Source organism: Ipomoea nil, unplaced genomic scaffold, assembly GCF_001879475.1.
Source record: "Ipomoea nil cultivar Tokyo-kokei standard unplaced genomic scaffold, Asagao_1.1 scaffold0100, whole genome shotgun sequence".
In the NCBI taxonomy this organism is placed as follows: Eukaryota; Viridiplantae; Streptophyta; class Magnoliopsida; order Solanales; family Convolvulaceae; genus Ipomoea; species Ipomoea nil.
The window spans coordinates 661060-733148 of record NW_017616528.1 but is presented as its reverse complement, the minus strand read 5'-3'; the positions used below and the strand labels follow the sequence as shown (position 1 = coordinate 733148).

The window sequence follows — 72089 nt, the reverse complement described above, 5'->3', positions numbered from 1 at the left end:
TATAGGGTTTATAATGAGTGGATTTGTGTAGTAACAAGTAATCATTATCAAAAAATTCAGGTAAATCTACTGTTATGGGATTTGTATTGTGACTAATGACTGAAGGATAATGATTATAATTCTCAGTTTTCCCAATGCCCTATACTCCTTGCATCATCTGATCTGCAATTATACATTTTTATGTACCCTTTGATTTTGATTGCTCATTGCATGCATTGTCACTCATTCAACACCATTCACAAACCTCCATCAACATCTTGTAGTTTAAGTTTAATTCTATTCTTTTTAAAAAGATAGATGTTTTACATTTGAGATTTTGAGTTTCATGAATAGAGTACAGATCTCATAAATTTGATTTACGAGAATGCCTGCACCTAGCCTGCTGCTTGAAGGTACGTTCTAGGTGAAACTCGTATTGTGACCCTGGCCTAATCGTCAAAGGATCACACGGAGATAAACTTTGCTTATAGTTGACCTGCTCAAACCAAGAAAGCTAATGAAAAATCAAACTTGATATCTTGTAGTATATCAATAAAACTATTTATATATATAAACCTAATATATATAGTTTAATTTTAAATTAATCAGAACTATATATGTTATATGAATTTTGGAACAGTTAATAAACGCACAGGTAATACAACTGCAACGTTGAAGGTAGTTCTTCTAAAGGGTGTATCATCACTACTGAAAATTATGGAATTTTCGACCACCTGAAAGTGATCTTATATCAAGTTGAAAGCAAAAAGTGGCCGGAAATAGCAACAAAGGTTTTTCCGGATACCAAAAGTGGTCAGAATAAGACTTTCAACTTGATTTAAGATCATTTTCAGGTGGTCGGAAATTCCATAATTTCCAGCGGTGCATGTTAAAGGATTTATTATGTTAAAATGTTTTGAGTAAGAATTTACCTGAGCAAGAGTCAAACTCCATCGAATCTGAATTAATCTTACAAAGTCACAATGATGAGGATGTATGCAAAAGAAAATATGTTACATAAATTTTGGTACGTACAATGGAAAAGGAGAAACAAACAAATGTAAATTTAAACAAAACAGTCTTGTCACACTAACAGGATACAAAGAAAGTGATAGTCTTCCAAGGCAGCTAGTATGTGGTTCATAAAAGAAGTCTGGGCATTAATTAATTTATCAAAATTGAAAATTTTTACTTTACTAACAGTTCATGGTAAGTATGAATTCGGCTATGTTGTATTTTGTAAAACCTAAAAACTAATTAAGACACATCATACGATTTATCTCCATTTTTCATCTTTCCCCTTTCTTATGGATTGAGGAGACTATCCTGCATGTGCAGCTCAATTGATCACATGGATGAAGTTTGGAAACAATGATCTGGAATCGAGTCAGCAGCGATCGTGTGAAGCAACCTTTCAAAATGAGAGACTTCTTGTGTGCAGTAAGTAAAGGTCTAGCCTATGTATCCAAGTGAGTTACCATGATTTACATCCTTCATCCTTCCAGATGCTCTATCGGGTCGGAACGTAAAGGGCCCTTCCGGATTAGAGATTCAACCTTTTAGGAACAATAATGAATTGAGGAGACGAAAAAGACAAAAGCACATCACATAATTTCATTTTATTGGCCCTTTCGTTTACTTTCTAAGCTCCACTAAATATTGATTAAGAAATAAATTAAATATTGTTTATTAGAAAAAAATGTAATTAAAAAGCTTATCAATGGAAAGATTGACAACTGTTTTCTTGTTAAATCAAAGTCAAAAGGAAAAGAAAGGATATAATGTTATTTTTATTGACTTATAAGTCTTATATTCAATTAAAATTTAAAAGATCAAGAAAATTGGATCTTAATCAATACAAAAAGTTCAACTAAGAGGCGTGTAGGATTTGTTTTCTACCAATTATTTGAAAATGATTTTAGGGAGGCTGCTGCTTTGAACAATTCTAGACGTAGAATACTTTGCAATTGTAATGCATATTCGTGTAACTCATATAGTGTGGATAAGATGATCCATCTTTCTTTCAATTTAATTAGAGATTTCGAATTCAAAAATCTGTGATTAAACAAAAAAAAAAATTGTATATTTATGGAGATTATTTGCCATGGTCGTTTTTTGAATTTTTGTGGTCATGTTCTTATAAATAAATGAGGCCCTATCAAAAGTATAAGCTTAATTTTAAAAATCAAACCATAAGAATCCTACTAACTTACTATCTCCAAAGTCCAAACAAACAGAAAAATAAAATAAAATAATAATAATAAAAAAACATATTGAAATTACCTGGCTAGTGGCTACCTGATGGGCTGCCACTATTGTTCGGAATGCATTTAGAACGATCTGTTAGGGGGAAAAACCAATTTCTCCGGCTGTATTGGTGGTGAACTGGTGAATGGTACATGTTTCAAGTTATCTATTCAGATTCAGTGCTTGAGATATCATATGTGCCGTTGGGGAAACATAATGGTTTTGCCATGCAGCACACTCAATTAATTTGGTTCTAATTATTAAGAGGGAGAAGTGATTTGGGAAAAAAACTGATGAGTTTCAGGATTAATTGCAGATTTTGTTTTTATTTCTTAAGTAGCTAGATCAAAAATAAATATTGTGTCGTCTAAAAATAGAGGGCCATGTGCTCTTGAGAATTTTGCACACCCTAAAATCCGGCCCTATTAAAAAAACGTGTGTCTGGAAGAAAGGAGCTAAAAATAGCACACATTAAATGATAGAAACATGACGCAGCTTAAGTATTAGAACAACGCACTAAGTGTTATAACAACGCACCTTAAGTGTTAAAATGACGCACATTAAGGGGGCGTTTGGTTCGGGTTATCTAAGATAACCAAGGTTATCTTTAGCTAGTTATATATATAACATTCCTGTGTTTTGTTAAAGTTTTCTAACATTCCCTTGGAATCTTATTTAGCCTCCACATCAGCATTTTCCTTATTTTGAAGGGAATGTGATTCCCTTGGTTTCCTTAGGTTATGTAACATTCCCTTGCTTTTTTACAGACTCTACCCTCCACTCTTTTACGTACTCTGCGTTTGATATTTCTTGGTTTCTCTCTCGCATCGTTAAACGCAATTATTTTTTTCATGGTTTACTCATTCTATAATCCTTGTAATGTTAACTTTCCCCTTAATGAGCAATTATTTTTGGGCAATCTTACTGATTCTCATTATGCCTAGTATAAGAATTGGTTCTTTTACAGTGAAGATTAATACAAATTAAAATTGAAGTGCATCACACATACTCAGTGAAGTTTTTTTTTTTTTTTTTTGAAAGAACTCAGTGAAAGTTAATACAAAATTGTTGAAATTCATATATTGAAATGCATGAAAAATGTTGAGGGTATTAAAGTAAAATAACCATTATAACCTAAAGAACAACCCTTCAACCAAACAGCTTTATATTACATATCTCAGTTTTAACCAAACACAGGATTCTAACATTCCCAAGAATCTAACATTCTCAGCAATCTAACATTCCCTAAGGTAATCTGACATTCCGTGAACCAAACGACCCCTAAGTTTTGTTCTTGAAGGTCTGAACCACCCCTCAATTCAAAAGTTTTGTTCTTCTTGAGGGTCTGAACCACCCCTTAGTTCAAAAGTTTTGTTCTTCTTGAGGGTCTGAACTACCCGTCACTCACAGAGAATGGTGCGCGAAGAAGAAACATGACGCACCTTAAGTATTAGAACAACGCACCTTAAGTGTTATAACAACACACCTTAAGTGTTAAAATGACGCACATTAAGTTTTGTTCAAAATTTTTGTTCTTGAGGGTCTGAACCACCCCTCATTTCAAAAGTTTTGTTCTTCTTGAAGGTCTGGACCACCCCTCGGTTCAAAAGTTTTGTTCTTCTTGAGGGTCTGAACTACCCGTGACTCACAGAGAATGGTGCGCGAAGAAGAAACATGACTCACCTTAAGCACAAACGCACGCACCATAAGCACAAAACCTACGCACCTTAAGCACAAAACTCACGCACATTAAGTTTCAACAACTACTCACATTAAGCACAAACACGCACCTTAAGCACAAAACCCATGCACCTTAAGCACAAAACTTACGCACCTTAAATTTGACCTAGTTGCAAAAATTACCAAATTGTCACCGCGTTTTTTTTTTTAATTTTGTAATCCTGGACGTTGATTTAAACAAAATCAATGACTTTTCTCTCCCCGCACAACTGCACCTGGAGCTGCCACCCGCACCAGAACCTAATTATATATATATATATATATATATATATATATATATATATATATATATATATAGTCCCACTCCTGTGCGAATAAGTGTCCAGGAAAGAAATGCAAATAGATCAGCGACATCCACGTGTCCAGATCAACGAATCAGATGTAATTTTAAAAAAAATGACACGGTGATATTTTTGTAAATAACTCAAAACTTTGGTGCATGTAAATGTGTTATATGTGCAAGTAGTGCACCTTTGCAAGTAAAAATTGCAGGTAAAATCACTTACATGTGCACCTACTTTCACCTATAAGTGAATGTAATTTTGCCTTGTTAACATTCATTTATCTGAGTTCGTTCTGTTTGGCATCACTTTTGTTCTTACGGGGAGTTCAACGGGTAGTTAGTACCCGTGAAATCACCCGCAAACATTCCTACACCTAGGTGCAACTACTTATAACTATATGTGTACCTAGTTATAACATCAGGTGCACTTAGTTTTATGATTAGTGTAAATATTACTTGCACCTATAATACATTTTACATGCATTTGCAATACATTTTACTTGCACTTAGGTGCACTACATGAAATTTCTACTTGCACCTGTAATACATTTTACTTGCACTTCGATGTCCAATTATTTACGAAAATGCCACCGCATTTTTAAAAAAAACCACGATTTCTCATCCATTAGATCTGGACACGTGGACGGACAGCAGTCATTCCTATTTCTCTCCTGGGCAATCCATTCGCACGGGAGTGTATATATATATATATATATATATATATATATATATATATATATATATATATATATATATATGAAAAAGTTCAAATGCGACGGGACCTTGCCGTGCGGCGGTGCGGCGGGATTTCATAATACACCAACAGTGTTAACGAAAGGCGTCAACAGTTTAAGGGAAACACACCATAATGAAATGTAAAAATATACCAAAAAATACACAACACATCCAAAAAAAAAAAATACAGCATATAACTCACCACCCCTAATGGTGTATTTCCGATCACTTTATGGTTCTTTTACTCACACCTAATGGTGTGTTTTTGCTGATGCGTACCTAATTTGTGTGTGTTTTTGTGGTGCATTTCCTAACGTTGATGGTGTATATTTGCTTAACCGTTGGTGACGCCGCACCGCCGCACGGGAAGGGTGTGCCGCACCTTAACTTAACTCTCTCTCTCTCTCTCTCTCTCTCTCTCTCTCTCTCTCTCTCTCTCTCTCTCTATATATATATATATATATATATATATATATATATATATATATATATATATATATATATATATATATATATATATGGTTGCGTTCACATGAGGGCAACAATATATAGATGACTGTGCGGAAAGATAATGGGCACACAACAAATTAGGCTAATGCACACAATGTAATACACAATGGCACACTAGCATACATGTAAACATCAGGTTTCGAACCCAGGCTCTATTAATTAACAAATCTATGCACACTACATACAAATTATGACACACGACTACATCCGGCCATTCACATGACATACAGACTAATGACACACGACTATATATGTCATCACATTCCTCTAACGGTAGTGATAATTCTGAGGATTTTCGCGCGTTTTGGTAAGTGGGGGTGTTATAGTAATTACAGTGGCCATTTATAGCGGGCGGGTTCCAGAATACACCAACATTGTTGACAACATGCACCAATAGTGTAATAAAACACACCATAGTGAAACACACCAATGGTGTATTCCCGTGTTATGGTAATTACAGTGGCCATTTATAGCGGTCGGATTCCAGAATACACCAACAGTGTTGACAACATGCACCAATAGTGTAATAAAACACACAACAATGTGATTTTCCCTATTCCAGTGCTTTATGACGAGTTTACCCTTACAGTTCGCTGGGTAGGAGAATGTGCGCGAAAATACGGAAAGAATCTTGATTAATATGATTCATTGGATCTATCTAATCTAGCGGCCTATAATTGACCATATGACTACACCTAACAACATGGCCACATGTGATCACCCATATATATATATATATATATATATATATATATATATATATATATATATATATATATATATAGGGTGTGGATCATGTGCAAATATATCTTCCTGTGCGGTTGCGCGGTTAACACAAAAGGACGCACCTTAGGCATTAAAATGGCGCACCTTAAGTACACAAACTACAAACCACGCACCTTAAACACACAAAGAAAACAGCTTAAGAACACAAACCACGCACCTAAAGTTTTAAAATTGCACACCTTAAGTACACAAACCACGTACCTTTAGCACACAAATAAAACACTTTATACAGAACAAAAACCAGGCACCTAAAGTTTTAAAATGGCGCACCTTAAGTTTCAACAACTGACGCACCTTAAGCATACAAATCACACACCTTAAGAAGGAAAATAACACACCTAAATCTTTAGCCCGACGCACCTTAAGTTTCAACAACTAACGCACCTTAAGCACACAAATCACGCACCTTAAGACGGAAATCACGCACCTAAAGCTTTTGATCGACGCACTTAAGTTTTCAACACCTGACGCACCTTAAGCCATACAGTACAAAAACCACTCACCTTAACACAAAAACCACGCACCTTAAGAAAGAAAGTCACACACTTTAAATTTGACCTTGTGAACAAAGAAAATTGAATAAAATATATTAATATTCAAAATTTTGGTTACATTGAGTATTAATTCGGTGTGGGTACAAGTCTATGAATGGTCCTCTGATTCTTCAATTGGATGCCTTGAACACTCCACCACTGAAGGGCCTCCGGAATTCAAGTGGCTTGATCTTCAAAGAAGAGCTTGTATATATAGCTTGTTCTTCATTGAAGGGTCTCCGAGTTCAAATGGCCTGATCTTTAATGAAGGTTTTGGATCAACGGGCATGATTGGATTGTAGGAGGGGTTTTTACTTTCAGGATTACATTTTTATTGTGATCCCTGAATAAGCTTCAAAGCTTACGATGTTTTTATGAATTTTTCCTTAGGATGAATACATAGAAATAAGAGCTCCTATTTATAGCGGTAGGATAGAAGAGTTTTGATAGGTTTAAACTCTTTTGATATTATCTAATTAACAAATTAACAAATTAGATCATATCAATATTATCCAAAATATTTCAAATATACTAATATTAAAAACTAATCATATTTATCAAAATTTGAATGTCAACAGACCTAGATGCAAAAAGACCAAATTTACATCGCACGTTTTTTTTAATCACTGTTAATCCCGTTGTTTTAGGCAAGATCAATGCTTTATATTTAACCGCACAATCGCACCTGAGGTAGCCAACCGCACGGGAATTGAACCCATATATATATATATATATATATATATATATATATATATATATATATATATTTGGATGTGCTTTTTTATTATTACTATTATATCATTATTAGGTGGCTATGTTCTCCATATTTTATTTTTCCGAATATATAATTCGATCTTTTGGTCATATTTAATTTTTCAATTTTTTTTTTTAAATTAGAATACGTCACATTTTTAATTTAGAACTATATTAGCTTGAACACGTTTGCAGTTTTGGAGAGAAAACCTATGGTTTTAAATTGGTACTTTGATCTATTATGACCAAATGTGACAAGAAATGAAAACCATACACTAAATATGATAAAACTAATAACCGGGGACTAAACCTGCAAACACAATATATTCCGGGTGTGTACTGGGTAAACCAATACTAAAATTGAACTCGTGACTTTTAAGTACAAAAGCATACTACAACCACTTAATTAGTCACCTCATTCGAGGCTATGCATGTTAGTTTTGTTTATATATACTAGTAACCCAATCTTTATTATAGGAAAAAATTAAAATACTTACGAATACGAATTTACATACATATTAAATCTTACGACTACCAAGACTATGTGGTCTAATGGTACCCGGGTTGGACTTCCATTTGGAAGGTTGTAAGTTTGAGCTCCAGTGGCGGCGTTATTGGTTCTTTGTGTTTCTGTAGGTTGAGAAAGTATATGAACAGATACTACATTGTAATAGAGTCAGTCGCATTCAAAAAAAAAAAAAAATCTTACTACTTAATTAAGTTAAATATCAATGATTTTTTTATTGTATATTTGATTTTTCTGATAATTTATTTATTATAAATTTATCAACATGGAACTTAGATTTACCAATCCAACACCTAATTAATGAAAATGTTGTGAAGTTGACCTAAGATAAAACAAAAATAGGAAAGCTAAGCAAGAATATGGAATCTCGATGAAGCTTTCAAATTTGGCAGCATTTTGTCATTCAATTTGTATGTTAGTAGTTTGATTGGGTTGACTGTATGAGGGTGAAAAGGAGAGAATTAATGCATGCATGAAATACTGTCATTGTCAAAACTCATAATAAAAAAAAATTCAAAATTATATATGATTAATTAGTGCTTGGTTAGATTAATTGATTGTTAGGGTTGGTGGGTCTTTATTTATTTATTTTTTTATAGTTAAGTGATTTTAATTTTGTCTGATTAATCTTATATTAACAAGATCCCGCTTTTAGAGTCCACACTTTTTATCATTCCAAACATTTTTTCTATTAATGTTTCTAGTAGCTAGGATTTAAACTCCCACACTAACATCTTCAATTGCGACATTAAGTCAGGTGATGAACCATTTATTTATTTTTACATTTTGTCTAACAATGAAACTAATAACATATTATTTAAGGAATCAATTTTAGGACAAACTTAATGATGCAAGTTTTGTAGTCTTGCTCATAGTCTATTGTAGTTTTTTTTTTTATTATTATTATTATTTTTTGGAACATTGAGATGAACTTGGTCTTGGGACACAGCACGTGAGAGGATGTAAACCACATACCACAGTAACTCATTGGTCTAGCAAACATGACCAAATGTAGGTGTGCACAAAGAATCTATCTATTTTAGGTATAATCTTTACACTGTACTGTCGCTACTGAATTTTGAATTGAACCTTGGTCTCTTCTCCCAATGGTGGAGATTGGAGACTTGGTTTCATACTCGTAGATGCTAATGGTGGAGATTGGAGAACTGGTCTTGCGCTTACAGATGCTAATCACTGAGACTAGTCTTAGGTTTCAGAGTATCTGAAACGCTAAGTGCCTAGACTGGGACTTGGATTTATAAAGAGTTTGTGAAACACTGGATTGTTTATCAAAGTAGAAAATTAGAGGATTTTCTTTAAAAAAGAAAACTTGAAATTGAAGAAGTGAAAAAAAATTAAATGGCTCAAGTGTTGAGATTGGGTCTGGTCCCTTACCACGTCGTTTTCGAACTTTAATTTTGATGGTCACTATTTAGTTGTCCAATTCACGTTATAATTTTTTTTAAAGCATGTATATATCTTGTGTTATAGAATTATGTATCTTAAGAGTATGAATCTGTACATGAAATAAATTGGTAATTGTGTAACATAACATATTATCTGTCGTCTTATATTATGAATTTATGTTTTGTGTTGTGAAATTCTATGCCTATAAAACAAAAATTATCTACCTAAATATATAACATGTGTTTGATGTGTATCTGTCTTGTGTTATAAAATTGTGTACCTTAAGGAGGCGTTTGGATCAGGAATCTTAGATTACCTAAATAATTTGAGTCTGGTAGTGTTATATTATCTTGTTTGGTTCAAGTTATGAGATTACCTTGCAATGTTATATTACCTCAAAGTTGATGTGACGATAATGTTTCAAGGTAATGTGATATAATTACCTCCATTTTCATAGATAATCTTAGATTATCTTGAATTGTTCCAACTTTGCATTTCTTAACTAATCTTTATATAATAATAATAATAATAATAATAATAATAATAATAATAAAATATATATGTTTATATAATCAAATATTCATGTGTGTATATATTTATATATTTTAATTTTTAAATATTTAACCATTGATATACATTCATACATATAAATAAATAAATATGAAAACATACACATAATAATAATAATAATAATAATAATAATAATAATAATAATAATAATAATAATAAATAAATAAATAAAATATATAATATTGAGGATATTATAGTAAATTTATCCATATAACCCTTAACCAAACAAGGTATATTATATTCCACAATCCAAACAAAACACATAAGGTAATATTACATTCCAAAAATTTCACATTACCTTCCTAGAGGTAATCCATAATCCTATTACATGAGGTAATCCAATATTCTGTAAACGAAACACTTTTTTAGAATATAAATTATGTACCTGAAATAGATTAGTAGCTACGCAAAGACATGAGAAACAGAGAAACTACAAAATCTGTTCAAATCTAAAAATCAAAATGACATCGTTTCGATACAGGGTCTACAATGTGACAAGTTATATCATGGACTAAGATCCACATAGCATTATGGACCCTGAATTGAAACGACAAGCTAGGTACATAATTCATACTCATAAGATACATAATTTAATAGCACAAGACAAAAAATACAACAAATGTTATATATTTACTTATTTTTCAAATCCGATTTAGATACATAATTTGCAATCGTTATACCATGGACAAGGGTTCACACTGCATTATGGACACTGGTTCATGTGTATGTGTTTTATGTTGTGACTTTCTGCATCTTGCGTTATGAAATTCTATAGTTTAAGAGTATTATTCTGTACCTGGAACAAATTAGTAACTGTGTCGTATGTTATGAATTTTTGTGTCTTGTGTTGTGAAATTCTGCTATACCTAAATCAGATTTGAAAAATAAGTAAATATATAACATGTGTATGTGTCTTGTGATATGATTTTTTGTGTCTTGTGTTATGAAATTATCTTACAAGTATGAATTCAGTACAGTGTCGTTTCGATCCAAGGTCTATAATGCTACGTGGACCCTGGTCCATAATATAAATTGTCTGTAATTTGTGTTCATAATACAAAATTTCACAATACAAGACACATAAATTCATATCATAAACACAATTATTAATTTGTTTAAAGGTACGGAATTTATACTCTTAAAATACAAAATTTTATAACACAATACATAAAAACTCACAAAATAAAAAAAAAAAAAAAACACACAAATATATATATATATACACACACACGCACACATCAGGATCCACAGACCACAGTGCAAATGTGAATCCTGATTCATGATGTAAAGATTGCCGCAATACTATGTGGATTCTTGTCCTCGATATAAATTGTCATAGAAGAGTGCATGTCGAGGCGTCGAGTTGTGCTTCTTTAAAACAACACTCTAACCCCTTATTACACCAACGTCACCACTATTCCCTGGGCACGGTAAGCCACTCTTTTCCCCTAAAGAAGCATATATCCATATATGGCATTCTAGACACACATGTTTGATTTGTAGAAAGAAATATACAAGCATTAAAATTATTTAAAGTGAAAATAATCAAATAAACTCTTGAACTTTATATGATAAAATAATTAAATCTATAAACTTTAAAAATTTGTAATTAAATATATCAATTTGTTTTTTTTTTTTTTTTTGTTTTGTTTTGTTTTGTTTTGTTTTTTTTTTTTTGTTTTTTTTTTTTTTTTTGTTTTTTTTGTTTTTTTTTTTTTTGTATATTTGGGCTTAATAGTCGGTCATATACCGATAATAATCGATAATTAGGGTTCTGGCGGCTGTTCAATAGTTGTTGGAACCTTAATTATCGATGAATTACCGGTTATTGGGTCTATGCACAAAAATGACAAATTAATGTGTCTAATATAAATTTTAAAAATTCAAGAGTCTTAATTATTTTTTTCGTATAAAGTTCAATAGTCTATTTGATAATTTTCTTTATTAATAATATTCACTTAATAATTCTTATGGGTAGACCAATCCTTATACCGTATATGGATCAGGGTTCACAGTGCATTGTATGCCTTGGTGTATGTGTATGTGTCTTATGTTGTGAGTTTTTATGTTTATGTTTTGAAATTTTGTACCTTAAGAGTATGAGTTATGTATCTGAAACAAATTAGTAATTGTGTCTTATGCTATGGATTTTTGTATCTTGTGTTATAAAATTCTGTGCCTATAAACATAAATTATGTACCTAAATTAGATACTTTCAAAAAAAAAAAATGTACCTAAATTAGATTTGAAAAATAAGTAAATATATAACATGTGTATGTGTTTTGTGTTGTAATTTTTTGTGTCTTTTATTATGAAATTCTATATCTTACGAATATAAATTATGTACCTTATCATTTCGTTCTAGAGTCCATAATGCTATGTGGATCATAGTCGATGATATAAATTGCGTGCGTAGACCTGGGCTACATAAAAGAAATTAAACACTGGGATTTGGTGTAAACCCATCTAAGCCCAACCTGTAAATCCTAGCAGGCTACTAATTGGCCCAATATCTTATTTATATTTAATAGAGTAGTTATGCTATGCATCCGTATCATACGGATGCAAAAACGATGTCGTTTTATTAAAAACGCGCGTCTTCCCTTGAAAAAAAATTCAGGTTCGATTCCCAGCAACAGCATTATGTTGTTCATTCATTCTGAAATTTTAGTTCATAGATTATGAAATTTTAGTTCATTGATTCTAGAATTATAGTTCATCGATTCTGGAATTGTAGTTCATCGATTCTGAAATTTTAGTTCATCGATTCTGGAATTTTAGTTCATTCATTCTGGAATTTTTAATTCATAGATTAGATTCTGGAATTTTAGTTCATCGATTATGGAATTATAGTTCATCGATTCTGGAATTTTAGTTCATATGTTGCTGCTGGAAATCGAACTTGAATTTTATTTTTTAAAGGGAGACGCGCGTTTTTAATAAAACGACGTCGTTTTTGCATCCGTATGCACCATGCATGGTGCATACGAATGCACAGCATAATTTGCCTATTTAATAGACCAATTAAATGACGAAACCCACGGGGACACGACAATATCAGGATCGTTAGGTTGTGCATCCGTATGCACCATGCGTGGTGCAGGTGCATACGGATGCAAAAATGATGTCGTTTTATTAAAAACGCGCATCCCACTTAAAAAAAAAAATTAGTTTCGATTCCCCTCAACAGCATTATGTTGTTCATTCATTATGGAATTTTAGTTCATAGATTCTAGAATTTTAGTTCATTGATTATGGATATTTAGACGTGAATCCAAACTGATTTCTTTTTCATTCATGCTGGATATTTAGTTCATTCATTATGGATATTTAGTTCATTCATTATGGATTTTTAGTTCATTCATTCTGGAATTTTAGTTCATAGATTCTGGAATTTTAGTTCATAGATTCTGGAATTTTAGTTCATCGATTCTGGAATTTTAGTTCATTGATTCTGGATATATAGTTCAAATTATGCACAATATAATGTTGTTGCTGGGAATCGAAACTGATTTTTTTTTTTTTTTAAATGAGACACGCGTAAAATGATGCATGGTGCATACGGATGCAAAAACGATGTCGTTTTGACTAAAAATGCGTTTCCTACTTAAAAAGAAAATCAGTTTCGATTCCCAGCAACAACATTATGTTGTGCATAATTTGAACTATATATCCAGAATCAATGAACTAAAAATCCAGAATCAATGAACTAAAAATCTAGAATCTATAAACTAAAAATCCAGAATCTATGAACTAAAAATACAGAATGAATGAACTAAAAATACAGAATGAATGAACTAAATATCTAGCATGAATGAAAAAAAAAATCAATTTCGATTTACGTCTAAATATCCGGAATCAATGAACTAAAAATCCAGAATCTATGAACTAAAAATCCAGAATGAATGAACATAATGTTGTTGAGGGGAATTGAAACTGATTTTTTTTTTTTTAAAGTGGGACGTGCGTTTTTAGTCAAAACGACGTCGTTTTTGCATCCGTATGCAACGGATGCACAGCATAACGATCCCATATGTTGGCAGTCGTTATATCATACACCGCGGTGCATAATCGATTATGCACCGCGCGCTAAAACGGCGCCGTTTTTGTAGTTATAACCGAGTGACACTACAGTGTGTCTAAATCGACAGTGTCTCATGTATTATTTTTATATTATCAAATGAAACTGCAGTTATATCAAAATGATACTGTAGTTGTATTGGTGAAATGAAACTACAGTATATATAAAATGAAACTGAATAACATTTCACATATTTGAGTGTATATTGTACAATGAAACTGCAATTATATTGAAATGATCATGTAGTTGTGTTTTAATGAAACTATAGCGTATATAAAATAAAATTAAATAACATTTTTACATATTTGAGTGTATAAATATTGAATGAAACTGTAGTTATATCAAAATGAAATTGTAGTTGTGTTGAACTGAAACTGCAGTGTATACAAAATGAAACTGAAGAACATAGTTATTTTTTGTGAAGATTCTGTTTCTTTTCATTAAACAAAACGACGTCGTTTTGACGCGCGGTGCATGATCGATCATGCACCGCGGTGCACGATATAATTTGCCATATGTTGGAGTGCTGATTGATGATTGTAAGGCTACAATGTCCTCGCTAGTTTTCTGCTCTTTATTTTTAGCGCCTAGACAGTTAAATTTAATTGCTCATACTTTAGGCTCTAAAACCTCTTCTCAAATTGGTTTTACTGTACTGAGACTCCGTCCCTCTTGATTGTTTCTCCACTTTTGCAGTAATTAAATCTCTCCTTATTGTTTAAAAAAATGACGAAACCCAACAACCTATTGTAGGCAAATTATACCATGGATCAGGGTCACCTTGCATTGTGGAACCTGATCTAAAATTATATTCAAATTATGTATTAACAGTTAATAGATTATGTGCATGTAAATAAATTGAAGACACATAATTTGTTAATTATATGCATATAATATGTTAACTGTAGATACATAATATGTTAACACATAATTTATTAATTGAAAACACATAATATGTTAGCTACAGACACATAGGTTTTGGAAATTGTTATACAATGGATTAGGGTTCACAGTGCACTGTGGACTCTGGTCCACGTGAATGTGTCTTATGTTGTGCTCGTTGAAAGTTGTGTGTGAGCGTAGCCAATAACTTTTCTCGGTCCAGCAAGGCTAGGTCTAATGAGTCAATCTGTGTGTTGTCACTTGAATACACGATAAGTGGTGGTGGAGGCTTTCTATAGACAACATGAAAAGGGGAGAAACCTGTAGCACTGTGTATACTGGTGTTATACCAATACTCTGCCCAAGGCAGAGTTTGTACCGATCTAGTCGAATAGTCGCTGACAAAAGCTCTCAAGTACATTTCGAGAAATTGATTAAGCACCTCCGTTTGCCTATCTGTTTGAGGATGGTAAGTCGTGTTGTGCTTCAGTTTCGTACCTTGTAGCAAGGCGAAAAAAGCTCATCCCAAAACGTGCTGATGAACAAAGGATCTCAGTTAGAGAGGATAGAACGAGGGAAACTGATAGGGATATATCCCCGGTTAGCGTGCCATACGGCCGACAACGACCAAGCATTGCGTATCCCTAAGATAGCGGTCGGGTCATCCGCTCCTCAACACTCTCCGGCCGTCGGCCGACCCGTTTGGCCGCCGGCTGACTGTCCGTCCCGAAGGTGGACATCCCGACCGTGCCCCACGGTCCAGATGAGATTGCTGCCGGACTGACCGACTCCCTCCGTCTTGTCGGTCGGACCCGACCGGGCTGCAGGCCTGAAGCACCTGGAAGTCCCAAGCTTTAGGCATTGCGTGGCGACTAGGCATCCGACCACGCCAGTAGCCGGTGCATGCCCGCCACGTGTCGGTCATGCCGAAAACCCGGGATTCCCCCTTTTTTCCCCTATATAAGGCGCATTAAATGCACCATGAGGGGACCTTTTTGGAGTTAATTGAACCGGAGCTTCCCGACCTATTGTTAGGACCCCGAGCTTCAATACTTGACTTATACTCGTATTTACTGTATCAGAAACCATGGAGTTGGACATATTCACGAACAAAATATTCTGCCAATTTGGGAGCCGTCAACCCGTCTTGTAAAGCACAGAAATGGCTATATTTAAACAAATAATTGATAATAACCCAAATAACAGTCTTGCCAGTCGATGACGGTAAGGATGTGTTGAAATCCATAGAGATGTCTTCCCAAACTTTGGAAGGCGGGATCGGCAGAGGCTGTAACAACCCTTTTCGGGCAGAGCAATCCTTGACATGTCGTTGAGTATCAAGATGCATCTTAGGCTAGTAGAACTCAGCTGCTAGGCGGTGTAGGTTTTTTGTTCCCCAGAATGGCCTCCGATCAATGATCCGTGGAACAAATCTAGCAACCTGTGCTGCAACTCCTTCAAGGCAGAAACATACACCTTTCCAGCGTAGTAGAGAATATTGTTTTGCATAGAAAACTTTTAATTGACGTCATCTTCTGTCTTCAATGTCTTGATAATGTCCAGCACAATCGGTTCTGTAGCCAAGGCGTCTTTAATTTCTGAGAGTAACATGGTCGTGGTGACAGCAATGGTCCTCAACCCTGCGGTTGCTTCCGAGGTCCGTCGGGATAGGCTAATAGGGCATCCGGACCGCGATTGTTTACCCAGACTTTCTATTCAATGCTAAAATCAAAACCCAATAACTTAGTTAACCAACACTGCTGTTCTGCAGTTTGGATAGTTTGGGACAACAATTGCTTCAAACTTTGGTGATCGGTGACAATTATAAATGGCTTTCCCAATAAATAGGATCTCAACCATTTCTCGACTATCCTGATCGCATACATCTCGTGACTATAAGTTGAAGCTCCCTGATAATAAAGTGGTAGCTTCTTGCTATAATAGGCTATGGGGTGTCTCTCCTACGATAGAATGGTGCTAACTGTGCTTCCTGAAGTGTCAGTTTCCACGTAAATGGTAGGCCAAAATTCGGTAGACGGAGCACCAGAAGGATTTATCTGCAACCGATCCCCATGTGAAACTCCTTTTTTTAAGCAATTCCGTTAACGGCCCTGCAATAGAAGCATACCCATGAACAAAGTGCTTATATTAACCGGTAAGTCCAACGAACCCTCGTACCTCAGTTATTGACTTCGATTTGGGCCAATTCTCCACCAAATGAATCTTGGACGGGTCCACAGGAATGCCATTTGCAGACACGAAATGGCCAAGGTATTCCAGCCTATTCTGACCAAATTCGCATTTGGAAAGTTTTGCATAAAGTTGGTGCTGGCGGAGGATTTCCAAGATAGCCCGAAGGTGCTGAACGTGCTCAGACATGGAGTGGTTGTAGACTAGGATGTCATCGATGAACACCATGACAAATTTCCACGGGTACGGTTTGAAAACCAAATTCATGGTGGCTTGAAATATTGCTGGCGCATTATACAATCCGAAAGGCATCACGAGGAACTCATAATGACCTTCATGAGTTCTAAAAGCAGTATTGGGAATGTCTAATTGTCTAGTGGGTGAACACATATTTGAAAATATCAACTACGCAAATCCAGTTTCGAGAATACTGTTGCCACATGCAATTCATCTAGTAACTCATCAAATGACGGCATCGGGAACCAGTCTCGAACGTTGATGGTGTTGAGTGCCCCGTAGTCAACACAAAATTTCCAAGTTCCGTCATTATTTTAACCAGCAGAATCGGCGACGAGAGAGGGTTGGTGGACGGTAGAATGATATGTTCTTGTAGCATTTCTTTTATCAGCCGTTCCGGAGTCATTGATTGTCTTCTGTTTGGTGCCATGCTGCTGATCTACGGAGCCAATGTTTATAGTAATGTCGAGTTAGAGTGTTGTACCCTTACCTTGATGTGATAAGCGAAGGGGAGTTCTTTAAATTAAGTGTGAATTAGGGTGAGGGGAAGTTTAGGGGCCTCACAATCTCATCACGCGTCCTATGATTCCTAAATTCTATGTTCCTGAATTCTTAGAGTTTAAGCCTAATGTCCTAAAATCTGGTCTTAAGAGTCTATCCTAGGGTCAAACTTAGGCTTTGATACCAACTGTAACATCCCAAATTTCGAAACTTTTAAAACTTATATAATAAAGGTAGATTCTCATTAAATCCCAAAACGGAGTTTTACTAAACATAAGAGTGCGGGGTGCTATGCCACATCTGAGCTGGAGAACTCAGATGCACAGGCTAAACTAACTAAATATACTCAATACATCATCATGGCACGCAGGCCGAAAGGAAAAACTATCTATCTAATCCAAGTTCTTCTAGCGCGCTCCGGAAGCTAATCATCTGTGCCTGAAAGCCAAATATATCTGTTCAGCGAATGATGCTAGTAACCCACTCCAACGCGTTGAAATACAATATATATATATATATATATATATATATATATATATATATATATATATATATATGAAAACCATTTTGAAGTAGGAAGATATATACTTAGGAGTCTCTAGCTTTTAAAACATGGAATAGACTCGACAGGTAGGGATAAGCACATTAAACAATGATAAACAGTTATATAGAGACAATATCATAAAGAACATGTATCTAAGGTCACAGTTTACTTTCAAATCATTCACATCATCATTCAATCATCATCCAAGTCACACAAGCACACTTTGGTGGCGCCACGGGACCAATCTCATGCCCCGAACATGAGGGTTAGTACATATAGTACTAACACGGCCCCGCAGCACCCTACCTCATACCGTAGTATGAAGGGGTTGATCGCAACCAACCGTATAGACCGTCGATAGTTTCAACGGCGGATCACAGCCCTACACACCGATGACGCGCTCAGTCGGTGGACTGTGATCCTCTTTTGGGGACTGCGACCCTACACATCGCTTGACGAACTCAGTCGGTGGGTCGTAACCGATCAAAGCCCTACCCACCGCCTGAGGGACTCATTCGGTGGGCGATGATCTTCCGGGACTACGACCCTACACACCGCTGGCACATACACTCGGTGGATCGCAACCGACCATAGCCCTACACACCGCCTGATTACTCATTCGGTGGACTATGGCCTTCCTCGGGCTAGTTGCCCTACACACCACCTGGCGCGTCCAGTCGGTGGACCATAGCACATGAGGCCCATGTGGACCGCAGCCCAAGAAGTGAATTACTGACCGCAGCCAGGAGAATGAACCGCAGCTCATGAGTAACCAATTTAACCGCAGCTCAGGAATAACCAATTTGATCGCAACCAAATTGGGGTATCATGCTCACATAACACATAGTAGCATATATTAGCACATTGGGAAGGGGTAAAGCGTATAAAACTTATGTGTGATCATCTACATACTAAGAATAGTCCTAAGGGGTTCATGTATCCTCCTCCTGGGCCAACGGGTTACCGATTCAACTAGCATGCAATACATAAGACTCTTTTATCCTACGAATGGTACCCGAAACATCAAACTAGACTCATGCACGACAAACGGAGTCCGTTGGGACCCCATGGGGGGTTGGGGAACATCAAACGGGGAAGCCAAAGTCCCGAGGTGGGCAACGACCAGCGGGTAGCCGGTGGGTGGAGGGCCACCCGCCGGCGATACTCCTCCGGGCAGCGGGTGCCCGGTGGGCAGTCGCCTGCCCGCCGGCTGCCCGCTGCCGGCGGCGTCTTCTTTGGGCAGCGGGTAGGTGGCGGGTCCCCCTACCCCCACTGACTCATTATCAAAATAAACGTCCCGGGATCCTCCGTGGAACCCGGAACCATGCTTAGACACTTTTAAACGCCAATAACGACACCACGTAGACAATTAATGGATCAAAAGCAAGAATCACATAGAACACACCCTATTATGACTTCTAAACATAAACACACCCCAACATGCGAATTCCCCCCAAATATATCACAATACAAATTCCCAATTCAACCTAGGGCTCTAATCCCATTCAAATCATCAAATTCATAGTTTATCTTTAACATCAAGAAACATCAAGATTTATCAAGGATCATCACATAAACATCAAGAACCTCTTATCATCATCAAGATCTTTAAGATCACACATAAAATCATCCCAACAATCATTAAGATTATATCACAATTATCATAAAGGATTTCATCAAGACACAAGCATATAGAAGGAGCCAAAGAAGGAGATTATAACAAGGAAAATAGGTTTTTTTGAGACATGGGTTACCTCTTAGCCTTAATTGAATTCCTTGGCTATGAAGGGTCTTTCTTTAAGATATATTCTTTCTTGATTTCTCCTATGGGAATTCTTGGAAATTGTTGTGTGGTGAAAGTTATTGTGGTGTGGGTTCTAGGTGCCTCCTATGCCCCTATTTATATATGTAAGAGTCCTAATTAGGGTCTAAATGGTATGGGCTTGCCAATTCTATTCCTTATAGGACTAAGGGGTTGGTTTTAGGGATATTGGTCCATGGACTATGGTGGACCCGTTTTTAGCTAATTAATGGATTTTAATTCCCTTTTTAGGGTAAGTAATTAATTAATTAGTTTTGTTTAGGGGTTGTAACACGGGGTGTTACACTCTCCCCCCCTTACATGAGGCTTTGTCCCCGAATCCGGTGCGTGGATCCATTCTTTCACCCCTGGATGTCACGTATTTTGGCCTCCTAATTAGGAAATGTGGCTCCACGTGTTGTCTTTGCTGGGGTAGATTGGATTTCTGGTGAGGTGGTGATTGGAATGTTCGGGTCTACCTTGGTTTCCTGCTCCTGAGCTAGATGCCCCGCGAGTGCCCAATATGGTCTCGATTGCTGCCACCCTCTAGTCTAGTGCACGTGTCGCGTGGATTAGGGACGAGAACCCTTCTTCCATGATTTGGTTTTGCCGGGTGAGTTGCGCGAGCATGCGCTCGTTGATGGATTCTTCATTTCGGCCCCCTAGGTTTCCCCTTTCTTGTGCGGGCGCTGGTGGGTTAGGTTCGTTATCCTCCTCTTGTTCCTCATTTCCTTCCAGTCCCCCACATTCTTGCATTGCCCGTTTTAGCTTCTTGTTGGAGATATCCAGTTGATCAACCAATTCCCTTCGTTCCTCTTCGGGTTTAAGGCAAACCTCTTCGAGGGTGATGTATTGTCCCCCTTCGGTGTAGTATATGTCATTGCGGCGGAGGTTTTGGGCATTGAAAACCATGCCGCTTACGGGTTTGATTTCTGTGTGGCTCAGGTCCACTCCCTTTTTCACCATGATCCAACTTAGGATCATCCCGTAAGGTAGACTAAGCCGGTTGCTAGTCTTGCAAAACTCCATGTGTTTCAACATAAGGGCCGGTAGATTGAACTTGATTTTGTGTTTTAGGAAGTAGGCAAAGGTACACTCCAGGCTTCCAACATCCTTGCTTTTGTTGTTCGTAGGCAATAAGCTATCAGTTACAATCATGACTAGTATCTTTTGTTTAGCGGTTAGCCATTTCCTGTTAGGCCGGGTGGCTGAGGTGAAGCCTTCTTCCTCTCCTAGTAGGTACCCGAGGTAGTCCATATACCCCGTGCCTTGGGTACCGATCCACCCCTTCCGGTCGTAATTTGACACACCTGTGGTGGTCAGTTTTAGGAGTTTGGCCAAGCGGCCTTCGGAGAGTACTATCTCCTTGCCTCGGACTTTAGCGGTGATTTCCACTTTATCACCCCGCTTGACGGCTACTAAATGGTGATAGAACTCCTTCACCAATTCGGGGTATGTATTCCCTTTGATGGTGAGATACGTATCCAAGAGTCCTTGAAACTTAAGCATATCGACCAACTCCGGAGAGAATTGGTCGGGTTCGAGGGCTTTACCTCCGATTACCGTGTAATCGGCGTTGTTCCAATCCGGGGTTCGGATACCAACGGGCTTTTTCGGCATTGTGAGGTCTCCCTAGGTGGTGGTGTTTTTTTTTTTTTTTGATGACTTTTTCCGGCGAGACTCCGGTGGGGATTTTCCGCCGATGGGGCGGCGATCTGCGGCTTCGGACGGTGAGGGAGCAGCTGGCCTGGGCGGTGCAGGCGGCTGTGCGGGAGCTTCGGCTGGCGCGATTTATGGCGGTAGTGGGCGTGCGACGGGTGGCCTCCGGGTGGTGGTGGCAGCGGGTTCGCCGCAGGTGGCTTCCGGGCGGTGGAAACGGCGACGTACGGTGGGGTGTCGCCTGGGTGGCCGTCGGCGGCTTGGTTGGTGGCGGTGGCTGGCGGGATGGTTGTCGTGGTGTTGGGTAGTGTTGGTCGGCGGAGAGGCGAGAGGGAGAGGGAGAGAGAGAGAGGGGGAGTGTGGAAGAAGAAGGGGGGTTTTTGATTTGGGGATTTTGTGAGTTTTTAGGGATTTGGAGGGGTTTAAGAAGGGAGTGTTCCCTTGAGGTTTTAAGAAACACTCATAGCTTAGTGGTTAAGGCTTTAGTCATGCAAATGAGAGGTCTAAGGTTCCATTCCCATTGGTAACATTGGTTTTCTTTGTTGTGTACTCCTTGGTTTTTTCCTTCTTTTGTCTTCTAGTGGTAGAAGATTTGGTTGGTCCTTCTTGTTGTTGATGCGGGTTTTCGGGGTAGTCTAGTCCTTTTTCTTTATGCTAAATTATTTTGATTTTGCTTCTTTATTTATAATAATTTCGAAGTAGCTAATCTAAACAAGTAATTCTACTATGAGGGTGGTTACATGGGGTTCGCTAGTTATCCTAAACAGAACTCGTCTCCTTCGTTTTCTTCTGGTGGGTTTGCAGGATTTCGTCTCCTGGGGCCATGTTTCCTTCGTCGAGGTTGCCCTCGTCCTCGAGTTCAGCTTGTGTGCGGCTCATGACGAACACCTTTCCGGGGGCACCGTAATTCCCTTGATTGTTTGTGCCTCCGCGTTGGCCCATGACTGTAGGGCACGAGTTCGAGGGTTGAGTGCACTGGAAGGACTTGTGTCCTTCTCCTCCGCAGTTAAAGCATCGCCAGGGGTTTCCCATGCAGTCTTTGCCTCTATGGTCTTTGTTGCATTTTGGGCAAGGAAAGCTCCTTGTATTAGCTTCGTTGTTTCCTAGGGGTGGCCTCTGGCCAGCTGGATTGCTTGGCCTCGTGTTAGCGTCGTTTCTCGTTCTTTTTATAGGTGGTGCTCCACCTCCTGTGTTCCTTTTTCGAATCTGTTCCTGAACCCCACGTTGTAGTAGTTGGATCCGATAGAGATTGGCGGCACTGGAGTAAGCCTCGTTGAGGGTCCGGAGTCCGCTTACTACTAGTGCTTTTCGGGCTTCGAAGTTGAGGCCTGATACAAACCTTTCTATTTTGGTTGCCTCCGTGGGGACTAGTTCTGGTGCGAAGCGTGCTAGTTCGAGGAACCGTTTATGGTATTCCATGACGGTGGTCGTTTCTTGTTTTGGGTGGAGGAACTCTTCATGCATGGATGCTCTTACGTGTGCTAGGTAGAATCGTTCTCGTAGTCGTGTTTTTAGGTTTTCCCAGATAAACCCTGGTTCCTGTCTGTAAGTGGGTCCCTCGTGGATCCACCAAAGGTCTGCCTCGTGTCCGAAGTAGAATGAGGCTATCTCTACACGACGTTCTTCTGGGCATTCTACCAACCCCAGAATCTTGTCGAAGGTCCGAATCCATTCCTCAAGGATTGCGGGATCTTCTTCTCCCGAGAAAGTGGGTGGTCGATGATTTGAAATTTGTCAGGCGACTTCTGAGTTTGTGTTCGGTGGAGGTGAAGGTGGTCTGTTGTTGCGGAGAGCTACGTCGCTCAGTGCTTAGGCGACTTGGGTTAGTTGTTGTTGGGTTTGAGCCAGGGGGTCGTGTGTGGCGGGTTCCGGAGTCCTTGATTGTCTTCTGTTTGGTGCCATGCTGCTGATCTACGGAGCCAATGTTTATAGTAATGTCGAGTTAGAGTGTTGTACCCTTACCTTGATGTGATAAGCGAAGGGGAGTTCTTTAAATTAAGTGTGAATTAGGGTGAGGGGAAGTTTAGGGGCCTTCCAATCTCATCGCGCGTCCTATGACTCCTAAATCCTATGTTGAGTTTAAGCCTAATGTCCTAAAATCTGGTCTTAAGAGTCTTATCCTAGGGTCAAACTTAGGCTCTGATACCAACTGTAACACCCCAAAATTTCGAAACTTTTAAAACTTATATAATAAAGGTAGATTCTCATTAAATCCCAAAATGGAGTATTACTAAACATAAGAGTGCGGGGTGCTATGCTACATCTGAGCTGGAGAACTCAGTTGCACAGGCTAAACTAACTAAATATCCTCAATACATCATCATGGCACGCAGGCCGAAAGGAAAAACTATCTATCTAATCCAAGTTCTTCTAGCGCGCTCCGGAAGCTAATCATCTGTGCCTGAAAGCCAAATATATCTGTTCAGCTAATAATGCTAGTAACCCACTCCAACGCGTTAAAGTACAATATAGGTATATATATATATATATATATATATATATATATATATATATATATATATATATATATATATATATATATAGGTATATGAAAACCATTTTGAAGAAGGAAGATATATACTTAGGAGACTCTAGCTTTTAAAACCAGGAATAGACTCGACGGGTAGGGATAAACACATTAAACAATGATAAACAGTTATATAGAGACAATATCATAAAGAACATGTATCTAAGGTCACAGTTCACTTTCAAATCATTCACATCATCATTCAATCATCATCCAAGTCACACAAGCACACTTTGGTGGCGCCACGGGACCAATCGCATACCCCGAACATGAGGGTTAGTACATATAGTACTAACACGGCCCCGCAGCACCCTACCTCATACCGTAGTATGAAGGGGTTGACCGCAACCAACCGTATAGACCGTCGATAGTTTCAACGGCGGATCACAGCCTACACACCGCTGACGCGCTCAGTCGGTGGACTGTGATCCTCTTTTTGGGGACTACGACCCTACACACCGCTTGACGAGCTCAGTCGGTGGGTCGTAACCGATCAAAGCCCTACACACCGCCTGAGGGACTCATCCGGTGGGCGATGATCTTCGGGGACTACGACCCTACACACCGCTGGCACATACACTCGGTGGATCGCAACCGACCATAGCCCTACACACCGCCTGATTACTCATTCAGTTGACTATGGCCTTCCTCGGGCTAGTTGCCCTACACACCGCCTGGCGCGTCCAGTCGGTGGACCATAGCACTCGAGGCCCATGTGGACCGCAGCCCAAGAAGTGAATCACTGATCGCAGCCAGAAGAATGAACCGCAGCTCATGAGTAACCAATTTGATCGCAGCCAACTTCTGAACCGCAGCTCAGGAATAACCAATTTGATCGCAACCAAATTGGGGTATCATGCTCACATAGCACATAGTAGCATATATTAGCACATTGGGAAGGGGGAAAGCATATAATTAAACTTATGCGTGATCATCCACATACTAAGAATAGTCCTAAGGGGTTCATGTATCCCCCTCCTAGGCCAACGGGTTACCGATTCAACTAGCATGCAATACATAAGACTCTTTTATCCTACGAATGGTACCCGAAACATCAAACTAGACTCATGCACGACAAACGGAGTCCGTTGGGACACCACGGGGGGTTGGGGAACATCAAACGGGGAAGCCAAAGTCCCGAGGTGGGCAACGACCAGCGGGTAGCCGGTGGGTGGAGGGCCACCCGCCGGCGATACTCCTCCGGGCAGTCGCCCTCCCGGCGGCGTCTTCTTTGGGCAGCGGGTAGGAGGCGGGTCCCCCTACCCCTACCTACCCCCCACTGACTCTTTATCAAAATAAACGTCCCGAGATCCTCCGTGGAACCCGGAACCATGCTTAGACACTTTTAAACACAAATAACGGCACCATGTAGACAATTAATGGATCAAAAGCAAGAATCACATAGAACACACCCTATTATGACTTCTAAACATAAACACACCCGAACATGCGAATTCCCCCCCAAATATATCACAATACAAATTCCCAATTCAACCTAGGACTCTATTCCCATTCAAATCATCAAAGTCATAGTTTATCTTTAACATCAAGAAACATCAAGATTTATCAAGGATCATCACATAAACATCAAGAACCTCTTATCATCATCAAGATCATCAAGAGCACACATAAAATCATCCCATCAATCATCAAGATTATATCACAATTATCATAATGGATTTCATCAAGACACAAGCATATAGAAGGAGCCAAAGAAGGAGATTATAACAAGGAAAATAGGTTTTTTTGAGACATGGGTTACCTCTTAGCCTTAATTGAATTCCTTGGCTATGAAGGGTCTTTCTTTAAGATTTCTTCTTTCTTGATTTCTCCTATGGGAATTCTTGGAAATTGTTGTGTGGTGAAAGTTATTGTGGTGTGGGTTCTAGGTGCCTCCTATGCCCCTATTTATATATCTAAGAGTCCTAATTAGGGTCTAAATGGTATGGGCTTGCCAATTCTATTCCTTATAGGACTAAGGGGTTGGTTTTAGGGATAAGGGTTCATGGACTATGGTGGACCCCTTTTAGCGAATTAATGGATTTTAATTCCCTTTTTAGGGTAAGTAATTAATTAATTAGTTTTTTTTAGGGGTCGTAACATGGCGTGTTACACCTAGTGTGCCACACAACGCATGTATTGAAATTTTCGGAACCTCTGTTGGCGGGGTGTGATGTTCAAGGACCCCATCTTCGTCGCACGATTCTGAATTTTTTCCCTCACTGATAGTGTCAGATTGGTCGTATGATAAGAGGATAAAAATGGTTTTGTTTGGCACCGGTGACCTGGCCGAAATAATTCGTCACAATTATAACACAAACTCGACGGGCTTGGAGTTCGGCAACAGCCAATTGTTTGATCGGCATGGTTGTTCTAGAACTTGCATTCTGGCTTGCCGGTACCGGCAAAGGTAATAATGGCGGTGTAGTAGGAAGACGAGAGGCTAGTGGGTTGTTAGGTCTGCTGCTGGTATATCTTCAAGGAACTGGCTTTGGATTTAAGAGTCTTGTATCACGTTGTTTGTCCTTCACCAATTTGGCCATTGCGATGACATCACAAAGAGTGGGAAGTCTGTATATGGATAATTCACCTTGAATTGTGGGCTTTAGGCCATATATAAAGCAATCTAGTAAAGCTTCGAGAGGTAGGTTGGTAACCCGGTTGCTAATGGTTTCAAACTCTGATTGGTATGGTGCAACCGTAATTTTATAGGTGAGCTTGAATAGTGTCGCACGGTGGTTAACGTACGAGGAAGGGCTGAACCATTGTTCAAGAGCTGTAGTAAACGCCTTCCAAGAAGACAATTATTGGTTCAATGAATCAACTAGAACCACGAGAGAGCTTGCCCAGTCATGCAAAAACTTACAATGTCTAACTTTTGTTCTTCTGCAACTTCCCATAGGCTAAAGTATTTGTCAGCCTGAAATATCTAGTCAACGGATTGGTTCCGTCGAAGGTGGACAAGTCGCAGCGAAGAAGCCATGGTGGCGTTACGCTCGCATTCTGGCTTACTGTAAAGGTGTTAGCACGCTAGGTCGAAGTTGAAGCGGTCGGCGATGCCACAGATTACAATTGGGAAAGCCATCTTCGAGACTCTTATACATACATACACAAACATACGCACGTGCACACACAGATACACATATAAAGTTAATTTCATGAATGGTTCATTGATTATTGATATTTACCAATTTTATCCTTTGACTTTCAGTTGGACCATATATGGTCCCTTGACTATTGATCTTTACCAAATTTCCTTAACTATCAATATGACCATAAATGGTCCTTTGATCCCCGCATGGACAACTCAACTACTCATAGAGGTGAAAGTTGGAAAGAATGACCAGGGATCGAGTCTCACCAGCGGCAGTGTGGGAGCAACCTTTCAAAGTGAGGGGGGCTTCTTGTGCGTAGTAAGCAAAGGTCTAGCCTCTGTGGTTCATGTTCAGTTGAGTTACCATGATTTACATCCTCCAAATGCTCTGTCGGGTCAGGGTTGGGGTTCAACCTTTTGGAAAGAAAGAATAAATGGTCCTTTGAATATTGATTTTGTTCTAAATTTGGTACTTCAGTTAAATATCCATTTGATAAACATTAAATATAAGAATAATAATGTAAAAATTAGCTTGTTGTTGAGATGGACAAATTGAGTTCATAAATTGAATAAATTGAGTTAATCAGTGTGAAGAAGTGAAGAACTAAATTTTTTCTACATTATTACCCTTAAATTTAATGTTTATTAAAATGGTATTTAACTAGATGATCAAATTTAAAAAAAAAAAAATCAATAGTCAAGGGACCACTTATGGTTAAATTGAAAGTCAAGGGCGAATATTGGTACAGATAAATAGTCAAGGAGTGTGTGGAAGGGTATTGATTTTGATTTGTGTACTATGCTGCATAGGGCATTGATGTTTCTGGATTGTTGGAGAAATGCGAATGAGAAGCTGTCAGCTGGTGTTGCCCACTCAGATTCGCATGTTGTGGAAGGTTGGGCAAGGCCACCATATGGGAGGCTAAAACTTAATACGGATGCTGCGCTAAATGTTGAGGAAAATGCTATGGGCTTTGGATGGGTCTTACGTGATGATGTTGGAAATTTTCTGGCGGCCAAGAATATAAGAATGCCCGGGTTATGTGCGGTTAGGGAAGCAGAGGTGCTATCTATTTGGGAGGCATTGAGTTGGCTAAGGGGTACAGGACTGGGTGCGGTGGATGTGGAAACAGATTGTCAGGTTGTTTTTAATGCAATTTCTTCAGCTTCTTTTATTTCAGTTTTTGGTTATTTAGTAGATGATGTAAAGAATTTGGCATCTGAGATTGATGATGTGAAATTCTGTCATGTTAAGCGATATGCGAATTGTGCTGCCCACACTGTTGCTAGGGAGGCCTTTTCTGTGTCAGGTTGCGGTGAGTGGTTGGATGAACCACCTGCCTATCTTGTTAACATTCTTCATTCCGATTTAATGAATTAAGTTATTCTTTTCAATAAATAAATAAATAGTCAAGGAAACATTTATGGTCCAATTGAAAGTCAAATCATAAAAATTGGTAAATGACAATAGTCAATGGACCATTCCTGAAATTAACTATATATATATATATATATATATATATATATATATATATATATATATGGCGAGGTTCAAGTGAGGCTAGGGTGTTAGGTGAGGACTGTGGACAAATTGCATCCATCAGATCAGACCATCTAACGGCGCTGATTGCACAATGAGAGAAATTAAAAGGACAACAAATCAGACAAGTAACTGTAGTAGTATTTAATATTGGGGGTAAAAAGGGTAATCGGATAATTATTTGTGCAAGACAAGAAAGGAAGGAACGAAGTCTCCGGGTCTGTACGCTTAGGGTTAAAACAACAAAAGTCTAGGGAAGGAGTCGGCATTGCACAATCACTAGAGGGGAAAACGAAAGCACAAACGGCAACTAGGTGAAGAGGTGGGGGCGACTACACAACCGGGAGCTATGGCGGACGGAACACCAAGAAGAAGTCAACGGCGTCCATCTATTGAGGCAACGAGTAGACTCCGTAAGCAAACAGTTTAATTTTTTTTATTATTATGTTTTTTATTTTGATCGAGTGCCTACAAAATTGGATTGATTGTTTGTGAAATTGCATGTTTGTAGTCATTGCTATTGCGTTTTTTTTTTGGATAATAAAAATTGATCGATCCTGAGTGAGGCGTGGGATGGGAGTTGTGTGGCGGAGGGTAGAAAGGGTGTGTTGGTATTTTTTTTTTGTTTTTGTTTTTTTTTGTTAACAAAAACCAAGGCTGGCCGTGGAAATGTGAAACATAGTCTGTTATTTTTTCCAGTAGATCTGCTTTACTATTTTATCAAGCTTTCTGTGTATCAAAAGGATTCTTTATGTTGAAAGTGAATTTCAAGTTGGACCAATCTATGAATGAGCAAGTGATTATTTCAACTTTTAGTTTATTCTTGAACACAGAGAGGTACATTAAGAAGGTGTGTTCACATGGGTCACCAATTCTGCTGATATGAATAAAAGAATAAAAAAGTATTAAGATTTGCCTTTTTTTAATAGTAAAGATAATTAAAATAGTAAGAGTATGCGGAATGCTTAATGTGCGTCTTAGTAGTTATGATGTGTGCATTTTGTATTAATAAGAATGCGTGACTATGTTGTGGGGAGGATGAGTCTGCATTCCATTTGTTTTCAAGATGTCCACTAGCAACTCACTGTTAGGACAGAATGGGAAGAGTGATCTATCAAGACTGTTCATCTCTCATGGATTGGTTAGAAGTAAATTTCAACTCCCTTACTGATAAGGAACTCTGTTTATTCATATCTGTTTGTTGGAAGGTGTGGGAAGCTAGAAATGACAAAGTGTGGAATCACATTGTTATTCCTGATTATGTAGTATTGGGAAGAGCTCATACATTTCTTCATGAATGGCAATTTGTCAACTCTGAAGGGAGGCATCAAGTTAATGAGGCTCTACACAATCAGAGATGGATGGCACCCCCGTTAGGGCTGGAAAATAATTAATGTGGATGTTACTCTGGACTTTGCAAATAAAAGGATGGGGTTTGGCCTTGTGTTGAGAGAATCAAATGCTAACTTTCGTGCTGCAGAGGCGAGTGATTTCTTGGTAAGGGTTTTATAAATCAAATGAAGCAGAGGCAATGGGAGTTAGAGAAACTTTGAAATGGATGAAGGAATGCAGTGAATATTTTATACATGTGGGGACAAACTCTTTGAATGTTGTTAAATTAATGCATACTCTTTTGTAATTCCCACTGTATTCGATTTATGCTATGCCTTCATAAGATCCATTTTTGTGCATAGTTAATGTGTGCATTTGAAGGTGTGCGAATCATGCATATAAATAAATTTCAAGGCAGTTAAATCATGTAAGTGTCAGCAGTTGTGCAGCTGCATGGTTGACCAGTGTGCAAGTATGCAGATTCAAGGCTTGTACTAAGGTTTTTATTTTTTATGAGACAAGTTATTTTACTAAATTTGTGGTTGGAAAGATAATATAAACTGACACGTGAGCTTTCATTTTGAGTAGGCTTCATGAACGCTTTGAATTAGGTCCAAAAGGACTTGAATTATTTAAAGTGGTGCAATCAATTTCTTATATTTGTTAATTGAATTGTCATGGTAGATTCGAAATTGATTTTCACAATACATTCATTCTTAATTTTTAATTTCACGCTTACTAAATGAAAATTAAATGAATATTGCGCAAAAAAAAAAAAAAAAAAAAAAAAAAAAACACTAGCCAATGTGCACCAGTGAGATTTTCAATGGTGCAAGTATTTGGTATGCCCAAGTGACGGGATGTGCAACGGAGTGGTTATTCGTTGTGCAGGTATGCGGATTTCACATGCTACATATTGTGCAACTGTGTGGTTTGTCGTAATGTTAGTACGAAATGAAATGAAGCAATTTATTTAAACATCACTTAAAACATTATTTCAATAAAAAAAATTTGTAAAACAATCAAAGTGCATTGATAATTGATACAAAATCAAATGTGCTTAAACGAAAATAAGAATACAGCCGCCAAATGAGTTTAACACTGAGAATTTTCACACTGCTGAGAAGAAATGCACACTACTGAGGTACATTAAGAATACACTGGGAATGCACAACTACTATAGGCAGAAATGCACACTGTTGAGCAACGAAAACAAAAAAAATAATAATAAAAAATACAGTCGCCAAATGAGTTTAACACTGGGAATTTTCAATGCACAAATCCATTATTAAATATTGCACATGATTGAAAATGTTAACCCAAAATAATAATAATATTAATGATTAAAGGCAAACCACACACGACTAAAATGAGAATAACAAAAGAAAAAAAAAAAACACAATCGACCCACGCCAAAAATGTTTTTAAACCAAAAAATAAACACCCACAATTTAGCTATATTAAAAACACTTTTCCCAAAAAAAAAAAAAAACATGAGCCATTATAATAAATAGATAAAAAAAAATACTAGACATCGCGAGTAAATAATAACACAATGAACGTAAAGAGTGCAAGCATCGAGAACCCCAAAACCCAAAGCACCCCACCACAACCACAACGCTTATCTTAAACAGGAACACAGAAGTATGCACAAAAATAATAAAAAAAATGATGCACTAATATATATTGAAAACAACGAAAACACACACTTGGAGAATCCATAGCCCCAAACGCAGGGAAAAAAAAAAAGTCAGTAATATTTGTCAAAACACAAATAAACAAAACTAAAATTAATAACAAAGGCACACAATATAAAAACATAACGCTAAATCACCATGGAAATCAATAGTATCCTTAATTACCATATTTAGTCACCTAAAAACATGCATATCAGTTAAAAAAAAATAAAGGAAAAAAAAAGACTAAAAAGCCCCTAAACTAAAGTGGCGGCAATAATAGAAAAAACCATCCCAAAAATAAACTAAAAAACAAGAGTCATAGATCAAACTAAAATCGAAGGTCGAAATTTGACCACAATCCTCATGTGGAAACATGTCCTCATTTGATCCCCTATCTATATATATAATCCGAATCATATGAGAATAATATGAGAACCATGTCCCAAATGAGAACGTGAGGACAAATTTAAACCATTGATCTGCAAGATCTGATGGATGAGAATCAAGTAAAAAAATGAGCGGGTTGATTTTCATAAATATTATAAACTTCTAAAATGAGCGGGGTCATTTTCATAAATATTACAAAGTTTTGTTTATTTCAACCGTTAAATCTACTAGATCAATGGTTTAGAGTTGTCCTCACGTTCTCACCTGAGACATGGTTCATTCTCACTTAAATGAGTAGTTATGCTGTGCATCCGTATGCACCATGCATGGTGCATACAGATGCAAAAACGACGTCGTTTTATTAAAAACGCGCGTCTCCCCTTTAAAAAAAAAAATTTAGGTTCGATTCCCAGCAACAACATTATGTTGTTCATTCACTTTGGAATTTTAGTTCATAGATTATGGAATTTTAGTTCATTGATTCTGGAATTATAGTTCATCGATTCTGGAATTGTAGTTCATAGATTCTGAAATTTTAGTTCATAGATTCTGGAATTTTAGTTCATTCATTCTGGAATTTTAGTCATTCATTCTGGAATTTTTAGTTCATAGATTATATTCTGGAATTTTAGTTCATCGATTCTGGAATTATAGTTCATCGGTTCTGGAATTTTAGTTCATATGTTGTTGCTGGGAATCGAACCTGAATTATTTTTTTTAAGGGAGACGAGCGTTTTTAATAAAACGACGTCGTTTTTGCATCCGTATGCACCATGCATGGTGCATACGGATGCACAACATAATTTTCCTTATACCATTGCAAATTATATCGTGCACCGCGGTGCATAATCGATTATGCACCGCGCATCAAAACGACGTCGTTTTGTTAAATGAAAAAAAATGACATTAGTTTTCCGTCGTTCCGCACCCTTTCGCAAAAAGTAACTCTGTTATTCAGTTTCATTTTGTATACACTGCAGTCTCAGTTCAACACAACTACAGTTTCATTTCGATATAATACAGTTTTATTCGATATTTATAGACCCAAATATGTGAAAATGTTATTTTATTTTATTTTATATACACTATAGTTTTTTTAAAACACAACTACAGGATCATTTTGATATAATTACAGCTTCATTGTACAATATACACTCAAATATGTGAAATGTTATTCAGTTTCATTTTATATACACTGCAGTTTCATTTCACCACAACTACAGTATCATTTTGATATAATTTCAGTTTGATTTGATAATATAAAAATAATACGTGAGGCAGTGTCGGTGTTTAGATATACTGTAGTGTCAGTTGGTGTTTAATATAAAAATAATACGTGAGGCACCGCGGTCTACGATATGACGACTGTTATACCATGGACTAGTGTCACCTTGCATTGTGAAACCTGATCTAAAATGACATTCAAATGATGTATTAACAATTAATAGATTATGTGCTTATAAATAAATTAAAGACACATAATTTGTTAACTACATGTATATAATATGTTAATTGTAGACATAATGTATTATCACACAATTTATTAATTGAAAGCACATAAAACATATTAGCTATAGACACATAAGTTTTGGAAATCCCTAAACCCGCTTGTGAAGTACACTTCCTCAACATGGACTTCCCATGGAGAATTATCTCCGTAAAAGAGTTGGGCCGTAAAATTCACATGCTCGACCAAGTGTTGTTGCATGCACGACAGAATTTGTAGTTGCATTGAGCTTATGATAGGAATCAAGTAATTGTAGACGTAGTGGGAGTGGGATTGGGGGCAAATTATGCCCTGGACCCGTGTCCACAATGAATTGTGGACACGGGCCCAAAACGATGTCGTTTTTCAAAAAAAAAACGCGTCATTTAGTTAAAAAAAAAAAATCGCGCGCGTTTTGCTGTTAACGGCGTTATTTTTTTTTGGATTATGAATGTACAGTTATGCCATTATGAATGTATAGTTATGCAATTATGAAATTATGAACACAGAACTCTAACATTATGAACTTACACTTATGAACATATAGTGATAAAATTATGACCATGGAGCAAAATTGTGAATATAGAGCTTCGAAGATTATGAATGTACAGTTATGGAGTTATGAATGTACAGTTATAGAGTTATGAATCTACAGTTATGGAGTTATGAATCTACAGTTATGAGATTATGAATCTACAGTTATGAAATTTTGAATGTACAGTTATTGATCGAATTATGAACATAGAGCTCTGACATTATGAACTTAGAATTATGAACATATAGTGATAAAATTATGAACATAGAGCTCTAAAATTGTGAACATAGAGCTTCGAAAATTATGAATGTACAATCATGGAGTTATGAATGTACAGTTATGGAGTTATGAATGTACAGTTATAGAGTTATGAACGTACAGTTATGGAGTTATGAATGTACAGTTATTAACATATAGTACTAAATTTATGAACATATACTCCTATAACGAAGCGATCTGAAAAAAAAGAAAAAGGAGATAACAGTGCCTAACGGCACTGTTACCCGTGTCCAGCATGCATGCTGGACACGGGTGGAACGCATAACAATTGGGGATTGGGGTAATGCACGTCTTGAAATTGCGCCACTGCTGGAAATTATGGAATTTCCGACCACCTGAAAGTGATCTTAAATCAAGTCGAAAGTCTTGTTCCGACCACTTTTGGTATCCGGAAAAACCGTTGTTGCTATTTCCGACTACTTTTTACTTTCGACTTGATTTAAGATCACTTTTAGGTGGTCGAAAATTCCATAATTTTCAGTAATGTGCATGCAATGACTCTAATGGCAACCGCAAGCATCCTAAAAAATTAAATTTATAGGAAACTAACAAATATATAATATCAGTAACATTGTAACTAAATCAAAACGAAAAACCATCTGCACTAATTAAAAAATATTGGTACTATTGTAACGAGGTCGGTTTAAGGTAAGGTCATATGGCACCAGAAAATTAGAAGGGGCAGCTATTATGTTCTTGATCAACGTTGTAGCATCGAAGTTTGTGTGAATGTCAACTATGTAGTTAAATTTGAATCCAAATACGTTGCATAAAAGAATCCACTTGCGAGCAGGTTCAAAGATGTAATCAGTACTATCATTATATCTAGAAAATGTGAAAACTGGGAACTGTTTCTCATTATGTGTATGGATATAATGGGTGTGTTTGGTTGATGGGTTTTGTTCATAGGAATGGGTATGAAAGTGATTGTTATTGTTTGGTTGATAGGTTCTTAGAACACTACTATGGGTTTCGAATACCCCATCAATTGAAAAATCTATACCCAAATAAAATAAGGGTTTCATTCCCTTATTCATTCTCAAACACTACTATTAGTAACCATTCTCATTCCACCCTACTACCAAACATGTTAAATACTTTCACCACAACCCATTACCATTACCAAGTATTTAATACTCATTCCGATTCCGATTCCCACGTGCGAACCAAACACACCCAATATTCAACTAGCTAGTATGATACCCATGCGATGTACGGAGACTACGGTCTATAAATTTGTAGTAGTTAATGTTAATTTTTTTTTTAAATTTTTTTATATTGTTAAAGTATATTATGTATATTGTAAATTGTAAATAATGAAATTGACAGTCACATACATTCATATGGAAATAATTATTATATAAATAAATATCTTGTGTTGTTATATTCTATACCCTAAGAGTATGAATTCTGTACCTGAAACAAATTAGTAAGTAATTTTGTCTTATGAATTTATGTGTCTTGTGTTGTGAAATTTTGTGTGCTTATAAACACAAATTATGTACTTAAATCAAATTTAAAAAATAAATAAATATATAACATATGTATGCGTCTTGTGTTGTGAAATTTTGTGCTTATTAACACAAATTATGTACCTAAATCAGATTTGAAAAATAAGTAAATACGGAGTATATATCGTGTGTATGTGTCTTGTGTTATGAAATTATGTACCTTACGTGTATGAATTTTATAACTCATCGTTTTGATTCAGGGTCTATAATGCTATGTAGATCCTGCTCCAGGATATAAATTGTCATCATATATACATACATATATGTGTGTGTGTGTGACGGATAGTGTACCAAGCTGAGTAAATGGACCGGCCCAAGATAAATAACTGGATAAAAGAAAGTCCAAGAGGAAGGCCCAGTACGAGATAGTAAAAGAGTTACAATAGGATTAAGCTTATCATTCATAACATATTAAGGATTGGACTTGTCTTGTATCAAGCCTACTAGTTTCCATGTGGGCAATTTATATCCTGCACGAGGGCGCGCATTGCATTGTGCGCCCTGATGCAAAACGACGTCGTTTCAGATTGCAAAACTCAATATATACAGAACTCAATATTCACAATTGCAAAACTCTATATTCACAATTTTTGAACTCTATATTCACAATTTTAGACCTCAATATACAAAATTACGTACTCAATATTCACAATTGCAGAAATCTATATTCACAATTTTTGAACTCCATAATCACAATTATATCAACAGTATAACACAATTTTTGAATCTATATTCACAATTTTTGAACTCTATATTCACAATTTTAAATTTATATTTACAAAAAAAAAAAAAAATATCATTGGCTGAGAAAATGGTGTCACTAACGACACCGTTATTCTAGATGCACGTTTTGGACCTGGATCCGGTAAATTATTGTATGGACCATTGTGCACACAATATTGTATGGACCATTACAAAAAGTACATTTTTAATATACCAAATGTACATTATTTTTGTACTGAATGTACATTATATAATATAATGTACACTCAGTACACAAATAATGTACATTCCCTAAATATAATGTACATTATTTTTATATTAAATATACATTATTTTTGTACTGAATGAACATTATTTTATAGTATACAAAATATGGTCTATACATTTTGTGTGGACCATGGTCCACACAATAGTGATTACCTGAATTCACCATGCAAGGTGGACCTTGGTCCATGGCATGACCATTGTTAACTTGTTGGTTGGGTCATTTGAGCCCAATTTATTCTCTTTATTTTTTTTTTGAATTGAAAAGAAGGGGAAAACCCAAAAGAGAAACACAAGTTTACACTGAGTCTAGAATACTACGCCAAACAGGAAGGCCAGACCTATCATCATCTAGAAGAATTCTAATCTCATCAGGTGGATCTGTTAATGAACGGAGTCCAAAGTCATGCTCTAAAGCCATCTTCGCTAATGTGTCAGCAACATAATTTTGTTCCCGAAATATGAGATTGAGCGCCCAGAAGTCAAAGAGGCGAAATATGGGATTTATTCTCTTTATTTGTTCAAAGCTTTTATGGCTTGTTTGTATTATTATTCCAAGGATCTTCGCCATATTAATTAAATATTATTTTCGCACCTATTCCTCAATATTAATCAGATTTTATGGTGGGTCCAATTCATTAAAAACCATCAAAACCAATCGATCCATTACTTCCGATCCCTTTTAATTTTTTTTGATGGTTTTGTTGGAATTGGGTCCACCATAAATTGGATATAGAGATATAGAGAGCAAATTATGCTGTGAAATCGTGTACATTTTGTAAGGTGGATAAAGTTCCAAAACTGTTCATAATTATGAATATATAATTCAAAAATTATGAATATAGAGTTGTGAACATAATTATGAACATGTAGTTCTGTAATTGTGAATATAGAGATTCAATAATTGTGAATATGAAGTTTAAAAATTATGAATATATAGCTTTATAATTATTAACATATAGTTCAGTAATTATGAACATAGAATTCTGTAATTATGAATATAGAGTTCAATAATTATGAATATGAAGTTAAAAAATTATGAATATATAACTTTATAATTATGAACATTTTTATAGTTTAGTAATTATGAACATAGAACTGTGTCCACGTTGCACGGCGGACACGGTTCCACAACATAACGATTGAGGTATAGAACAGGGGTAGGAAAATAGTAGCTTTATTATCCGGGGCACTAGGCCCAAGAAAATATGTATAACGCCCGAGGTATAGAATGACGGCCCAAATAGAATGGACAAGGCCTAAAGAATGGGCTACAAATGAATAAGCTATCACTAAGAATCGAACCCAGATAGGAGGGTTGAGACTTGAGAGTATAAGGGTTCTGGAAACACTACCGTCTGTTCCAAAAACAAAAGCCCCCGAGGGGAAAGCGAAGCAAGGGTGAAACGGTCCTTCCCTTGCCTTACTTTCTTTGTATTGACTTGTCCTTCAGTAGAATAAAACCGAAAAAGATAGTTCAGACTACAAAGGAGGAGAAAGCCAAAAATGATATGAATGGAATGAATAGAACTCGGCATCCCTATCAAACTAAAGAAAGAATGGGTTGAGATGAAAGTTAGCTGATGAACAATATTTTTAGTGTTAATTTAGTTTATTATTTCTAATTAATAAGTAATTTTTAATTAGTTATTGTACATATTTTTATATTTCATTATGTTTTTTAGTTTTTCTTAAAATAATTAAATAATAGGTTGTTTTATTATTACTTTTAGTATTATGTTTTTCTAAACCCAATTAGTATGATTATTTAGTTGAGCCCAATAATTGTAGTCCATTTGATAAAGTCCTTTATCATTGTGCAAAGAATTGACGCAGCAAAGCAAAAGGATATGACGCATCAGTTTGGCCGATTCAAGCGCGATCCAAAAGGATTTTCTCCGAGCGCTGCCTAGTCCTTTGGAAGATCCGATTGAGACGTTGAGCTATAGAATCTCCGGTTGATCAGCGGGATCTCAGTGAAGCGGTTGAACTAAGCACTATAAAAAGAGGCCAGTGTTCATCGATTTTTTTCATGACCAATCTCACAAATTCAGCCTTCAATTCTCACACCCAAAGTATTTGCCGGAAAAATCAGAGAAGGCAAATCATCAGTTAACTCCGGAGGCGGCGGACGTTCTTGGTGTTTGGCGTTAGCGGCAGAATTCCTTGGAACAACAATCTGATTGGGTCCAATTCCGGAAGAGATCGACGGCGTGCGAAGTCTGACTGACGAGCAATTCCATTTTGGCACAAATTCTTTTCTTGGTGGCAGCAGCAACAATTAGTTTTGGCACTTTGCACTTTCCAGGTTTTAGAATTTAATTGCATGTTGGCAGTGGTTTTTATTAGTTATAAAATCAAAATGTTGAGTGACTAATTCTTTAATCTGGGATCATGATACAATAACTATGAAAATTCTGCACTAATATGAGTTTTAATGCTTTCAATTAAATTATGTTTTATCTTACGCTTTCATGTGATGATTAATTGTGTTGAATCTGGACAATTCTAACGTTAATTAGTCGTTTGATGGAATTAATTGAGTACATACCATACCTGTTAATTCTAAGCTCTGTAGGATAAAAGGATAAATAATTTGGCTGTCTTGTTGGCTTATTTATTTGGTTCATAACCCGGGTATTCCGTAGTTCTTTTAGGACTTAATGAGTTTTAACTGTTTGAATAAGTGTCTTAAGTACATGAATGGTTAAAACACATGATTACTTTGGACGTCATACGAAGTTATCATATTTTAGAAAAGAACGAACTCGTAATTGGTTGGCAACATTAGACTTAAAATGCAGAATTAGTAATAGTAATTGATTCATGTTCCCAGGTTTTTTTTCTAATCTGAAGTTTAAGTTGATAATCTGTTTTTTTTTGGTAATTTATTCGTTTACTTAATTTAAGCTAGTCTTAATTTTTGGTTCTTGTTTCTAGAACTTTAATTTGTTAATTTGATTGTTTTCAATTTGTAAGTTGCATTGTTTTAATTCCCTGTGGGATCGACCCTTGCTAAAGCACACTATTACTAATAATTGACTCGTGCACTTGCGAGGACATTGAAAAATTATCCATCAATTTTGGCGCCGTTGCCAGGGAATTGTTTACTGTGCAATTTGCTTTAAATTGTTTTTTTTTTAAGTGTTTAATATTGGTTTACTTTTTCCTATTTCCCTTTTATCTTATTTATTTTACTTTCAATTGCTTGTTTGTTTTTTTCCTTCTTTTCTTCCTTTTTTTTTCTTTATTTATTTTTGTTATTTTATTTATTTATGTTATGCAGAGTCGTCGTTCTTTAAACCCTAAATTGTTACCTTTAGACGACCGTATTGGCAGGAGAAAGAAAAAAATATTAGTTTTTGAAAATCCCATTTTTGAACCACAAGAAACGACCACCACCATGGCTGCACTTCCTCCACCCAATCCCAATCCTAACCCCAACCCCAGGCCTAATCCTAGGCTAATGAAAGACTTTGGTAGGCCCCAAGTAGGAACTTCACCATCTTGTATAGTGCTTACCAATGCAGGGCGGAATTATGAGTTAAAGACGGTTCATTACAATCAATTGCCGTCTTTTCATGGTTCAGGAACCGAGGATGCCCTCACCTTCATTAGGGATTTCTACGGGGTAGTCCAAAACTTTCCGTTGAATGACCTAACGGAGGATGAATTGAGAATGAGGTGTTTCCCTTACACCTTGAAAGATGCAGCAAAGACATGGTTCATGTCTCTCACACCGGGGTCCCTTCGGACATGGCCGGAGGTGTACAACAAATTCATAGGTAAATTCTATTCACATGCCAAGACTTCCGAATTAAGAAGAAAAATTGCGACTTTTTCGCAAGCTGAAGGCGAACCATTTCATGAGGCATGGGAAAGGTTTAAAATGTTGCTCATTAAATTCCCCCACCATGGCTACCCGTTGGAGCTACAAAATCAAACATTTTATGATGGTTTGACCCAAACCAGCCAATCAATAGTTGATAATGCGGCTGGAGGTGCCATGGCAGAAAAAACTGCGGAAGAGACCTTAGCGTTGTATGAAATGCTAGGAGCAAACTCCCAACAAAAGAGCATATGGGGACGGACACCAGGAATGTATGAAGTTAGCTCAAATTCTGATTTGACGGCGTGTATGTCTGAGTTAACAAAACAAATGACAAGCATGTGTTCTATGATGAGTATGAACCAAAAGAATGCATGTATGATTGAAGAAACTGACAATGTTGAGCAGGTCAATGCAATGAACAATTTTAATCAAAGGCCAAGAAATGACCCGTATTCCAATTCTTATAATCCGGGGTGGAAGAATCACCCTAATTTTTCATGGGGTAGTAATCAAAATTATCAATCAACTGATCCACCTCAACCAAAAAGACCATCTTTGGAGGATTCATTGAATACTTTGGTACAAGCCTGCAATAGACAGCAGGAAACAACGGAGCAGCAATTCAAGATGCAACAAGAAGCAAGTGAACGACGATTTCAACAAAATGAAGCTTCAATGAAAAAATTGGAAGCACAAATAGGGCAAATCGCCGAAGCTCTACAAGGCCATGTGCCAGGTAAGTTGCCCAGCCAACCTGAACAAGCTAAGGTTTTGACTGTTTTAAGAAGTGGTAAAGTTATTGAAAATGATGTGAAAGCAAGTACCACTTCTAAACAAACTGAAATAGTTGAAAACTTGAATGTTGATGATGATATTAATAATGATAAACCCAAGTTGCATAAATCTGATGATCCTTATGTGCCCCCTAAGCCTTATGTTCCCCCGGTTCCATTCCCTGGTAGATTAAGGAATTCAAAATTTGATAAATCATTTTCTGACATTTATGATTTGTTGTCAAAAGTGAATGTGAATTTACCATTGTTAGACATGATTAAAAATATGCCTGCTTATGCTAAGTTTTTAAAAGAATTGAACACTAGAAAGCGTAGATATGAACATAATGAAAAAGTTTTCATGTCTAAAACTGTAAGTGCTGTTTTGCAAACTAACTTGCCTCCAAAATTAGAAGACCCTGGTAGTTTCATAATAAATATTACAGTGGGGAATTCTAAGCAAGAAAAGGCTATGCTTGATTTAGGGGCAAGCATTAACTTGATGCCATATTTTGTCTACTTGCAGTTAGGTCTGGATAAATTGAAACCTACTACAATGTCCTTAGAGCTTGCTGATCGTTCTGTCAGATATCCTAGAGGCATTGTAGAAGATGTTTTAGTCCAAGTTGACAAATTAATAATTCCTGCTGACTTTGTCGTATTAGACATAAATAAAAAGTATAATTATGAGCAGGACATGCCTATCTTGCTTGGCCGACCTTTCATGGCCACAACAAAAACAATGATTGATGTTCAAAATGGAAAATAAACCATGAATGTGCTTGATGAAACTATTGAATTCTCCATTCTTAAATCAATGAAACTGCCTGAAAACAATAATAATCATTGTTTTGCTGTAGATGTTTTAGATTCAATAATTTCTGCTAAGTTTTTAGATCAATATCCGTTGAAGGTCGAGGTTGATGATGTGGAACACGACGAAAGCCCAATAAAAGAGGGGAGTGTTGAAGGAGGTTCAGCTACATGTCTGGAGCAAATCAAGGGAAAACACCATCCTTCAATCGAAGCTGAAATTCCACCCACGCTGGAACTAAAACCTCTTCCTAGTTCTTTAAAATATGCTTTCTTAGGTCCAAATAATACTTATCCTGTAATAATTGCCTCTGACATTTCACTTGAACAAGAACAAAGTCTGCTAGACGTATTACAAAAGTATAAAAGTGCAATTGGTTGGACAGTAGGAGATATTAAAGGAATAAGTCCAACGGTTTGTATGCACCGTATCCTTCTTGAAGAAGGGTCAACTCCTGTTCGTCAACCTCAGCGCAGGTTAAATCCAAATATGAAGGAGGTTGTACGGGCAGAAGTCCTAAAGTTGCTGGACTCAGGTATTATTTCCCCAATTTCAAACAGTAAATGGGTAAGTCCAGTTCATGTAGTGCCAAAAAAGTCTGGGATTACTGTGGTCAATAATGACAAAAATGAATTAATCCCAACTAGGACAGTAACTGGGTGGCGCATGTGCATAGATTACAGAAAATTAAATGCCGCCACTAAAAAAGATCATTTTCCTTTGCCCTTTATTGACCAAATGTTAGAAAGATTAGCTGGGCATGCTTGATGTAGCAAAAATAAGATGTGAGCTCAGGGGATTGGGGGATATGGCACGCAATATACAATCACAATAAACTAGGCACTAGCATGAGGAAATCAACAAGAAGCTAAGCAAACTACAAGTTTAAGGAAATGATAAGACTAACACATATACACAAAGATAAACACAAAATAAAGAAATAGGACTCAAGTTAGGGAGCATTATCATCTAGATGCTTTAACAACCTAAGGGATTAGGGAGAACAAGTAACCAAGGAAACAAGCGAGAATGCACGTAGGTATCCTAGTCTACGAACCATTCTCATGATTAATAAACAAGGATTAGAACAAGGAATTGCCCCACTTTCGTGGTGAATCAATTCCAAGTCCATCAAGCACACAAAGCATCAAAAGCCCCCAACTTCCCCCATTTTCATAGGAAAAATCGGGTTTATGCAAGGAGTAGCTTGGAATCTTAACCCAACTCTCATTGAGGCCAAGAATCCTCCAAAACATGTCAATGAATGTTGTACACCAAGCATTAACAATATACAAACACAAATCCTTCATAAACTCAAGAACCCTAGGTTAGAGTTCTTCCCCTTTTTGCAATAATCACAAATCAAGCATCAAGATAGATAATACAACCCTAACTCAAGTCCATAAACTAACTACTCATGATTAAATAACATAAAGAACACAAAAGCATAAGTAACAAACATAAATCTTGCAAAAGAAAGGGATAAAAGGAAGGAAAGCTTCTCTATTGAAAATGGATGGTAGAATCTTGAAATCCAAGTGTAGATCCTTCAATACAAGCTTGAAATATGATAAAGAACCTAAATCTACACATAATCTAATACTAAAATATGAAAAGAAAGAGTAGAAAATAGTTAGGGTTCGAATGGGGTTCAAAACCGAGTACAAATGAGTGAAAACTCAGCTAAAATAGAGCAGAGACGGGGGGCTCGACGCGTCGAGCGTAATTCTCGACGCGTCGAGCATTTACAAAATGCAAATCACGACCTCACTGCCCAGATTCGACGCGTCGAGAAAATTCTCGACGCGTCGAGTGTTTCTCTGCAACGCAACTCCGACTTGTAGGCTGATTTTGACCACTTTATGTTCAGAATTAGGCTTCGATGTCTTGAAGAAAGTTGTAGCCCTTCGAGTCTTCTTTCCAGTGGAGCAAAAATCACTGCATTTGGATATTTCTAGGCCGAGATATGATCAAATTACCAAACAGTGGTCAGTTTCGGGTGAAATCTGTAAGTTCGGAACTTCAACTTCAAGGATGATTTTGACCATTGTGGCTTCCTTTTTAGGCTTTGATGTCTGAATATGAGTTGTATCTATTTGCGCCTTCTTTTCAATGGGACAAGAATCATGTAATTTGGATGTTTTTAGCTTGAGATATGGTCCAAAAACCATGACGTCGACGTGCAGGTCGGGAATTTCAATTACATGATCTTTTGCTTCTCTTTTGCTTTGGTTTGCCCAAATGGTTAAGACCATTGAATACACCACTCTTAGGCTTTCTTGGAAGTGTTTTGCTCATCACCTTAGCTTCTCCTTGGCTCCCATGAACCCTAAATGTATCCAAAGTGCTCCACTTGACTCCAATGTCCTTCAAAATGCATGAAAATATTCATTTTTGCTTCCAAAGCTTTTCAAACCAAATTCCTTGCAAAGTAACACAAATTAGTCCTAATCTAATGAAATTTGGAATGATCTATAAACAAAATGGCTTAGTGAAAGGAGCAAAAATATAGACAAATAAGCACTTATCAACTCCCCCACACTTAAACCTTTGCTTGTCCTCAAGCAAAAACAAGAAATAAATCACCATCCTAGCAATGAAATTGATCACACTCCCACTTTGCACAACCTATCAAACCACAAATCAACTTGCTACAAGACAACTTGTTTCAAGAATCATTTTAGCCTTCCACACAAGTTCAATTCTCAAGCCAATAACCATGCACCAAAATTATTAAAGTGTGTGATGATCAAGTGTGCACAAATGCTAAGTTGAGATTATGCAAAACTTGGCTTTGAATGAGATTCCATAGGCTTGCCCTTCATACTCCCACTAGTTCAACTCTAAGATTGCATGCTAAGATCAAATAGGTCTTTATTTGGCTTGTAATGGGGCTAAGGGTAAAAGGTTAACAAAGAAGGGGTAAGGAAAATAAACAAAGGAGAGAACTTCACATTTATTCACAATTGGAGCTAGAAGAGATATGACATTTATGAACAAATGAGCAAACGAGACCTAAAGGACGTACAAAACAAACCTCTAAAGTGGTGGGGGTTGAGTGCAACTCTCAAAACAAACTTCAAACTTTTATTCTTCTTCTTTTCTTTTCATTTTTCTCATTTCATCTCTTTTTTCATGACTTTTTTTTTCTCAATTTTCTCATCATTATTTTTTTCTTTTCTTTTCTTTCATTGCAAAACAATAAACAAACTTATTCCATGAACCAATACCCCCACACTTAGACAAAATTATCAAGAGGATTGCTAACAAAACAAGCTCCAATAAAGATCTCTTCAAAGAAAAAGAATAAATGCTCTATTCTCTCAAGGGTGGAGGGAAATATTTTGGCTAGGGGTTAAGGGTTAAATGATGAGGGTTAACACAAGGAAAAACAATCACAATGAAGGGACAAGTGCTTAGCACTTATTAAACAAACACAAAAGGCTCAACGGGAACAACTAGTGGTAAACACATGTGTAAAGGGTAGGCTTGAAAGGTTCGGGCTAAACAAAAATGGCCTAAATCATTTCTAAACATGCAAATCTTAGACTTCACTTGGAGAGTAATGAGGCAAGTTCTAGCAAAACAACCATGACCGGAATCTCACATAAGCCTTCACTAGCAAAGCATAACACACAAGATCAAGAATTTATTCATTTATTAAGTGGTTAACAAGGCAATTGGCAAGAGAATAGATCAATCATGTATTATACCTCAAATCATCAATCGCAAATTGCATCGCAACAAACACCACCAAATCAAACCACAAACCAACAAAGAGGGAGTGATCACAACTTCAAGCAAAGATGAGAAATTTACCCAACATTATGCACAATGACTCATCCAAGCAAGGTTTCAAAAAGTTCCAAAATTTCAAATTTTTCCAATATTTTGTCCACCCCCCACACTTAGAAATTACATCGTCCTCGATGTAAAAGAAAATAAAGCACAAATGAGAAAAGGTAGCACAATAAGCACAAGTGAGAGCATGATATATCAAAAATGAAAGTGCTATGAAAAATAAAGAAGAAAGTAAAGTGCAATAAAATTAAAGATAACATGGGGTGCCTCCCATGAAGCGCTAAGTTTAACGTCGCTAGCTCGACTTGACCTCTCAAAGAACTATCCATGCATGAACGGATGAAGATGAGTTCCTTTTCTCCATCCACTTTCTCTTCAATAAATGTCCTTAAGTGCCGGGCATTAAGGAACTCCTTTAAGCTCAAAAGTAGCATATTCTTCTCAAAGAAATTGCAATGATCCACTTCCAAGAATATGCTATCTTCATCAATCTTCATCTCTTTTTCTTTTACTTCAACATTTTCTTCCAAATAGCACTTCAAGTGGTGGCCATCAATAAGTTCTTTTAAGATCAAGTTCACCACTCCAATTGCTAGGATTCCATCATTCTTCATTCCAAGCTTCATCCCCCTTTCCTCAAATCCATTCTTGATCCACAAGTCAAACAAAGATTTCTTCCTAAACATTGCTTCTTGGTAGTAGAGATGGGATTGACCAATCCCAAAGTCTCCATTCACATTCCCTTCTTGATTTTCCTTTTCTTGAGCAAGTAATGGAAACCTTGGGTCTTCATCATGCACCAATAGGAAGTAAGAATCCTTGGATATGAATATAGGACAATGAGGGCCTACACTTTCAAGAATATTGACTCCTCCCGGTTCCCAAATCACTCTAAAGTCCTCATCCAAGGGAGTGTCATCCAATGATGGGCATTCCTTGTTTGTGCCACACATTCCATCAAATTCATCATTCTTTAGCACTTCTTCCATTTTCTCATTCTCAAGTTGCTCCTTATCACCATTATCTTGCAACTCTACACTTTCTCCCCAACTTGGTGTCTCCATCTCAATGCACTCATCATAAACCTCATCGTCTTCATCTTCAAGGTCCTCGCCTATCTTCTCTTTCTCTTCATGACCTTCATTTGGCAAGAGCAACTCTTGTAGAACCTCTCCTTTGGAAAACAATTCTTGAACAGGTTCTTGAGTTGTCAAACCTTGTATTTGAGCCATCATGTTGTCTAGTAAAACTTGCTGCTCATTCATTTGCTTAAGCATGTTGGCCATCATGGACTTCATCTCGGACTCTTGATCAAATGGTTGACATTCTTGTTGAGGTTCTTGGTAAGGGATTTCTTGAAATTGGTCTTCATATTGTTGTTGAGGTTCTTGATGTGGAGGTTCTTGAACTTGGCCTTGATATTGGAAATTAGGATCAATGATGTAGCATCCTTCGGCTTCATGTGGTCCTCCACATATGGCACACCAAAGAGGTTGTGGCATGAACATTTGTGGTGCACCTCCTTGAAAAGCTTCTTGATTGATATTGACATTATACTCCAAAGCTTGTTGTTGATCATCTTGATGAGACACTTGGTAAGTGGGAGTCAATAAATGGCAACTTTCCAAAGCATGAGAACCACCACATATAGCACACCATGGAGATTGTGGCTCCAAAGCTTGAAAAGTGTTTTCTTGAGGAACTTCTTGACTCATATTGACACCACACTCTTGAGGGAAAAGTTGACTTGTGGAGTTTAACTTGTAACAACTCTCCAATGCATGAGCTTCACCACAATAGGAACACCACTTAGAATAAGAAAGGAATGATTGAAGTGGACTACCTTGAAAGGTCTTTATACCCATTTTGATGAAATCGGGCAATGACATTCTTTGCTCTTGGAAATCATACCCCTCCATGATTCAAAGTTCTTGATTGAGTGGTGAAAACTCTTCCTTTTCAATTAAGAGTGAATGCACAAAGAAAAGATCCTTCAACCAAATCTCAATCAAGGTAAGACAATTAGCTCTTTAAACAATAAAAACAAACAAAAAGAAAGAAAAAGCTTAGTTTCCTAAGATTCCCTAAACTCTAATGCTAGCAAAATAAGCAATCACATAGAACCACCAAATTTCCAATCCCCGGCAACGGCGCCAATTTTTGATGTGTAGCAAAAATAAGATGTGAGCTCGGGTGTTATATCGTCCTCAGGGGATTGGGGGATATGGCACACAATATACAATCACAATAAACTAGGCACTAGCATGAGGAAATCAACAAGAAGCTAAGCAAACTACAAGTTTAAGGAAATGATAAGACTAACACATATACACAAAGATAAACACAAAATAAAGAAATAGGACTCAAGTTAGGGAGCATTATCATCTAGATGCATTAACAACCTAAGGGATTAGGGAGAACAAGTAACCAAGGAAACAAGCGGGAATGCACGTAGGTATCCTAGTCTACGAACCATTCTCATGATTAATAAACAAGGATTAGAACAAGGAATTGCCCCACTTTCGTGGTGAATCAATTCCAAGTCCATCAAGCACACAAAGCATCAAAAGCCCCCAACTTCCCCCATTTTCATAGGAAAAATCGGGTTTATGCAAGGAGTAGCTTGGAATCTTAACCCAACTCTCATTGAGGCCAAGAATCCTCCAAAACATGTCAATGAATGTTGTACACCAAGCATTAACAATATACAAACACAAATCCTTCATAAACTCAAGAACCCTAGGTTAGAGTTCTTCCCCTTTTTGCAATAATCACAAATCAAGCATCAAGATAGATAATACAACCCTAACTCAAGTCCATAAACTAACTACTCATGATTAAATAACATAAAGAACACAAAAGCATAAGTAACAAACATAAATCTTGCAAAAGAAAGGGATAAAAGGAAGGAAAGCTTCTCTATTGAAAATGGATGGTAGAATCTTGAAATCCAAGTGTAGATCCTTCAATACAAGCTTGAAATATGATAAAGAACCTAAATCTACACATAATCTAATACTAAAATATGAAAAGAAAGAGTAGAAAATAGTTAGGGTTCGAATGGGGTTCAAAACCGAGTACAAATGAGTGAAAACTCAGCTAAAATAGAGCAGAGACGGGGGGCTCGACGCGTCGAGCGTAATTCTCGACGCGTCGAGCATTTACAGAATGCAAATCACGACCTCACTGCCCAGATTCGACGCGTCGAGAAAATTCTCGACGCGTCGAGTGTTTCTCTGCAACGCAACTCCGACTTGTAGGCTGATTTTGACCACTTTATGTTCAGAATTAGGCTTCGATGTCTTCAAGAAAGTTGTAGACCTTCGAGTCTTCTTTCCATTGGAGCAAAAATCACTGCATTTGGATATTTCTAGGCCGAGATATGATCAAATTACCAAACAGTGGTCAGTTTCGGGTGAAATCTGTAAGTTCGGAACTTCAACTTCAAGGATGATTTTGACCATTGTGGCTTCCTTTTTAGGCTTTGATTTCTGAATATGAGTTGTATCTCTTTGCGTCTTATTTTCAATGGGACAAGAATCATGTAATTTGGATGTTTTTAGCTTGAGATATGGTCCAAAAACCATGACGTCGACGTGCAGGTCGGGAATTTCAATTACATGATATTTTGCTTCTCTTTTGCTTTGGTTTGCCCAAATGGTTAAGACCATTGAATACACCACTCTTAGGCTTTCTTGGAAGTGTTTTGCTCATCACCTTAGCTTCTCCTTGGCTCCCATGAACCCTAAATGTATCCAAAGTGCTCCACTTGACTCCAATGTCCTTCAAAATGCATGAAAATATTCATTTTTGCTTCCAAAGCTTTTCAAACCAAATTCCTTGCAAAGTAACACAAATTAGTCCTAATCTAATGAAATTTGGAATGATCTATAAACAAAATGGCTTAGTGAAAGGAGCAAAAATATAGACAAATAAGCACTTATCAATGCTTATTATTGTTTTCTTGATGGCTTTCAAGGTTATTTTCCGATTCCTATTGCACCTGAGGATCAAGAAAAAACGACATTTACATGCCTTTTTTGCACTTTTGCTTACCGCAGGATGTCATTTGGGTTATGTAATGCACCTGCGACTTTTCAAAGGTGTATGATGTCGATCTTTTCTGATATGATTGAAAAATATGTTGAAGTGTTTATGGATGATTTTTCTTTATTTGGTGACTCTTTTGATGATTGCCTTGCTCATTTATCGTCTGTGCTTGAAAGGTGTGTTAAAATAAACTTAACCTTGAGTTGGGAAAAAAGTAATTTCATGGTTAAAGAGGGCATCGTTTTGGGGCATATAATTTCTTACAGGGGAATCGAGGTTGATAAGGCTAAAATTGATGTTATTTCGAAATTACCCCTCCCCCTACTTCTGTAAAAGAAGTGCGAAGTTTTCTTGGTCATGCAGGTTTTTACAGGCGCTTCATAAAAGATTTTTCAAAAATTTGTAAGCCTTTATGTAACCTGCTTGCAAAAGATGTTGTTTTCAAATTTGATGATGACTGCTTATCTGCTTTCAAGTTTTTGAAAGAAAAAATAACTTCGGCTCCCGTTCTTGCTGCACCTAATTGGGAGTTTCCTTTTGAAATAATGTGTGATGCATCTGATTATGCCATAGGCGCTGTTTTAGGACAAAGAATTAATAAAATGTCTTATGTGATTCATTATGCGAGCAGAACTTTGGATAGTGCTCAGGCTAACTATACAACTACTGAAAATGAGTTGTTGGCTATAGTCTTTGCATTAGAAAAATTCCGTTCTTACTTGATTGGTTCTAAGGTGATTGTTTATTCTGATCATTCTGCTCTAAAATTTTTGTTGGCTAAAAAAGATGCTAAACCTAGACTAATAAGATGGATTCTATTGCTGCAAGAGTTTGATTTGACTATCAGGGACAAGAAAGGTTGCGAGAATGTGGTAGCCGATCATTTGTCCCGTCTACCCGAAGCAGCTAATAACTGTCCTAATTATGATATTCCTATTAATGACAGGTTTCCAGGTGAACAATTTCTTTCTTTACAGAACACAGAACCTTGGTATGCTGACATTGTGAATTATTTAGTCTCGGGTCAATTTCACCCAGACTTAAATTCACAAGGAAAAAAACATTTTCTTTCCAAAGTAAAACATTTTTTTTGGGATGAGCCTTATTTGTTTAAAATTTGTCCTGATCAAATAATTAGAAGGTGTATTCCTGAGCTTGAACAACAGAATATTTTGAATCACAGTCACACTTTAAATTGCGGATGACATTTTAGTGGGAAGAGAACTGCATTGAAAGTTTTGCAGTCTGGTTTTTATTGGCCCACTTTGTTCAAGGATGCGTTTGAATTTTGTGCTAAGTGTGATAGATGCCAGAGAACTGGTAATATAAGTAAGCGTCATGAAATGCCCCTCTCAAATATTTTGGTCATTGATCTCTTTGATGTTTGGGGAATTGATTTTATGGGGCCTTTTCCTACTTCTTTTGGTTATAATTATATTCTTGTGGCTGTTGATTATGTATCAAAATGGGTTGAAGTTGTAGCTACTCGGACAAATGATAGTAAAGTTGTTCTACAGTTTTTGAAAGATATTTTTGCCAGGTTTGGGGTACCAAGAGCTATTATTAGCGATGAAGGTACCCACTTCTGTAATAAACTTTTTGCAGGTTTTCTGAAAAAATATGGCATTACTCATAGAGTGGCTACTCCATATCATCCACAAACCTCTGGCCAAGTAGAGGTGAGTAACAGGCTGATCAAGGGGATATTGGAAAAGACAGTGAATCCTTCTAGGAAGGATTGGGCCATCAAACTTAATGATGCACTGTGGGCTTACAGGACAGCCTACAAGACCCCGATTGGTATGAGCCCGTACAGGTTGGTATTTGGCAAGGCTTGTCATTTGCCAGTAGAGTTAGAACATAAAGCTTATTGGGCTATTAAATTGCTAAATTTTGATTTGCAGAAGGCTGGTAGAATTAGAAAATTAAATTTGAATGAATTAGATGAAATAAGAAATGACTCCTATGAAAACTCGAAAATCTATAAAGAGAAGACTAAAGCTTATCATGATAAGTTTATTTTGAGGAAAAAATTTGAACCTGGGATGAAAGTTTTGTTATTTAACTCTCGTTTGAGATTGTTTCCAGGTAAGTTAAAATCTAGATGGACAGGACCTTTTGTGGTTCGTGAGGTATTTCCTCACGGTGCCTGTGAAATTGAAAATCCAAGAACAGGTGAAAAATTTAAGGTAAATGGGCAAAGACTTAAGCAGTACCTCGAGGGTGAATCTTCAGCCCAAATTCTTGAACGGATAGAGTTGCAGCACTCTGAATGCCCATAGTTGTCTAGCTACAGACAATAACTGAAGCGCTATTGGGAGGCAACCCAATTCTCTTTCCCTTTTCCTTTATTTTTAATTTGACTTGCTTATTCTATTTTAATAATTTGATGAGCTCTGACAGTTTTTTGTGTGTCTCTTTTAATTGTTGTTCTCTACATTGAGGACAATGTTTGAAATAAGTGTGGGGAAGGTATTTATATTCTAAATAATTGTCATTCTCTTCCTCTTATGTGTTTTCATTGCAAAAATAAATAAATAAATAAATAAAAATAAAAAAAATAATAAAAATGTTTTACTTTTAAAAGCAATTAAGTACGAACTTGAGTTTTACCTAGTAAGTCTTTTGATTAGCCTATGATGAAAATAATGCAGGTTTTTGTCAGCTCTTAGTGTGTATATTGCTTTTGACTAGTTGTTAATTTCTTTAATTTTATATCTTTGTCAAATAAAAAACAACCAAAAAAATCAAAAAAAAACAAAAAAAAATAATAATAATAAAAAATAGAATATGAAAATCACAAATACCCTTATATGTTTTATGCGTTTTTTTTAATAGTTTATATGTTGATTTCAACTTATATTACCCTTATCAAATTCTTAAACAATTCTTGAGTGCTATAAATTGTGGTGTAGTATGTTGGTTTCAAGGATCATCTTTATGGCATAAGCGAGGTGAAAAAAAGGATTAAAAAATATTTAAAAAAATATTTAAAAAAAATGAGAGTGTTTTATTTATTTATTTATTTATTTTATTTGCAATAAATTCAGAGTCTCTACTCCGCTGAATCAGTCACCTATACACATGTACCATAAATAAATAAATAAGTGTCGTGGTCTGATTTATGAGTACACACAAAATTGAAAACCCAAACAAGTCTGGCGTAAAATGGCGAGGTTTTTGGGGAAGTTCTCTTTGGAAAAAGTCAAAATAGAAAAATAATGAGTGAACTTTGGAAGAGACAAGCAATTGCTTTTCAATTTTAATAAGTGCCTTGATCCTGATTTCCTTCATGTTTTGCACCTGCACTGTGATTGAATATTTCTGAATTTGGTTTAGGTTGAATTTGGTGAAATTTTCATATTTTTCTATTGAGTTTTTGTATAATTCATATAAGGGGTGTCAGCACACGAGCACACGTTTTATAATTATTTTAGTTGTTAAAGTTTTTAATTTCTAGTCAAATGTTTTATACAATCTTTGAGTTTGGCACTAACTTTGCATTTATGAGGCAATAAATTTGAAAGACTATTTGGGTGAAGCTCGATCTTATGCTTCATTTTATTTTAATTTCTTTTCTTTTTAATAATGTCTTTGCTTGAGGACAAGCAAATAAATAAGTGTGGGGAAATTTGATGAACAATATTTTTAGTGTTAATTTAGTTTATTGTTTCTAATTAATAAGTAATTTTTAATTAGTTATTGTACATATTTTTATATTTCATTATGTTTTTTAGTTTTTCTTAAAATAATTAAATAATAGGTTGTTTTATTATTACTTTTAGTATTATGTTTTTCTAAACCCAATTAGTATGATTATTTAGTTGAGCCCAATATTTGTAGTCCATTTGATAAAGTCCTTTATCATTGTGCAAAGAATTGACGCAGCAAAACAAAAGGATATGACGCATCAGTTTGGCCGATTCAAGCGCGATCCAAAAGGATTTTCTCCGAGCGCTGCCTAGTTCAGCTATAGAATCTCCGGTTGATCAGCGGGATCTCAGTGAAGCGGTTGAACTAAGCACTATAAAAAGAGGCCAGTGTTCATCGATTTTTTTCATGACCAATCTCACAAATTCAGCCTTCAATTCTCACACCCAAAGTATTTGCCGGAAAAATCAGAGAAGGCAAATCATCAGTTAACTCCGGAGGCGACGGACGTTCTTGGTGTTTGGCGTTAGCGGCAGAATTCCTTGGAACAACAATCTGATTGGGTCCAATTCCGGAAGAGATCGACGGCGTGCGAAGTCTGACTGGCGAGCAATTCCATTTTGGCACAAATTCTTTTCTTGGTGGCAGCAGCAACAATTAGTTTTGGCACTTTGCACTTTCCAGGTTTTAGAATTTAATTGCATGTTGGCAGTGATTTTTCTTAGTTATAAAATCAAAATGTTGAGTGGCTAATTCTTTAATCTGGGATCATGATACAATAACTATGAAAATTCTGCACTAATATGAGTTTTAATGCTTTCAATTAAATTATGTTTTATCTTACGCTTTCATGTGATGATTAATTGTGTTGAATCTGGCCAATTCTAACGTTAATTAGTCGTTTGATGGAATTAATTGAGTACATACCATACCTGTTAATTCTAAGCTCTGTAGGATAAAAGGATAAATAATTTGGCTGTCTTGTTGGCTTATTTATTTGGTTCATAACCCGGGTATTCCGTAGTTCTTTTAGGACTTAATGGGTTTTAACTGTTTGAATAAGTGTCTTAAGTACATGAATGGTTAAAACACATGATTACTTTGGACGTCATACGAAGTTATCATATTTTAGAAAAGAACGAACTCGTAATTGGTTGGCAACATTAGACTTAAAATGCAGAATTAGTAATAGTAATTGATTCATGTTCCCAGGTTTTTTTTCTAATATGAAGTTTAAGTTGATAATTTGTTTTTTTTTGGTAATTTATTCGTTTACTTAATTTAAGCTAGTCTTAATTTTTGGTTCTTGTTTCTAGAACTTTAATTTGTTAATTTGATTGTTTTCAATTTGTAAGTTGCATTGTTTTAATTCCCTGTGGGATCGACCCTTGCTAAAGCACACTATTACTAATAATTGACTCGTGCACTTGCGAGGACATTGAAAAATTGTCCATCATTAGCACCGGAACTAGAATGCGTATGCGATTGTTCAATAGGTGCTGGAACCCTAATTATGAATTACCGGCTATTGCATCTAGATGCACAAAATTGACAAATTAATGTGTTTAATTATAAATTTTTAAAAATCAAGAATCTTAATTATTATTATTATTTTTTTGTATAAAGTTCAATAGTTTATTTGACCATTTTCCTTATTATTAATATTCACTCAATAATTCTGATGGGTAGACCAATCCTTATACCATGGACCAGAGTTCATAGTGCACTGTATACTTTGGTGCATGTGTATCTGTCTTATGTTGTGAGTTTTTGTGTTTGTGTTTTAAAATTAGAGTAAATACCCAAAATGGTCCCTCGACTATAGCTAAATTCACAAATTGATCCTTGACTTTCAATTTCAACCAATTAAGTCCTTAACTTTGTAATTTTAACACGATTTGGTCCTCCGTCTATTTGACAGTGATCTATGAGGATATTTATGTAATTTCATGTGCAAAGCTCAAGAGAACGATGCGTTCTTGGAGGTGACGATGCTGTTTTAGAGGGGAAGTGCTTCTCCGCTTGCTGCTTGGGGATCACGAGCCGGTTCAGCTTGCTGATGTCGCTTGGAGTCACGGCTTTCTCGTAGAGCCGCTCCAGGTATTTCGCCGATCTGTCTATCAAAAGTTATAATCTCTCCGGCATGGGGTGCAGCGCCGGTCTGATCTCGATCGATCTCGCACATGACCTGGTACGAACTCAACTACATTGAATCCAAAGGGAGGATGAAGAAGGCGACAGGATTTGGCAGATTGCTTTCGCAATGGATTCAAATGTAACAGTGCGGTCTAGAAATGCAACCGGAACCTTAAAAAACCGACGATGGACCATGAAATTACATATATATCCTCAAAAATCATAGTCATCAAACAGTCAAATAGACGGAGGACCAAATCGTGTTAAAATTGCAAAGTTAAGGACTTAATTAGTTGAAATTGAAAGTCGATGATCAATTTGTGAATTTAGCTATAGTCGAGGGACTATTTTGGGTATTTACTCTTAAAATTATGTACTTTAAGAGTATGATTTCTGTACCTGAAACAAATTAGTAATTGTGTCTTATGCTATGAATTTTTGTGTCTTGTGTTGAAAAATCCTATGCCTATATGAACATAAATTATGTACCTAAATTAGATTTGAAAAATAAGTAAATATATAACATGTGGGTATGTGTCTTGGGTTGTAATTTTTTGTTTCTTGTGTTATAATGAAATTCTATATCTTACGAGTATGAATTTTGTACCTCATCATTTCGATCCAGAGTCCATAATGTTATGTGGACCCTGGTCCATGATATAAATTGATTGGGTAAGTAAATTATTTCGTGAACCCAAGTTCAAAAATACATAATTTATATACTGAATGTTTACAATTTACATATTGAATGTTCATAATTTTATATACTAAATGTTCACAATTTACATATTGAATATTCACAATTTTATATACTAAATGTTCACAATTTACCTACTAAAATGTCCACAATTTAAATTGTAAACGTTCAATATATAAATTGTGTATTTTAAATCGGAGTCCACTTTACAAGGTGGATCTGTGTCCATGGCATAACCGTTGGCCTGGGTAGATTTGGGCTACATAAAAGCAATTAAACAATGGGATTTGTTGCCATCTAAGCCCAACCAGTATTCCCTGGAAGCGTGCTCACCATTCCAAACGGTGTCGTTTTTATGGAATTATTATTTTTTAGTTAATGTGTTGTTAATGGTGCGCGTTTGTTCAGATTATGAATTTTCTGTTATGAGATTATGAATGTACTGTAAATTTATAATTTCATAACAGAAAATTCATAATCGCATAAAAGAAAAACATTTATTAAATTATGAATTTTTTTGTTATGAGATTATGAATTTACAATTATATAATTATGAATTTTCTGTAAATTCATAATCTCATAACAGAAAATTTATAATCGCATACCAGAAAATTCATAATTTCATAACAGAAAATTAACAATCTTATAAAAAAAAAATTCATAATTTCATAACTGCACATTCATAAATCCATGCCTACACATTCATAATTTATGAATGTTGAAGAAACTTGCGCGAAGAGAAAGTGAAACCGCGAAATGTGAAAATGAAGAAGAAAAGTCGCGCGGTTAATTAAGAAAAAAAAAAAAAGAAAAGAAGATAACCGTGCACCGTCACCGTTGGGACCGTGTTCACCATGGATGGTGAAAACAGTTCCATGGCATAACGATTGGTAAATCATAGCAGGCTACTAATTGGCCCAATATCTTTTTTATATTTAATAAGTCAACATGTAATTGTCCAGTGCGATGCACGAATTATTATTAATTTAATAAATTTACCAATTACATTTTTGACATCCTCTGAATTAGCAAAGAAAGTAATGGTTGTGAAAACAGAAAAACGTACTTGAGTTCTTGATCTCAGAATTAGTTTTATTAAAAAGAGGAAATTTCAATTTTAGTCCTATGACTATAGGGGTCTTGTTAATTTCAGTACCTGACTTTTAAAAGTGTCAATTTAGTACCTTAACTATGTAATTTTTGTCAATTTTGGTCACTCCGACCAAATTACCGGCTAAATTTTGCCAAAAAATTTTAATTGTTAAAATAGTGAGGGTATTTTGATCATTTCACATCTCTTTTCTTCTTCTTAGGCGAGTCCATCCCTTCCTCCCCCGTTTTTGACGAATGAAATGAACTAAGATGATGGGGAAAGGAGACTTGATGATATTAAAAGATAGGGTTTACAGGGAGAAAGAACGCCGGAAACGAGAGAGAAAGGGAAGGACTCGCCGGAGAAGAAGAAAAAGAGGCGTGAAACGACCAAAATACTCTTATTATTTTAATTATTAAAATTTTCTGGCGAAATTTGGCCGGAGTGACCAAAATTGACAAAAATTGCATAGTTAAGGTACTAAATTAATACTTTTGAAAGTTATGGACTAAAATTAACAAGACCCCTATAGTCATATGACCAAAATTGAAATTATCTCTATTAAAAATGTAATGTAATATATAATATTTTTAAAAGTTTAATTATGCTATTATTATGTTGATTTTAAAGTTTATTTTTATTTGTATTATTATTTGAATTTGATTTTTTTAAAAATGAATTTGAATTTGAAATAACTACTTTAATTATATAACTAACGTATTTAAATAAAACTTGTAAATAAAATAACTTGAAATATTTGTCAAAAATCTCCACAAAAAATGTATTCATTTGAAAAATATTATTTATGTAAGAACTATATTTATTTTATATCTAATTTCTCCTCTTTATATATGCGGAGTCAAATTAATTATCTATTAATTTAAATGAATATATACACAAATTATATTAAATATAAAACTTTATGAATAAATTTGAACACAATAAACTTTTTTACATACTTCATTATGCTTTAATATATATAGAGATAGAGATAGAGCTATAATAATAAAATATAAATACACATAAATACATCTACCAACACAATTAATGCATTCATACTTGCTAATCTTGTTTCTATTAAAATGCATTCACACTTTGGAGGGACAATTTTGTGGCTAGATTATGCTTTATTATATATAACTAGCATTTTGTACGCGCGATGCGCGAAAATTTATGCCCAATATTAAAATATTTGTAAGTAACAAAATTTAAAAAAATTAGTTAAAATTATGTTTTGCAATTTCTTAAAGTGATGATACTTTTAAATTATCATATTTTTGAATAATATAGTAATCAAAACAAAAAAATAATAATAATAAATTATATTTTTATATAATAATAATTTACAAATAATACTAAGTTAAGACTCACATATGTGATATATTGATATGGATACACAAATAATATATATATATATATATATATATATATATATATATATATATATATATATATGATACACATATATAATTTAACATTCATATAAATATTTAATTAAAATATAATTTATAATTAAATTAATTGTTATATATATATGATACACATATATAATTTAACATTCATATAAATATTTAATTAAAATATAATTTATAATTAAATTAATTGTTATATATATATGATACACATATATAATTTAACATTCATATAAATATTTAATTAAAATATAATTTATAATTAAATTAATTGTTATATGATAATTTTAATAAAATGATAATTAAAAATAGGAAAAAGATATGATAGATGTAGGTGTATGGTAAGGTTGGTAGATATATTAAAAACTAACGGTGTTATAACGGTGTAAGGGTGATTTTGTCCAATGCAAATGAATGTACAACAATTAAAGCAAAATGTATATTTTTATTAGCATATAAAAAAGGGACAAAAATCAAGGACATAACTTGTATTGACACTTATTATGTTTTTAGATAAATATAAAGAAGATATAAAGATTAAATGACGAAACCTGCCAAGGATCTTGTTAGTCGTTATATCGTGGACCGCGGTGCATAATGATTATGCACCGCGCATCAAAACGGCGCCGTTTCTTTAAGTAAAGAAACGGTGCGCTGTTAGTATTAACGGAGTGACACTACAGTGTATCTAAACCGACACTGCCTCACGTATTATTCTTATATTATCAAATGAAACTGTAGTTATATCAAAATGATACTGTAGTTGTGGTGAAACGAAACTGCAATACATATAAAATAAAACTGAATAACATTTCACATATTTGAGTGTATATTGTACAATGAAGCTGTAATTATATTGAAATGATCATGTAGTTGTGTTTTAATGAAACTATAGTGTATATAAAATAAAATTAAATAACATTTTCACATGTTTGAGCGTATAAATATTGAATGAAAATGTAGTTATATCGAAATGAAACTGTAGTTGTATTGAATTGAAATTGCAGTGTATATAAAATGAAACTGAAGAACAGAGTTATTTTTTGTGGAACGGCGTTAAATAAAACGACGTCGTTTTGATGCGCGGTGCATAATCGATTATGCACCGCAGTGCAAGATATAATTTGCGGGATCTTGTGGTCGAATGGCATCAAGTTGCTCTTTTATATGAGAGGTTGTGAATTTGAGCCAATTGTGTTTTATGTTATGAAATTTTGTGCCTATGAACACAAATTATGTACCTAAATCTAATTTGAAAAATAAGTAAATATATAACATGTGTATGTGTTTTGTTTGTGATTTTTTGTTTCTTTTGTTCTGAAATTTTGTACCTTACGAGGATGTATTCCATCGTTTTGATTCAGGGTCCCCATAACATTGTGAATTTTGGCCCATGATATAAATTGCCATAAAAATTGCCTATTGGAATCATATTGCCTGTAAATTGTTTGCGTTATGTTCTGACAGAGGTGATGGTATGCTTACTTGTTTGTCTTCGATCCTCAGTTGTGATATTCGATTCTGGTTTTAACTTCTGCCTCTGCATAATTCGTTTTCCAAGAAACTCATTTCATTCGAATCATATCGTTTGAGAAACATGAAAGCTACATGAAAATGATGAGGTTCTTGTGCAGTTTATTAAGGTATGAGCTACAGTCGCCTATTGTCGTCTCAACCAAATCAGAAACAAATACTATATTTTTTAAAGAAAAGATAACATTTTAAGGAAGATGACAGTTCTATAGCTTTGAAAGTTGGCCATTCATCCACCTCCGAATCATTTCCAACGATGCTTTGGGTTGATCCATTGGAACCAAGTGGCCAGCATCATGAACCTTAAGGAATGTGAGAGGTCCATGGCTCTTTTGTATCCCTTTCTCCTTTCCATCTACTAAAAATTTCACGTTTGAAGCTGCACGGAATCCTTTGTGGCCAGACCACTGCAAGGCTCGAACCCATCTCAAATTGCCTGTTTCATATGATGAGTTAAAGATGATAGAGTGTTGTGTTGTTTTGAAGATGAGAAAAACTTACCAACCCAGTTGCAAATAAGATCATATTCGCCCACGTAAACCAACAGATTGATACCATCCTCCAGGAGAGATGGAATTCCTACTGCAAGATTCTTGAACTGGTCATATTCCATTGCCAGGGAGACTGTGGAGCTGCATGAAACCCAATCAATGTCGCCCACCCCGAGAGCATCCTTCACTGACTGCGTGTTCAGGAAAGTCTCTGCATTTGAGAGGTCATAGCAGAGTGACCCAACACAATTCTTCCGAATATCATAGTACTGCACATGTGAATTACAAGGTAAATATGCTTATGGTGATTGCAAGCCAAGATCGAAAAGAGAGTAAATTACAGAAACACATTCCATCTGTTACATTTAGGTCCCCATGTTTCTCCAATATCCGGTCAAAGAGGGGTTCGCAGCGACTATACACCACATCACCACAAGTAGATCCACCATTACTGTTACACTTCCTCACAGCTTTTTGACAGTCAGGGATAAGCTGAATCAGTTCATCATGGAAAGATTTTGAGATCAAGTTGTTGTCCAAAGCAAAGTCTGGGTATGATGGATACTGTATTCCCGGATCGGTGAGTCCATTGCCAATGGCTAATCCCTGTTTCAATAACAGTTATTGAATGGATTCCATCATGTTCCAAAATCCAGATTTCAGAATTGTGAAGATTGTTATACCTTAAGGTTTATGTAAATTCCTTCTTTCTTCTTGTTTCCTTGGTTAATCCGTGTGCCCAATGCAGGAATATAATGCCCAGCATAGGATTCTCCAGTTACAAAGAACTCATTCTTTGCATATTCTGGGTGTGCCTTGAAAAATTCCTGTATTTCATATTTTCATTGTACCCATAGATGAATTAATTAATAAAATCAACTTCTACCCTGTAACTAATTTATAAAATCGAAGGGTAAAATCAAATTTAGTGGAAGACCTGTAAGAAGGCATAAAGATCATTGCTGACACCGTTTTCATCATAACGAATGTCGTCTTTACTTGAACTATAGCTGAAACCCGTTCCAGTTGGTTGATCAACATATATAATATTTGAAACCTATCAAACAAACTTCTCAAATTTCATGCCTTTGAAAATTTAACCAAATTAAATCCCTAGAAAATGATTGATTTAGGTAAAACACAATGATGGCGATCGAATTAAGAAGTATCGAATGTGCCAGTCTTCAAGATGGAAACTTCCTATGACGCTCTTAGCTCCTAATTGGAATTAGATAAGTCATTTCATTCTATGGCAAAAATTTTTGTGAATCGGTGAGATTGGTTAGATTAATATGAAAATATATTGAAAAATAAAATATTTATTAGGAATAGAATATTTGTTATTTTCTTATCTAGAAATAGTGATGTTAAAACGTGTTAGTTCAGTACATATGCGCTGATGCAAAATGGATTAGGCTTGACTCACTCGTTCTAAAAAATAGGTTAGGAAAATGAACTCAACCTGTATACTAGGGCAAATTATGCCCTGGACCCGTGTCCACATTGAATTGTGGACACGGGCCCAAAACGACGTCGTTTTTAAAAAAAAACGCGTCATTTAGTTATAAAAAAAAAAAAATTCGCGCGCGTTTTGCCGTTAACGGCGTTATTTTTTTTTTTTTTTTTATTATGAATGTACAGTTATGCCGTTATGAATGTACAGTTATGCCGTTATGAATATACAGTTATGCAATTATGAAATTATGAACACAGAGCTCTAACATTATGAACTTACAATTATGAACATATATAGTGATAAAATTATGACCATGGAGCTTTAAAATTGTGAATATAGAGCTTCGAAGATTATGAATGTACAGTTATGGAGTTATGAATGTATAGTTATTAACATATAGTAATAAAATTATGAACATATACTCTTACAATGAAGCGGTCTGAAATTAAAAAAAAAAAAGAAAAAAAAAAGGAGATAACAGTGCCTAACGACACTGTTACCCGTGTCCAGCAAGCATGCTGGACACGGGTCCAACGCATAACGATTGGTATACTAGAGGGTTGGCGGGCCAACTCGACAATCCGCTTATTTATTTAAAATATATTTTTAAATATTATAATATTTAAATAGCAATTTCTATAATATAAGAATTAAATCTATGACCTCATAGGTCTAATCTGTCTAATTAGGCCCATTTTAACAACTCTGTCTATAAGTTTAGTAGTCAAAAAGCTCTTGCAAGTACTACCTGAAGAAAGTTCAATCATTATTTCATGGATTATGGTCTACACATTTGTGTGAATGATAAATAAAAAGTACATTTTTAATATATTAAAAATACATTATTTGTATACATAAAATATATTAGTGGAAAGTACATGATTCAGCACACAAATAATATACTTTTAATATATTAAAAATGTATATTGAATAATGTTTGAATAATTTGCCAAGAAAGTTTTACTCTTTTTGGGGTATAAATCCTAAAGTTTTGATTACAACATATAAAACAGAGATGTCATGAGTTTTAAGATTACCTTGTCCCAACCATAATCATTCCAAATCAGGGACTGATTCTTGTCAGCAATATAAAAAGGTCCATTCTCATAAAACAAAGCCAATGAACTGCTGCATCCTGGTCCTCCAGTTAACCAAATAACAATCGGGTCACTCTTGTTGCTTCTCGATTCAAAGAAGAAATAAAACATCCTTCCCAAAAAAAAAAAAACATCATTGCAAAGAGTTCAAGGTAGGAATCCATAAAAGCTATAACATACAGTGTTTTGTTTGTATTCCCACCTTGCGTCTACAGTGTCTGGAAGCCTGTAGTAACCAGCATGATGGCCCAAGTCTTCAACAGTAGCCCCAGAATCACCGAGAAAGTTCAGCTTGAATCGCTTCTCGACAAGTCTGGGCGAATCTGCTTCCGCCGGAGAGTGGCCGGAACCCCTGTTGAGATCATGCAAGGGGAACAAGTTGAGTTGTCTGATCATCTTCTCCGCTCGCCGCTTCGAATTCGCCATGGAATTATCCTCCCCATTTGCTTGTCCTGCAGGAGAGGAAACCAAAACCAGCACAAGCAGAAAAGGCCACATTATTCTTTGTTGGGATGACAAGAATGTAGTGTTTGGTTGTGGATATTCTTAAGGCGATAGAATGAGATAGATATATCCATTGACGCATTGTAGTCAATATTTATGAGCCTGTATGTGAATGCAAAAGCGCAAGTGATAGGAAGTAGCCGCCGGCCCCCTCCCCCAAACTTTTAATTTTTGTAATAATATTTATTTTCCCACATTTTCACCTCCTAAAGTTCTTATTAAGTTAAAAGAGCTCAGTGAATGAAAAATGTTGATGAATAGTCAATGAATTCTTAATTTCTTATGGTAGAAAACATTCTCTACAAAAAGAGAAAAAGGTATAGTGATGGTGTTCATTATGCTAATTTATGATGTATATTTTGGTCGATTTTAGATATGAATTGCTTTAATAGTGTTTAAATTGACCAGTTATATGATTCTTTGGGTAGGAATGAGAAAATTTGGAAATTAAACATCAATGAAAATGCCAAATTCTACTACTTTTTGGAGACACTTAGCGGCCAACGATTTGAGATTGGAGTTGCTTTTTTTTTTTTTTTTTTTTTTTTTTTTTTTTTTTTTTTCTTTTTTTTGTGTGCTTAAAATGTCTTGAAATATGATAAAATGCGTTTAATGGAGCAAAAATAAGATGGAAGTATTATGTTACGAGTTGAGTTACGCTCTTAACAAGGCTCGTAAAACTCGTAATCATCATAAAGGCCATTCCTGCCATATGCTCGTAACGGAGCTTCATAGAAGAGAGCTTTAGAAAGCTAGTTCTGCTATTACGAAGGGTACTATGCTCGTAATGGGCATCGTAACACAAGCATATCCGAGAGTTATGGAAAAGTTAGGAATTTTAGATGAGCTTTTTCTTTTCTTAGGTTTCTCTTTATACTAGTTTGGGAGTACTTTTTCCCTTTTACTTTTTTTGGCACTTTTAGAACAATTCCCTTTCAATTTACAATCGATCAATACTTAGATTTACTTTCAATTGCATCATTGGATCAAAGGATTGAAGATTTCAATTTTATAAAAGTTCTTCATTTACATTTCTTGCAATTTACTTTGTGCGATGAGAACTGATGGAATTGTATTGAATGAATGTCATAACAACTGTATAGACTGGGGGAATATATACAAGAGAAATTATAAGAAGACTAGGACTAGGAGTCATAATGTCACTCAAATACAAGAGTCCTAATACTAGTTCTAATACTCCCCCTCAAGCACATGGTATACTAGTAACCTGTAGCTTGTCTCTAAGAAAAGAAAACTTGGGACTAGGCAAAGCTTTAGTAAATATGTTTGCAAGTTGATCTTTTGTTGATATGAAATTGACTTGAATATCTCTAGCAACAACTTTATCTCGAGCAAAGTGATAATCTATGTAACACCCCGTAATCCAAATTTTGATTAAGGGATTGATTAAGTAATTAATCCCAAACCAATTGGTAATTTAATTCCTTAAATTCCTGAAAATACAATAGTCGAGGACTAGTAATTGACTAGTCAACCCAAAGTCAATGTTGTACCTTAAGCTTTGTGAGGAGTTCCCTTGTTCCCTTACACCTCTTCATTTTAGTAAGGGTATTCATGACATTTCACCTTGTGTTAGTAATGCAAGCTAACCTAGTAGACACTCCTCATTCTTTCTCCTTACACTTCCCAAAATTTAGCTCTACCTTCTCTCTAAAAGTTAGATAGCTTTTCTTCCAAGCCAAGTTGAAGCTTTGTCAATTCTTCAAGGCTTGTCTCCAAGATTCCACCTTTCATACATTTGAGCATCTAGGAGGGTAAGATCTATGTTCATCTTGTGTCTTTAGTGTTTTCTAAGGTGTCTTTTCTTAAAGATAGAATCTTTATGATCTTTTGGTGTGTTCTTGAAGTGGGTTTGGAAGGTGAGCCTTATTAGGAGCTTGGTGAAGTGTTAAGTGAATGTTTTTGTCTACAAGAGGTAACCCATGCTCTACAAAATTTATTTTGCTTACCTATATGATGATTTCTTGGATTCTACATGTGTTTTGCTATGAAATGTGAGTGTTTATGCATTGTCTTGTGAAAATGCATATCTAGAGCTTGTTATTAGGGTTCATGTATGCCATTGCTTGGTTATTCCTTCGATTCAAGTCATTTTGTTGTATTTGGTGAGATTTGGCATGTGTTGGACTTGAATTTGAGCTTGGTGTTGAAAATCCCCGAAGGGATTATGTTGGTACAGGTACATACCCGCGGGCGGAACAGCGGGTAGGTGTCCACCCGCCGCCCACCCGCGGGGTACATGTGGTCGTGGGTGTGTACCTGCGGGCGGAACCACGAGTGGGGGTCTACCCGTGGGTCCACCCGCGGGGAACATCATGGTTGATGGTGGGGATTTGTTCCCCGTGATTCTTTTGACTCGGTATTTGGTCTTTTGACTTCCCGATGTTCTTTTGTGGGACTATTTGAGTGTCTTCTTGATGCTTCGTATGTCTAGAACTATATGGTAGGATTCCATGTAGGTTTTGGTGTCTTGAATCATGCTAAGTGTTCAACATTGTGATTCGTTGAACCGTGATGAGTCTTGTGTGTTCTTCGGAACTACGTTTGGTTTACCCGTTTGATAAGCATGCTAGTTCGGTGTTTAAATGCTAGCGTGTGTGTTGTTTGTACCTTCATATCGTTGATGATGACTTGTGTTATTCATCGTTGTTGTTGTTGGACTGTGATCCATTCCTTGATTGAGTATGATTTCATATCTTCGTTGTGATCCGTTGATTGATTCCTGTTGTGGTGTGATGTGTGTGTGGCTGTACCTGGATTGCACGATTAGTGGTATGGGACACTAGTCACCAAGGTACGACAGTGGTCATCGTGGTGGCCATGACGCGATTATGGAGTTTGTGGTCTTTGTGTAAGGTTCACGTATTTCTTGGGAGGCGTGTGTGATCGGTACCTTGTGTACTATGAATTGGTGGTCTTGTTGATGGTTTGTTGGTGGGGGACGACGGTCACAGAAGGGAAAAGGTTGGACTAAGAAGTACAGGGGTCCTGGAGATAATGGTTGGAACTAGACATAAGGATGGGGGTAGCCATAAGGTTGGAACCGGGCATAAGGAAGGCATATCAATTCGTGATGGGTGATGTCACGAAGGCTTGTGTAACCGTTGGTGTGAGTTCTCTTCTTGTGACATGTGTAGTCACAAAGGCATGTGTTGCCTTGGCATGTGTTTCCATTGGTTGTGTCCTTATTCTCTTGAGTTATGCATGTCGGGTGTTAATCTACTGTGTGATGGTAGATTATGCCTTGAGCCGTTCTTGTGAGTCGTTATTACATTTTGTGTCTTAGGATGTGTTCCCATATTGTTGATCGTGAGTGCTTAGAGTCTTGTGTTGACTTCTGCTCTCGGTTTTGGAACTTATATATACATATTCCGTTTCACAAATGATTTTACAAACGTATATCTTATCTATGTATGATATTTCACATGTATTGGTGGGTTACCAGCATTATTCGCTGACCGGACGTCGTCCCATCTTTTATGTGTTTCTTTCAGGTGATGTTTAGACGTGAGCGCGACCTAGAGCCTGCTAGTGTAGCTCCCATCTTGTGTTGTTATGGCCTGTGTGCCAATGATAGATTTTAGTACTTTGGACATGTATGGTTTTTAGCTTATGAATTATGCAGATGTTAGCCTATGCGTTCACCTCTGGGTGAGCGTGGCATAGCACCCCTTTCGTTTCCAGTTTATATAATCCTTTTTCAGTCTTCCACTGTGTCTGATGTTTTGTCTAGATATCTGCATGTTTAAGGCTTTAATTAGCATGGAAATTAGGGTGTGTTACAATCTAACTCAACGTGCTTGGTACGAGCATGAAAGATGGGATTTGCACACATATAAGTAGCACCAAGATTATCACACCATAGTTTAGGAACATAGATACCTAGAACTTTGATCTCACGCAGTAGTGAAACGATCCAAGTTACTTCAGCACAAACATCTGCTAAAGCTTTATATTCAGCCTTAGCAGAAGATTTAGCCACAGTTCTTTGTTTCTTATAGACCCATGACACAAAATTGGAGCTTAGAAACACAGCAAAGCCACTTGTAGATTTTCGGTCCTCTGGACAGCCAGCCTAGTTAGAATCAAAGAAGGCATGAATTTCCCTTGAAGATGACTTTCTGACTCGTAAACCAAAAGTAACAGTTCCTTTAACATACCTAAAAACTCTTTTTAATTGTTCCTAGTGTGAAACTGTAGGAGCATGCATGTGTTGACACAACTTATTGACTGAAAAGGAAAGATCAGGACGAGTGACAGTTAAGTATTGTTATGCACCAGTCAAACTCTTGTACTGTGTAGGATCATCGTACAATATTGTATCAAAGACCACGATTTTCGAAGTAGAAATATGGGTAGACAAAGGCTTGCACTCTGCCATTCCAACACGTTTTAGAATGTCATGTATGTATCTCTGTTGTGAAAGTAAAATTTCATCACTGTATTGAATTGCCTCAATTCCAAGAAAAAAACATGGTTGACCAAGATCTCTGATTTTAAAAGCAGTAGAAAGTTTCGAAACTAGCTGAGTGACTAGATCTGTATTGCTTCCCATCATAAGTATATCATCCACATAAACTAACAGATATACACAATCAGACCCCTGTGAATAGTAAAATAGGGACACATCCGTTTTTGATGCCTGAAACCCAATAGATAATAGAAAGGTGTGCATACGATTAAATCAAGCTCTAGGAGCCTGTTTTAATCCATAAAGAGACCTTTTCAATAAGCAGACATGGTTTGGATAGTAGGCATCAATATATCCAGGTGGTTGCTTCATATACACACTTTCAGATAGATTTCCATTTAAAAAGACATTATGAACATCCAGTTGCTTAATAGACCATCCTGATGATAAAACCAGAGAGAGAAGTAACATGATTGTGGTCGGTTTGACCATTGGATTGAACATATCAAAGAAATCCTGCTCGGGTACCTGATTAAACCCTTTTGCAACAAGTCTTGCTTTGTGCCTTTCAATGGAGCCATCTGCTTTTCGTTTTGTACGAAAAACCCACTTACACCCAATAATGTTCATTCCTGACTGAGATGTCACAAATTTCCATGTCTGATTCTGTAAAAGGGCATTAAATTCTTGATCCATAGCCCCACGCCATTCTGAAAATTTAACTGCCTGAGTGTAACAAGTAGGATCCGAAGGACACACCTGAACCGTTAAACGTGATGGAGGAGCCTGAGAGCGACTACGAGTGTTCATCTCGTGAGTCCGAACTATGGATTTAACGGTTTTACCTCGTGGTTGGCCGCGAGGCCGCTTGGTAGATGGTCCGTGGGCTCATGCGGCTCGTGCTTGGGCGCATCTGGTGGGTTGACGGCAGTGTGCGGCGGTGAAGATTGTGGTTCGTTTCTATGGGTGGTTGTGGCGGGCATGTGGCAGGTGGTTCCGTGCCGCAGGAGGTGTGGGGCGAAAAACAGATTCGACCCACGGGTAATTTTGCACAGGTTGGGGAGACTGGACAACAATGTTTGTAGCAAAGGGATAAACGGTCTCATCAAACCTCACATGCCTGCACACATAAATCTTGTTAGTATGTAAGTCCATGCACCTATACCCCTGAAATGTCTCAGGATATCCTAAGAAGACACATGGAGAGGAACGAAATGACATTTTGTGACGGTTGTATGGTCTGAGATACGGATAACATAGACACCCAAAGACACGAAAAAAAGAGTAGGAATGATGAGAGTTATGCAATTTTAAATGAGGACTGGAGTTATTTAATACAACGGATGGCATTTTGTTGATTAAATAGACTGCAGTTTCAAAAGCAAAATCCCAAAATTTATATGGAACAGAGGCACGGGCTAGGAGAGCTAAACCCATTTCAACAATGTGTCTATGCTTATGTTCTACACAACCATTTTGTTCCTGAGTGTAGGCACAAGACTGTCTATGAACAATTCCTAATTGAACAAAGGAATGATGCAACTTTTTGTATTCCGCTCCTAGGTCAGACTGAATGGATTTTATTTTTCTATTGAAGGAGCGTTCAACCATTATACGAAACTTATCAAAGATGGCATACAAATCTGATTTTAATTTCATGGGAAAATACCAAGTGTAGCGGGTATAATCATCCACGAAAATAACAAAGTAACGATGACCATCAATAGACAATAAAGGAGCTGGACCCCAAATATCTGTATAAATTAAATCAAGAACACTAGTACTGGATGACTCAACACGCGACAATGGAAATCGAGCAGATTTGCCCAATTGACACGCTGAACATAAACTGGAATTACAACGAATAGTACGATTAGAGCCACTAATCGAACAAGACCGAAGAATTTGACTAAGGACACGTTGATGAGGATGACCCAAATGATCATGCCAAATAGAAGTGGTAGCACGAGCGGAGAGAAACGCGGAAGAAGACGAATTTGGAACAGGTAAAGTGTATAGGCTACCCAAGCTACTGCCCCGTAGGAGAATTTCCTTGGTGGTGATATCTTTCACAAGAAAAAAAGAAGGATGAAACTCAAAGAACACATTATTATCTGTAGCAAAACGTTGAACAGATAATAAAGAGGTAAACAAACCAGGAACATGCAATATATCAGACATCGTAAATGACCTAGAAGGGGTATTAAAAGTTGCATGACCAACATGACTAATAGATAGACCCATACCATCACCGACACGTAAAGTGTCATTACCAATGTACTTCTCTGAGGTAGAAAGGGCAGCTATGTTTGGAGTTGCATGATTTGTGGCTCCAATGTCCGGAACCCAAGTATGAGAATTTGACGAGGTTTTAGTTCCCAAACCATCCGGAAACACCAAATTAGCATGAAAACCCGGAGCCCCTGAATAACGACGAAAACAGTTGACTCCCATGTGACCAAAACGTTTACAAATTTGACACGGATCATCATAACGTCAAAAACAATTGACTCCCGTGTGCCCAAAACGTTTACAAATTTGGCATAGATCATCATAGCGCCAAAAAAATTGGCTCCCGTGTGACCAAAACGTTTACAAATTTGACACGGATCATCATAGCGCCAAAAACAATTGGCTCCCGTGTGGCCAAAACCTTTACAAATTTGACACGGATCATCAAATCCACATTGCTGACCTCCACGGTAATTAAGGTTGCCAGCCGCGCTGCATCTTTTTTTTTTTTTTTTTTAAGAGCTTGATCTTGATTTTATGAAATCACAAAACCCTAGCTAACTGATACCAGATGAGAACTGATAGAATTGTATTGAATGAATGTCATAACAACTGTATAGACTGGGGGAATATATATAAGAGGAATTATAGGAAGACTAGGACTAGGAGTCATAATACTAGTTCTAATATGAGCTTTGATTCTCTTGCTTTAATTCCTTGTGATAGTCATGGATTATGCTTTTATTATTGAATTCCTTGCTATT

At 36.3% G+C, this 72089-nt stretch overlaps 1 protein-coding gene and 1 long non-coding RNA gene across 2 annotated transcripts; one reads left to right on the top strand and one right to left on the bottom strand.

The window, feature by feature from the left end:
• The first annotated feature begins 29275 nt into the window (after window positions 1-29275).
• On the top strand, window positions 29276-30764 carry LOC109182617. The gene is made up of 2 exons (XR_002054390.1): window positions 29276-29538; window positions 30334-30764. It is a non-coding gene; the product is annotated as an uncharacterized LOC109182617 (long non-coding RNA).
• A 30403-nt stretch (window positions 30765-61167) lies between these two features.
• Window positions 61168-64723, bottom strand: LOC109182411 (serine carboxypeptidase-like). The gene is made up of 7 exons (XM_019332608.1): window positions 64360-64723; window positions 64098-64269; window positions 62542-62661; window positions 62288-62431; window positions 61968-62210; window positions 61615-61873; window positions 61168-61549 (listed from the first exon to the last, which is right to left on the bottom strand). Exons 1-7 carry the CDS (start codon window positions 64653-64655, stop codon window positions 61320-61322), a joined length of 1464 nt encoding a protein of 487 aa, XP_019188153.1. The 5' UTR covers window positions 64656-64723; the 3' UTR covers window positions 61168-61319.
• Between the last annotated feature and the right edge of the window lie 7366 nt (window positions 64724-72089).

Bases quoted from the DNA above. Each gene is read 5' to 3' on its own strand.
- LOC109182411 (XM_019332608.1), bottom strand. From the start codon at position 64,655: ATGTGGCCTTTTCTGCTTGTGCTGGTTTTGGTTTCCTCTCCTGCAGGA. The intron at 64,270-64,359 runs GTGGGAATACAA...TTTTTTGGGAAG, and splicing joins CCAGACACTGTAGACGCAAG to GATGTTTTATTTCTTCTTTG. The intron at 62,662-64,097 runs GTAATCTTAAAA...TTTGTTTGATAG, and splicing joins ATGATTATGGTTGGGACAAG to GTTTCAAATATTATATATGT.